This window comes from Eublepharis macularius, chromosome 1 (assembly GCF_028583425.1).
Source record: "Eublepharis macularius isolate TG4126 chromosome 1, MPM_Emac_v1.0, whole genome shotgun sequence".
Classification (NCBI taxonomy): domain Eukaryota; kingdom Metazoa; phylum Chordata; class Lepidosauria; order Squamata; family Eublepharidae; genus Eublepharis; species Eublepharis macularius.
This window is the reverse complement of record NC_072790.1, coordinates 116,878,334-116,950,422: the sequence shown is the minus strand read 5'-3', so window position 1 is coordinate 116,950,422 and position 72,089 is coordinate 116,878,334.

Below are 72,089 nucleotides of genomic sequence, written 5' to 3'. Positions count from 1 at the left end.
AAGCTCCCACCCCGCCCCTATGGCATGGCATCTTGTACTGGTACGTCATAATGATATTTTACAGAAATAAAGCACCATCTCAAAATGAGTGCAGAGTTCTTTATCCCAAATAAGAATCTCTCTCTAGAGAACAGACTCAAAATTTTAAGTATGTCCAAATATAGGTCATGCTAATAAAGGCAGGTTGCTATGGAAACAAAAATTGAATTCATCTATTGAATTGTGATTAAGAAATGTTGAAATTAGTTACAGTTGTAATCATTTTTTACTTTTATCTTTGGAAAGAGTTTTGAAATCCCCTAAAGGGATCTGGGAAAATGAGACATGAGAAAATATGGAACATGTTTGAGATGAAACATAATGAATACTAAGTGTGGTATGCTGTACTGAGTACTGGGTCTTGTGAGAAACTCTGGCTCCAATCCCTTCAGAAGGTAAAACTGAATGGGTGGCCATAGGTATGTACACTGTTTCTCAGCCAATCTACCTTAAATGGCTGTCACAGAGTTAAAATACTAATTCAATGTTCCTTGGAAGAAGTGGGAGTGGGGCTTACAACAATAGAATAAACCCTAATTATGAAGGTTTCAAATCCATCAAGCTCAGTGACCAAGGTGTTCATGTTTATATTCCTTTAATAAAAATGATCTATGAGTTACATGCACAGAGGGCCTTATTAGAGAATCAAGGTAGTAGTTGTAGCCACTTATTCAGAGGACAACCTGAGAAGAAAAAGTGACCTTTAAGTAGGATCTTGAAACAACAATAATGAAATAACTCTTAGGGATGAAGCCCAGAAAAGGAGTTAGTATTGATAGACCTTGAGGAAACTGTGTTGATAAATCTGGATCAGAGCACAGAGAAACACTTTATGTACCTAAATGTATGATTTGAAAATAAAACCTGTATTGAGGGGAGGGGGAAACAGAGAGGCCTTGACCCATGTTTTTGCAAAAAATTGACCCAGAGGGGAAAAAATACACACAACTCACCCTGCTGGGTAGGGTTGCCAGATGGGTTCAACAAAATACTGGGCACACTTTATAAATATTTGTTGACCTTAACAGGGACACACGGTTTGGCAAGGCAGTCTGCTGAGCAGGAGGCACTGCAGAGATAGAAGTAGGCCATGAAGTGTCACGATGACTGCTGTGTGCACTTCATGCCACTCTAACACTGGCAGGCAGATTCCCCACCAGAGAGATGAGTTTTAGTGATTCTGGGGCCGTGGGCAAAAATTAAGGGTGCCTCTACCTCATTTATTCCCACCAAACACATTGATTTTAACCTACTTTACAGGGTTCTCATAATGATAAAATGGATCAGGGAAGAATGTTGTAAGCCACTTTTGGTCCCCATTAGGGAGAAGACTGGGGTATAAATGAAATATATACATCATTATAACACATAAGCCAAAGAGATCCCACCCTCATAGCCTCTGGAGTCAGAACAGTGGGGGCTTTAGGGGAAAATCTGCTGTTGTTGATTTCTGAGAGAGGGAGGCACGGAATGGAATAGGAAAAACAAGACTAGTTCTCAGGGGTGAAAAAGCTCCCTGAAGGGATTTTGGGAACTGCTGCACTGATTCTGGAGCAGGGAAACCTCCCCTCTTCCCCGCCATCTGGCCAGTCAGGAATGTTACTATGTCTGGAGTATCTGTTATAGGGCACACTGGGAACTAAAGTTCTTCATCACACCCACTCCCAGCATTTACTGCTGCCTCCCACTGAGAGAGAATTTTCCACACAGGTTTTTGCCAGTGCTGGCTCCATAATGCTTTGTGTTTTCTTCTGAATTCTTCATGCTTAACTCCTCCTTCAGAATTCGATGTAGTGTTTTCAAGGATCCTCTTCAAATTTGCTTCATTCACTTATTCCCTGCTGCTTTTCTCAATGCAGTTTTGAGTGGGCTTTTTCAATCAAGCAGAATTTTACTTTTAGTTCATTCCCCCCCCCCCCGCCCGCCCTCTGTTCCACCCTCCTCCTCCCTCTGCAGGCCACTTCTTGCTGATTGGTCTCTCCATCTGCAGCTCATCTCCTGCCTCCTCTTTCCTTTTCCTCTTTCCCCTCGTCCCCCTCCTTTCCAAAGATGCTCCTTAAAAAAAAAAAATTAAATGGCGTTACAGTGTCATGATGTTAGTGTTATTCCATTGTATCAGTTTGCCCTTCCGGTCCCAGCCTCTGCCTCCCAGCTCCGGGACAGCCCAAGCAGGGATCTTCAGCTCGGACAGTGGTGGGGAGGAAAGAGGTCATAAGTCATAAACAAAAATGTCTACTTGGGACCATAGCTGTCATGTATTGGGGAACCTTTTTTTGCTGAACATAAAGATGTCATAACAATATAATGACAGTGTTACTTTGTGTTGTGTTTTCATGCTTCTCTTTTAGATCTTCAAAGATTAGCTATCTATGCCTTTTGGGTAAAAGGTTCTGTGTTTGGGGCTACTCTGTGTCAACACAGCAAGCGCATCATGTTGGATTTCCTTTCGCTTTTGTTTCTCTCCCCGCCCCCCTCACTGCTAACACCTTAGTGTTGGTTGCCATCGGTCATCATAATGTCATAATGTGATTGGGCATGCATGACAATAAAAATGAATCTCATCTTGGAGGAGCAAATGCTCCAAAAGGAGTAAATCACTTGTGTGGAAAAGGCCCAAGAAAGAGAGAAACTTTGGTTTTTTTGCCAGAAGAGGCAGCTAGGTTAGCGGACATGGGTGAGGCAAAGCAAGCCAAAGCATCTCCCCAAGTCAGATAAAGCACAACAAATGAACAATAGTTAACTGCCCACTTGCAGCACAGGGGACACACAGATCCTGGACACACAGGCAATAAAACGGTACCTTTGCCTTTTAGGGAGGGAGGGAAACCACTCTGATGCCTGAGGGGGGGGGACTTTATCTTCTCATTCTCCCAGGTGGGGGACCTGTGGAAATGCTAGCACCAGCTACAGTCTGCCTTTCATCAGCCCACCCTCCATGCAAAACCATATGGTTTGATTTCTTTTTTTGCTCCCCCCCACCGCACCATTTCATTTCTGTTTTAACCCTTGAGCCCTCCCCCAATTCTGTCCCTTTGGAACTGCCTGTTTTTTGGAACTCTTAATTGAAAATACTAGACATTTGTATGCCAGTCTCCTCCCATTCCCACCCCAGATTATTTCCAGGACAGATTCTGGACTTTCTGGATCAAAACCAGACATCTAGCAATTCTACATCAGTGTCAGGCTGGTTGGCAGTTATATTCTGACGTCCTTCCTACCTTGGACAAATAATTTCCAACCTGAGTAAGTGGAATAGCCCTTCGTCCTAGAAGATCCATATAGTTAGCCATACTCAGGATAGTTGGGAGTGCAGGACAGAGTGACAAAATTTCTGGAGTGTCATATAATTTGTTTTTAAATTATGCTTGGGTTAAATCTGTTAGAGAGAATCATTGCATAGTAGCCTGAAGTGGCTGTTGGAAGCCATGGCTATACCCAGCTCTTGAAATCCTACCATTTTACTCTGAAATTAATGTTAGTAAGTTCAAGAAGATTTTCTCCCTACCAAGTGTGCTCTGTTAGAACTCCAGCTTTAAAGTAAGAAATTATGATTTATACATGAATAGGATGCTTCAAAATCTTAGTGTTCAAGGAATATTTTGTTTTAAATAATGTTAGAAGGGGGAGGAAATATGTAGTTCAATCTTGTTTAGAGAGTGTAAGCGCTCAAGACTGCATTCTCATGAAATATTCTCTGTGATCATTCATTCTCAGAAATCCAAGGCACACAGGGGTATGGGCAGTGTTAGCAAGTCAAACGATATCAATCTGTGTAGTGATACAATTGGGGCAAGAGTGGGTAACCTATTCAAGACTCATTCCGCAGGGTACACTTTAAGCTGGTGATGCAGAGCATTCACCCCGATCGGTGCTGAAACGGCTTGGGGTCCCATCATTCTGCCCTGCATGACTTTGAGGTGATCTGGTGCCTGCTGACAAGTTGAGATGTATCTGTTTGGAGCCGGATTTTGTGGGGGCTAGAGCTGACATCATTTATTTTTAAAATTTTTCCACACGCATTGTAATGTTGCAATGTTATGACTGCCTGGAAAGTGCGTTTGGGAAATGTCAGGGATATTACTTTTGTTACATTGTATTTTATGGTTTTTGTAACTATCAAGAAGGATACCAGAAACGGGACCCATAATTACGGAGCAGAACAAGTTGAAGCAATATCCCTTTTGAATTTATTGGACATTGACCTTTATGAATTGGATATTGTTGGCATATTTATGAACTTCTGAATATTTATGTTTTTGTATCCAAGGCACTGTCACTTTAAGTGAACAAGCACTGGTCACTTTTACTATTTCTATATGCTAAATGTGAAAACGATCTAATATTGCATTTTGGCTCTTAGCACTTTATTGTAGTCAGTTGGATTACTCTGAGTATGTTGTATAGCATGTGACTTTTTCTTGTTCTTTATTGATTGAATGTACTGTGATTGCCTCAGGAGTAATAATAAGAAAGTATTTGTATTGGTATAATCTGCGTCTTTAAAATTTGTGACACTAATATAATTTCTATAAAAGTTTAACCAATAAGACCATTTTCATTCACATTTTATTGTTTATACAGATGTTTTCTTAGTTCATCACGGCACTGGATGCTTTCTTTTTCTTAGATTTTAAGATCCTGCATTATCCCCTCACTTTCTCAGTAGAAAGTGGGAAAAACTTGGCACACCTGCCATATTCTGCGCCCCCAACATCATCTGCTTCCCTGAAATGATGGCGTGGCTTGCCAGTTAGAAAGTCCATCAGAGAAAGGGTTAAGCCAAAGAGAGCTCTTAGCCATTGCCCCTGTGCTTAGCCAGCCGATAAAGAAGGAAGAAATCGACTCGATCCTGAAACCTCAGTACCACTGCAGAGCCACTCCCTATCATCCCTTGCTAATGTTTCTGACAAGCCTCTTTGTGTCGATACAGGCTGTGTAGGCAAGAATGATCTAATCAAGGAAGAAACCACAGCATCGGAAACTCCTAATCTTTTTGCCTGTTGTGCTGCAAGGCAAGCAGCTCCCAACTGCCCTTCCCCTATGTCCAATGCCTTGGACGGGGAGGCCTCAAGGACGCCACAGAGCCATTCCTCCCCACCTTTCCCTTGCCTAGTCGACGTCCCCGATCACATCAAAACAGGAGGTGTGGGTGTGATTTTATCAAGTCAATGCGAAAACAAGGCCTTGGAAAAAGTTCTTGACTTTCCCCTTGTTGCACCAAGTCACACAGCCCCCATCTGCCCTTCCCCTTTGTCCAATGTCTTGGATGGGTAGGCCTCTGTGCCACCTTGGGGCCATTCCTCCATGCCTTTGCCTTGTCAGTGTCTCGGACCTCATCGATACTGGCAGTGTGGGCATGATTTCATCTAGTCAATGGGAAAAAGAAGCCTTGGAAAAATCTCCTGACCTTTTCCCTGTTGCACTAAGAGGCATGCAGCACCCAACTGCCCTTCCCCTATGTCGAAGGTTTCAGAGGCCTCAGTGCCACCTCAGGCCTTTCCTTCTTGCCCTTCTCTTACCTTCTCGATGTCTCTGATCATGTCGATACTGGCAGCGTAGGCAAAGTTGATCTAGTCACAGAAGAATCCAAGGGAATGAAGGCCCTGGAGACTCCTGACTGTTATGCTAGTTGTGCTGTGTAACACGCGGCTCCAATTTTGTCTTTCCCCATTGCCCAAGGCCTTGAGCGGGGATGGCTCGCCTCGGTGTAGGTGTTGTTGGTGAGGGCGATCTAGTCAAGGAAGAGTCTGAGGGAATGGATGGCCCCAGAGGCTCTTGACTGTTATGCCTGCTGTGCTCTGAGGCACAGAGCTCCAAATTGCCTTTCCCATTGCCGGAGACCTCAGAGGGATATGGCATGTTGATAACAAGATCTTTTTTTCCTCTTAGACCCAGGGTCCTGGATCTTGTTAGAGGGAATATATTCCATCTGTGCCACAGTCTTCCTGACTGGCAGAAAAGGAAATTATGAAGTCGCTCCTTCTTTCATTGTATTTTCAACTGGGTAGGTAAAGCTAGACTCTAACATCCTCCTGGAGTGGCAGGGCTATTCAAACTGGAGGGACTTTCTTGCTCTGTCCCTGAGAGACACACAAATTTGCATAGCTCTACGTGGAGCGAGAGGAGGTGTGATGTAACCAGTTTGGATGCCTTCCCCCACTGAAGGAGAATGAGGTGATGGTTGTTGGGGGTTTTCCGGGCTGTATTGCCGTGGTCTTGGCATTGTAGTTCCTGACGTTTCGCCAGCAGCTGTGGCTGGCATCTTCAGAGGTGTAGCACCAAAAGACAGAGATCTCTCAGTGTCACAGTGTGGAAAAGATGTAGGTCATTTGTATCTACTCAGGAGGGGTGGGGTTGAGCTGAGTCATTCTGTAAGAGTTTCCCAGGGTGTGGAATGCTAATGGCGGGAGGCTTCACTGTAACCTGAGGAGGTTCTTTTGCATATGGATTGGTGCTTGATGTGCTAATCTTCTCTGCAGGGCTATTGTCGGGTGTGGAGTGTTTTGTTGGCCTGGTGTTTTTCAGAACTGGAGCCCATGCTCTGTTCATTCTTAAGGTTTCTTCTTTCCTGTTGAAGTTTTGCTTATGCTTGTGAATTTCAATGGCTTCCCTGTGCAGTCTGACAAAGTAGTTGGAAGTGTTGTCCAGTATTTTGGTGTTCTGGAATAAGATACTGTGCCCTGTTTGAGTTAGGCTATGTTCAGCCACTGCTGATTTTTCAGGCTGTCCAAGTCTGCAGTGTCTTTCATGTTCTTTTATTCTTGTCTGGATGCTACGCTTTGTGGTCCCGATGTAAACTTGTCCACAGCTGCAGGGTATACGGTATACTCCTGCAGAGGTGAGGGGGTCTCTGCTGTCTTTTGCTGATCGTAGCATCTGTTGTATTTTTCGGGTGGGTCTGAATACTGCTTGAAGGTTATGCTTTTCCATAAGCTTTCCCATCTGATCAGTAATTCCTTTGATATATGGCAAAAACACTTTTCCTGTAGGTGACTGTTTTTCCTTGGTTGTTTGATTCATCCTGGGTTTGATTGCTCTTCGGATTTCATTTCTGGAGTAGCCATTTGCCTGAAGTGCGTGGTTTAGATGATTAATTTCCTCATTGAGAAAAACACAGTTCTGAAAAACACAGAAAAACACAGTTCTGAAAAACACCAGGCCAACAAAACACTCCACACCCGACAATAGCCCTGCAGAGAAGATTAGCACATCAAGCACCAATCCATATGCAAAAGAACCTCCTCAGGTTACAGTGAAGCCTCCCGCCATTAGCATTCCACACCCTGGGAAACTCTTACAGAATGACTCAGCTCAACCCCACCCCTCCTGAGTAGATACAAATGACCTACATCTTTTCCACACTGTGACACTGAGAGATCTCTGTCTTTTGGTGCTACACCTCTGAAGATGCCAGCCACAGCTGCTGGCGAAACGTCAGGAACTACAATGCCAAGACCACGGCAATACAGCCCGGAAAACCCCCAACAACCATCGCTCTCCGGCCGTGAAAGCCTTCGACAATACATCGAGAATGAGGTGGTTTTGGTTTTTCTTGATAGGTGGTTGGAATAATGATTCCCCCAAGTCTCCCTCAATTTCATCAAGTAAGGTGACAACTTTTTTGATTGTTTTCAGCTTTTTGTCCCTCAGGAACCATCTTAATTGTGAGGTGAAAGTTAACCTGGCTTCCCATTTTCCTGTTCTCAAAATGAGAACACCTCATATAAAACACCTCCATCACAGCCGCCAACATGTACAAGCACAAGTTAGGATTTCAAAAGAGAAAAGCAAAGGAAGAATGATTGTGCTGTGAGAAAACAGGTCAGCAGGCTTTATTTCAACTGGGTATCGGTGACCATGTGCATACTGAAAGTGTAAATGATAGCATAAGCTCTGCTTCCCAAACTGCCTGTGAATTTGACACAGAGATGGACACTGATTTAACTGACAAATGCTCTTTGCATGAAGACAAAGTTGTTCATGAGCTAGAACAGTGGTCAAGATTGAAAGACTCAATTTGCTTGACACAAGGCCACCTACTCAGGATACATGCCCACCAGTAGATCCTCCTTGTGTCTATACCATGTAATGTGATCTTGGATTGTGGCCAACTGTAACTGAGGAGATGCAGGATTACTGGTCTAGGAAAGGGAGTGAGAGTGCCACATTGAAAATGGTACCATCATAAACTCAAAAGTGGATGGAAAGCAAAAGAGATATTTTTGCAATTTCATGTTTTACTGTCACCTGCCAAATGGAGAGATGAAAAAGAGAAAGTGGCTGTGCTGTGTTCACCAAGCAAAGGTAAGCTTTTTATTTTCAGTGTAAACTGTTTTCATCAGATGACAATGCCCTTGCAGCAAATGTTTTCTCTGACTGGAAAAATACAGCACAACGAAGGTCAGCATATGAAACTAGCAAGGCCCACAGAGAAGCTGCTATCACTTTTTGCCACAGAGCAAAGGAATCTGACTGTGTAAATACCCCTCTGGTATCTGTACCAGGGTCAGGCTGTCAGCTGTAGTCGGGTGAAAGATTGAAGTGCGAGAGGGACCCCAAAATACCTGAAAGCCTAGGGGCCCGGCCATGGGTTAATATGTCCCTGGAAGCAGTATAGATTCCGAAACGCTGTAAAGTGACAGTGCAGAAAACACCCACATTAAAGCCTAAGCCAGAATAGTGCCTAGTCATTTTGTAAGAATTTTCTCCACAACTTTAAATTTTTTAATTAAAATCTCTGTACAATACAGGGGTGTACAGACACTGTTTTTTTTTAAATTAAGTTGACGATTATCAGATTTTTTAAGGAGGTAACAGAAATGCTCAAATGACAAACTCAGACCCATTAAAATAGAACTGTTTATATAATCTCTTTCTTTGTGGATTTTATGGGACTAATTTGGGAACAGAGTTTGCAAGTCAAATAGATTTTAGAAAATACTGCTGCTGTTGCTGCTATGACGATGACGACGACGACGACTACTACTACTGCTACTTCTACTACTACTACTACTACTACTACTACTACTACTAATAATAATAATAATAATAATAATAATAATAATAATCTGCCATTCTCACTGAGATCCAAAGCGGATTACATGGTGAAAGTGAAATACAATATAATCAAACACTAGGACATTCACTGAGCAAAGTACAATAATGAACAGTTAGGACATTCAGTGAAAGACATACAATAGGGTAATGGTAGCAGAAAATTTTAAAACAAGCATAAAGCCAAGCAGAGAAATGAAATCTTTGTGAAACAAAGCATAACTAATTTACATGGCATGGTTAGCAACATAGAAACTCCCTAGTAGGCACATATTTACATCCACAGACAGTGCCCAATAGTGTAGTGTATAGTCCCTGTCACTACTAAGGCATCTCCCTGAGCTATTTCTTATGACATAGCCCTGTAATCTGAGTAGAAAGCCCTCCTGAATAATTCAGTTTTGCATAGTTTGTTGAATGCCGGGAGAGTGGGAGCTTTCCTGACCTCAGACAGGCCATTCCAGAAGGTGGGGGCTACCACAGAGAAAGCGCGTGTGGGCAGCTGTTGATTTAGCCCAACTGCAAAAGCCCAGTTCAGTTGAGCAAAGCTGCTGTGGAAGAGCATAGGAAGAAAGACAGTTGTGCAGATATGAGAGGTAAAGGCCATGAAGGGCTTTGAATGTGATAGTCATGCTATTGAGTGACTGATGGGAAGCCAATGGGAGTGATATGTATGTGATATATATGTTCGCTCCAGAGACTAAATAAGCTGCACCGTTCTGTACCAGCTGGAGTCTCTGAGTTAACTTTGAGGGGAGACCTATGTAGAGAGACAGTATTACAGTAGTCTAGTCTCTGTGTTACTGTGCCATGCATCCAGGTGGCCAGAGTGTCTGTGACAAGGTAGGGGCTATCTTCCAGGCTAGTCTCAGTTGGAAGAAGTCCTTATTTACAGTTGCATTTACTTGCTTCTGTAGCAGCAGCACTGGATCCAGTATAACCCCTAGACTCTTCATTGTGTCAGACAGCATTGTTCCACCATACAGAACAATGCAACAAAACCAATGTAGCTAACATAAACATAGAAGTGAACAGGAAACTGCAATAGTCTAAGTTCAATTAAGCAACTGGTTCTTGCTTGCAAAACTTTGTGAGGAATTGTCCCACTTCTTAAGTCTACCATGTTGCAGGTCCTGCACTACTCTTTCAAAAGGATTCAGTTCTGGACAATGCAATAACTAGCCTGGTGATACAAGGTAAGAAGAGCCAAGAAAATCTTATCAAGTTCCCCTGCAATCAGCCTTTTTTTCTACTGCTGAATTTTATACATTGACTCTGCTCCACTGGTTATACCAACTAGTTCTTGAGAGGTTACATTTACACGCTGTTGCCATGATCAATTTTTGTCCACTGTTACCCATCTTTAAAAAAAAACAAAACGGAATCCTTTGCGGACTCTGGAACCACAAATGGGGACTTAAAAAGTTGTACTGCTGGTCCACCTGAGGAATAGAACTGCTTTAGCTGTCAATTGTGGATTTCATTCCTGGTTGCAGGGCCTCAAGGGCATATGAATTAGGGAAATGGATTCAACATAAGATGGAAATCTTGGGAAGCTGCAGCTCATGGCTGGCCAAGTTGTGTGGGCAGCTAACTTGTGACATGTGGGTCAAAAGTGATACAGGTAGTGGAGGATTTGTGAAATGAATTGGCAAAAGTTCTATATTTCACTGCAGTCTTGGACTGTAGACAACATAAAACCCCACCGAGATATGGAAGAGAAGAAGCTGCAATAGACTAATGCTATTTTATACTTTGGATCTTACTTGTGGCACATTTACCAAAATGTTGGACTTCACTAAAAGAGGAGCTTTGTAGCATAGAGGAGCTTTGAAGCATATACTTCCTGTGGGTATCAGGAGAAGGAACCACTCTTGGCACAGATTGTTACAGGTCAGTCTGATCATGCCATGCCTTTATCTTAATCAAAGATGAGACCAAGTATGCTTGAAGCAACCTGTAATTGAATTTCCCCTTCAGTTCAGATGCCTGGATAATTCGTGGGGAAGAGCTTCTTGAAAAGTTTATGGCTTCATTTAGTTTATCATGTGTTGCCATTTTCATAAATGCCCTGCCATAGGAGGAAACAAACCATTGTGTGCAATGCTGACAGAGAGCTTTTGAGATTTTATATCTAATACAACATGTACCTACTGGTTATATGGTTGTTTTGAGAGTTTTAGTTTTTCCTCTCATATAGAAAGCCTTCCTGTAAGTCAGGATAACAGTAGCTATGATTCAAGGTTGTTACTCAGTGGAACAACATTTGCTGTGTTTTGAAAAAAAACAAGGTGCTCCTGTTTCTCTGGTGTAGCACAAACTTGTAAAAAACAACGGGAGCAGAATGAAGCATACTTAAAATAACATCACTTACAATATGCAGTCAACATGAAATACAGTAATAGACCAAACTAAGTATCATTTTTCCAGGGGAGGGGGTGTATGAACAGAGATGGCCATGAACATAGGTTGAGTTGGTGAATGGTGATCCATAGAATATCATGTAAATGGAAATAAACACTAGATACATGAAAATTTGTTTACCAGTAGCATTAATTAAAATATGTTTGGTAGTCAATAGCATACTGTTTTATCCAATGAACCATGAACAGATCAAACTCACAAAATGGGTCTTTCCTGCCCCTTGATCCTCACAAAATTCTGCTCTGGGATGGGGGATGACAAAGTAAAACTCTGCACTGGAAGCTGGCAAAAATCGTTTCCCTCCCCATGGAAGTGCCAGTCTGGGAGTGGAAAATGGTGGTTGGATATAAACAATAGATGTCAACTGTACAAAGAAATGGCCTATTATGGTTTTCAGTTCTGAGAGTTCAAAATCTAGTCGAAAAATTATCATGTATATTTCAGTATTAATTCTCATTAGCAAGTGTTGGCTATAGAGAATTTATAGGAAACTGCAACATTTTTTTAAGCTTCAAGGATCATGAGTGTGTATGATGACAGCTGGATAAAATCAGATGCTTCAGTATCACATGCACTGTGAGAAACACTGTCAAAGAGGAAGAACTGTGCAGAAATTTTATCATCTGTTGAAGTCTGAGAAGCTTAATACTTCTCAAAGGAGCAGCCAAGTCTCGTTGGAACTGAGCAAATCCCCTGGACTGTTCAATAATTCAGCACTTGCTTTGCATTTCTACTATGCAAGCATTTCAACTTCAGAAAAAAACGGTTTTCAAATCTCATTACACTGGAATACATATTTAGCCCAATATCTGATTTCCCTCTCAGAAATATTCAGTATGGACCCTTCTTAAGTCATCCACAACAGAAGTTCAGCAGGGTGGTGAGGTCTAGACATCAACTAAGCACACCTTAAAGTATAATTAGAGCCAGCTCAGAGGTTCATGGAGAACAGGTAGGAATACAAAAAGAGAATGAGTACAGAAAAGTCAAACAAAGTATGGGAACCTTTATTTTAGGAATCTTATTAAAGAGGACCAGATAAACATTTTCAGTCAGGGATGTGGCATAGGGAAAGGTTTTAACCCTTCCCCTTACTTGGCACCATGACCTTAATCCATATCCTTCTTGGTGCTTATGCATTGAACATCAGGTGAGCCAGTCACAGATCCCCAATGTCACGTGCACTTTAACCCTATGGTTCCTTTTGTAGAGTCCTAGCCCCTGCCCACACAAAGTGCCAATCAAAAGACAGTAGTTGTCGAAGGCTTTCACGGCCGGAGAACGATGGTTGTTGTGGGTTTTCCAGGCTGTATTGCTGTGGTCTTGGCATTGTAGTTCCTGACGTTTCGCCTGCAGCTGTGGCTGGCATCTTCAGAGGTGTAGCACCAAAAGACAGAGATCTCTCAGTGTCACAGTGTGGAAAAGATGTTGGCAGGTCATTTGTATCTACTCAGGAGGGGTGGGGTTGAGCTGAGTCATCCTGTAAGAGTTTCCCAGGGTGTGGAAAGCTAATGGCGGGAGGCTTCACTGTATCCTGAGGAGGTTCTTTTGCATATGGATTGGTGCTTGATGTGCTAATCTTCTCTGCAGGGCTATTGTCGGGTGTGGAGTGTTTTGTTAGCCTGGTGTTTTTCAGAACTGGAAACCATGCTCTGTTCATTCTTAAGGTTTCTTCTTTCCTGTTGAAGTTTTCCTTATGCTTGTGAATTTCAATGGCTTCCCTGCTATAACTCCCCATGGGGAGCCCTCTCAGCCCAGTTATAGCAAACTTCTACATGGAACATTTTGAAAAAACAGCTCTAGAATCAGCACCCTACAAACCTAGTGTATGGTTCCGGTTTGTGGATGATACATTTATCATTTGGAGCCATGGGGAGGAAGAATTGATGGGGTTTTTGAATCATCTCAACAACATCCACCTGAACATACAATTCACAATGGAGAAAGAAATCGAGGGAAAACTCCCATTTCTGGATACCTTGGTCATCCGCAAAGCAAACTTTCAGTTAGGTCACAAGGTCTACAGGAAATCAACTCACACTGATCGGTACTTACACAAAAACTCCAATCACCACCCCCGACAGAAAAGAGGCATAATGAAAACATTAGTGGATCGTGCAAGACGGATATGTGAGCCACACTTTCTCAATGAGGAAATTAATCATCTAAACCACGCACTTCAGGCGAATGCCTACTCCAGAAATGAAATCCGAAGAGCAATCAAACCCAGGATGAATCAAACAACCAAGGAAAAACAGTCTCCTACAGGAAAAGTGTTTTTGCCATATATCAAAGGAATTACTGATCAGATGGGAAAGCTTATGAAAAAGCATAACCTCCAAGCAGTATTCAGACCCACCCGAAAAATACAACAGATGCTACGATCAGCAAAAGACAGTAGAGACCCCCTCACCTCTGCAGGAGTATACCGTATACCCTGCAGCTGTGGACAAGTTTACATCGGGACCACAAAGCGCAGCATCCAGACAAGAATAAAAGAACATGAAAGACACTGCAGACTTGGACAACCGGAAAAATCAGCAGTGGCTGAACATAGCCTAACTCAAACAGGGCACAGTATCTTATTCCAGGACACCAAAATACTGGACAACACTTCCAACTACTTTGTCAGACTGCACAGGGAAGCCATTGAAATTCACAAGCATAAGGAAAACTTCAACAGGAAAGAAGAAACCTTAAGAATGAACAGAGCATGGTTTCCAGTTCTGAAAAACACCAGGCTAACAAAACACTCCACACCCGACAATAGCCCTGCAGAGAAGATTAGCACATCAAGCACCAATCCATATGCAAAAGAACCTCCTCAGGATACAGTGAAGCCTCCCGCCATTAGCTTTCCACACCCTGGGAAACTCTTACAGGATGACTCAGCTCAGTCCCACCCCTCCTGAGTAGATATAAATGACCTGCCACATCTTTTCCACACTGTGACACTGAGAGATCTCTGTCTTTTGGTGCTACACCTCTGAAGATGCCAGCCACAGCTGCTGGTGAAACGTCAGGAACTACAATGCCAAGACCACGGCAATACAGCCCAGAAAACCCACAACAACCAAAAGACAGTAAGTCTGTCAGCATTGAGAACATCACCAGTTCAGATGCCTAGCTGTTATTTTGTTTTTCGCAATCCAGAAGGCACGACCAACATTAAATACAGTATTCAGGCCCTTAGACCCAGTTTCCTTCTATGCTGAAGAAAGTTTAGCTGCTGCCTTACTTCCTGCAACTCCTCTTTCCCTCTCCTACTTTAATTCCTCCCTCTCTCTGATTTACAGAGCTTAATTTGTTTCAAGAGTCACCAGAGTTGAGCCATAGGATCTATGATCAGAATCAGGGTTGTACAGATGTGTGATGAAATAATTAAAGAACAACATCTGTAATCCTGAATAGGGTTACCACATCATGTCACCCACCATATTGAGGATTAAGGAGCAGGATTTCCAAGGCATCTGTGATATTTCAAAATAGGTTTGCTTTCCATTTTTCCATGGAATATGTCATTTCAATCTAAGTTGTCCATGGTAGAATCAACACATTGTTGGGTTATAGAAATCATTCACAAATGGATTTTCCTGCATGTACAAGTTAATCCAATCATGAAAGATTGCTACATACATTGAATTCACATTTGATATATATTGTTCATATGAAATTACTCTAAAATTATGGATTGAAAAATATGTCAAATGTATATAACACAAATAAATACAATACATATTTTATATGTGTTTTTAACATTTTAGTACAGTAATTAGCGATGCTTCATTGGTAGAATGTGGAATGGAACATTTGATGCAGCAATGTGACATTTATCCAACTGCAAAATTGCAGAGGACACTAATCAAATGCTGCTTCCATGTAGGTTAGAACTCCAGCACCTTTCTTTTCAAAACCACTAAAACTACTATGTGTTACACTGGGAATCTGTAAGTGTACTTAAAAGAAGTTGTCAGGGTCCCTAATTTGGACAAGGGTTGTGACTTGGTGATTAGGCTTAATAATTTTTTTCTTGCACTGTTCTCTGATAGAAATGGGTAGGGGAGCAGGCAAGCTATAAGTTCCAGTAAGGGGGTGTGGGATTAGAGAGGTACGACATATACAGCTGTCCTTTCCTGTACCAGAAATAAGAGTTGTTTCTTCCCTCCTCTCAATTTCTACTAGGGGAAATAGATCAAACCTGCTCTGCCACATCCCAGATCCAAATTGTGCCCACTATGATGTTTTTAAAGTTTGAACTACACATTGGACCCCAACATCATGTGCAGCTGGAAATTAAACACAGCCTGTTCAGAAAACTAGAGCAACTTTTCAACGAGGTGCAGTGGGGTATGACAGAAATTCCCTTCTTCAATAGCCTAAGTAGTATTAATAACTAGGGATGTACACTAAAAAAAATCTATTTCAGTTTTGGATCCAGGGTTTTCTAAGGAATTATGTACTACTAGTAAAAAAGCCCGTTGTGGGGAAAAAATACAACGGGCTCTAAAAAGGGGAGGGCGGGCAGGCGAGCATTACCTCCTGCTCTGCGACTGATCCCAGCTGGGTTAAGGGGGGCAGGCATTGCCTCCTGTTCCACACCTCCTGATCCCGTCTCGGTGAAGGCAGGGGGTGGGCATTGCCACCTCCTCCGCTCTTGATCCCTACCAGGTGAGGGGAGGGCAGGCATTGCCTCCTGCTCCATGCCTGATCCTGCCCAGGTGAAGGCGGGTGCGGGCATTGCCACCTCCTCCTCTCTTGATCCCTACCAGGTGAGGGGAGGGCAGGCATTGCCTCCTGCTCCATGCCTGATCCTGCCCAGGTGAAGGCGGGGGCGGGCATTGCCACCTCCTCCGCTCTTGATCCCTACCATTCCGCATGAATCTGCCTGTCGGTTAGGAAAGGTCCTCCTCTATGTACCCCCACTTTCAGAAGTAAGGTAGGTGAGCATCAAGGAGACAGAAATTTGCCTGGCTGCTGTCTTTTAGGCATCATGCAAACACATTATTTTCATAAACCCCCTTTCTCTGGTTTGATCTCTGCTGGCTTCTTTGTTATTCTTATGGCTGGTTTAAATGAGACTATTGCCTTATTCTATTTCTGTTCACTTTTCTCCTATTGTATTGCTACTTTTATATTAAGATAATGATGTTTTTATTCATTTCACTCTCCCTTTGTTTGCCCCCTAGCTTCTTGTCTTCCTTCTTTCCCCTGTGGAAAGGCAGTTCTTTTTTTCAGGTCATCAGAGGCAGGGGCTACTGGGAAATGTACTCCGTAACTCAAGATTCCCACTATACCTGTTAAACTGTTTTAACTCTAATCATTCTTTCTACCTGGAACAGTGAATTAGCTCGATTAGTCTCACAGATTCATCCTGTATCCCCTAACAAAAAAGAAAATCTAGTATTACATTGGCCATCTTCTAATTGTGTGTTATTAGGATTTGATTTTAAGTGACATATTTTAAATTAATTATTCTGCATTTTCAAATCTGAGTTCTCCAAACACACTGCCTACTGAATGTTTATCTGATTCTGGTGAGTTACTTTCAGATATATTTGTGACCTCTGTTTGAAACAATTCCACTTCGTAGGCATCACTTGAGAGTAGGAATGTGAAAATTGCAGCTTTCCTCTGATTTAGAAAAAAACTGAGCTGATTAATCACCTGAGTTTCACTAATCAAATCTACATACATTTGCATTTGAATAAAAGCAGAAGTTCTGATGGGAAACAGTTTTTCTGTTTTTAGGTGGCACTTGTACTCAAGGAGACGAACAGAAGAATGCCTGTTCTTATAGTCAGCCCACAGTTGTGGTTTTGTAAGTGGTTAAATTAAAAATAAGTTGAACACATGAAGCTTTCATATACTATCTCAGATCATTGGTTTATCAAGGTCAATATTGTCTGAGTAGACTAGGAGTGGTTTTCCAGGGTCTCAAGTGCAGCTCTTTCACCTGATCCTTTTAACCGGTTCACTGAATTCTGCAAAAGATCCAGCCCAGGGTTTGAATTGGTCCTCCTTGAGACAAATGGCACTAGACAGGTGTATAGAAATCTGGTTTTTTGATTCTCCATTGATGTCAACGGTGCTCTTTTTGTATATGGCTGCTGTTCCACTTTCAGGGGTCACAATAGCATGGGAATTTGCAATGCCACCATGAAGATTCTGGGTATCAGGTGAGCTGATTCAGTACACCTGTCATTCAGAGAATTACTATTGCTGCTGTAGGAAAGCTTACAGGACTTTTAGGCCAGCTGGTTTGCCTAGTCTGCTCCAGCCACCTTACTGGAGTATCTTATGTATAGTACAGTGTATAGTACAGACTATACACTGTCTTTATGGCCATGATCTTCAACCTATGATTTGAGATCTCTGGAAACATTATGGAGTCCTACCTGCTGGGTCATGCAGCTTCTAGGGAGATGCCATTTTACGCTGATTTTTTGAAGAACCTACTATTAGAGTACATATATAGAGACCAAGGGAACAATACTTCCTCTATCTATTTGCATGCATGCTGATGGTTGCTGGGTCTGGATGATGAATATTTCCTGTTTCTACCTATCAGGGCTGGATCGAGGGGGGCAGGGGATAGTCTGCCCCCAGCACCACCAAAGAGGGGGTGCCAGGCACAGCTACCAGCCTCCAGGAGCGCACTGGCAGCAGTGCAGGTGGTTGAGTGGCCACCTGCGCCATTCGCCTGCCCATCAGGACAGGGAGTGTGCGGCAAGCTGGCCGCCCCCTCAGCAGGGCAGGCAAATGTCACAGAGAGCTGGGAGGCCGCCCGCACCACTCACCTGCCCTGCTGAGGGGGCGGCCAGCTTGCCACGCGCTCCCTGTCATGCAGAGCAGGTGAATGGCACAGGCAGCCTCCCAGCCCTCCGTTCCATTTGCCTGCCCAGCTGAGGGGGCAAGCAGCTTGCTGCGTGCTCCCTGTCCTGCTGGGCGAGTGGCATGGAGGGCTGGGAGGCCGCCCGTGCCATTCGCCTGCCCTGCAGGACAAGGAGCGCGTGGCAAACTGGCTGCCCCCTCAGAGGGGCAGACGAGTGGCGTGGGCGGCCTCCCAGCCACCGGCGCTGCCGCCGCTCCGCTGGCAGCACGCCTGCCCTGTGTGATGACGTCATGAAGTGATGTCATCACGCAGCGCTGGGAGCGTGTGCGTACTGTGCGCATGTGTGAGGGTGGCCGGACTTAAGAACATAAGAACATAAGAACATAAGCAAAGCCATGTTGGATCAGGCCAGTGGCCCATCCAGTCCAACATTCTGTCACACACAGTGGCTAGAAATCCAGTGCCATCTAAAGGACTGTCAGTGAGGCCAGGACACCAGAAGCCCTCCCACTGCCTTCCTTCCAGCACCAAGACAACAGAGCACCACCTCCCCACAAAGAGAATACCATCTATCTCCTGTGGCTAATAGCCACTGATGGACCTCTGCTCCATATATTTGTCCAGTCCCCTCTTGAAGCTGGCAATGCTTGTAGCTGCCACCACCTCCTGTGGCAACGAATTCCATGTGTTTATCACCCTTTGTGTAAAGTAGTATTTTCTTCTATCTGTTCTAACCCGACTGCTCAATAATTTCATAGAGTGCCCACGAGTTCTTGTATTGTGAGAAAGGGAGAAAAACACATCTTTCTCGACCTTCTCTAACCCGTGCATTATCTTGTAAACCTCTATCATGTCTCCCCTCAGTCGTCTTTTCTCCAGGCTAAAGAGCCCCAAGCGCCTCAATCTTTCCTCATAGGGAAAGTGTTCCAACCCTTTAATCATTTTAGTTGCCCTTCTCTGTACTTTTTCCAGTGCTATGATATCTTTTTTAAGGTGTGGCGACCAGAACTGTACACAGTACTCCAAATGAGGCCTCACCATCGATTTATACAGAGGCATTATGATACCGGCTGATTTGTTTTCAATCCCTTTCCTAATAACCCCTAGCATAGCATTAGCTTTTTTTATGGCAGTCGCACACTGTGCTGACGTTTTTAGTGAGTTATCTATCATGACTCCAAGATCTCTCTCTTGGTCAGTCTCCGCCAGTTCAGACCCCATCAACTTGTATTTATATTTTGGATTTTTGGTTCCAATGTGCATTACTTTGCACTTGGCTACATTGAACCTCATTTGCCACATGGATGCCCACTCTTCTAGCCTCGACAGATCCCTTTGGAGTGCCTCACAATCCTCTCTGGCTTTCACCACCCTGAACAATTTCGTGTCATCTGCAAATTTAGCCACTTCACTGCTTAATCCCAATTCCAAATCATTAATAAACAAGTTAAAAAGCATTGGACCCAATACCGACCCCTGTGGCACCCCACTGCTCACCACCCTCCACTGTGAGAAGTGCCCGTTTATGCTCACTCTCTGTTTCCTATTAATTAGCCAGTTTTCGATCCACAAGAGGACTTGGCCCTTTATCCCATAGCTACTGAGCTTACTTAGGAGCCTTTGATGAGGAACTTTGTCAAAAGCTTTCTGGAAGTCCAGATAAACAATATCTATCGGGTCTCCCTTGTCCACTTGTTTGTTCACTCCCTCAAAGAACTCTAACAGATTGGTGAGACAAGGGCCAAATCCACATTACTTCTTTTTTTCCGCGTTTTCCCCGCATTCTCCCCGCAATCCCGAGTGCTGGTCACATTACCTCATTAAACAGACGCATTTCATTCGCATTTCTCCCGAATATGTGGTCACAGGTTTTCAACGGGAGTTTCACGGTGGCCGTGAACGGGCCAATGCGCAATTTACGCGGTTTTTTTAAAAACCACCCCCCCTTCCTGTCTCTCCGGCCGTTCTGAGAGTTCCTATTGGCTGATTCAACTTGCAAGTGCTCCGTAGTCTGCAAAAGACTGTTTTTGACTTCATAGCATTGGATTTATTGATTATGCTGTTTCTGAATCAAATCTGGTAGTTTGAAAAATCATTTTGGGGTGAATCCATCCTCAGAACGGACTCGCAAAACTTCCTTTTTAACTGTTTTTTATTTTTTTATTTTATATTACTGTAATATCGAAATTACAGTGAATCAATCATTCAAAATAAAGAAAACAGTCGCTGCCGAGGGCCGCCCCAGCGGCGGGGCTGGAGGCGCTGGGAAGCCGGCGGGCTCATCACTCGCCTCCTCTCCCGCCGGGGTCAAGAAGGTGCCCAGCAGACCGAGTCGAAGCCCAGGCACAGCTGGAGGCTCCTGGCTCAGAGCGGAGAAGGGACTGGCCAAGGCATCTCCGGCTGAGCCGAACGGCGGGGCTTGCGGGGGCTGCCGGGACAGCAAAGGTGGCTTGGCCCGTGGGCTGGCACATCCGCGGAGGGGGGCTGAAGACGAACAGGGATTTTAAAAACTGCTGCCCTGGCGGCGGGCCGGGGATGCCGGCCGAGGAGACAGCCGCATCCCTCCAAGCCTCTCTCTGCAGTGAGCCAGTGCTGCGCTGCCGGGGGGCGAGGATGCGCTGCGCTGCGAGGCGCCCTCTCCACTGTGGGCGCTCCGGCTCAGGCGCTCGCCACGCAAAGGCCCAGCTCGCGGGGCGCCTGCCCCTGCGAGGTCGCCCATCAGCGCGGCGGTCCGCGGGAGGGGAGGGGGCGCAGCCTTCCCCCCTTGGGGTAAACGGCCCTCTGGCCACCAAGCCGGCTTGACCCCGCAGGCGCTGCCGCTCCAGTCTTGGAGAGGGGGGAAGGGGGAGCGGACGGCTGGGTGGCATCTCGGCACGCTCCACTCGCACAGACATGCAACCCGCACCTTTCAAACCAGCCTTTCAAACTGCACCTTTCAAACCACCTTTCAAACCAGCCTCTTCATCCAAAGTGACTGACCGGACTGAACCCGCCCAAAGCTTGGCTTTGTGAAACTTCAGTAAAATTCGAGCACTGAACTGTCCTGCATAGGAAATGCCCACGAAAGCTTCCCGCATGCTTCAAAATTTCCAAAAAAGAAACGGAAGAGCCATCAGTGCTGTCAGTGGGGGAAAGAGAGGCATCATTATCTTCAATGATGTTTCTTTATAACACAAGATCGAAATAACGGAAAAGTGAGCTCAAAAAATTTTTTAAAAAATGGGCGGGGAAAAAAGGTCCCGCCCAAAAAAGCAGTTTTCGAGCAGCCGTGTGACCGGAGGGGCGCGCGAGAAAGGCGGATTGGAAGCAGGGATGTGAACGAAGAGGAAAAAATCACGGATTGGAGGCAAACGGAAGATATCCGATAAACATGCGGGTAATGGGTGAATGTAGATTCGACCAAGATCTTCCCTTACAGAACCCATGCTGAGTTTTCCTCATCAGCTTTTGGTCATCAATGTGCCCACTAATTTTATTTTTGATAATAGTTTCCACCAACTTACCCGGTATTGACGTCAGGCTGACTGGCCTGTAATTTCCCGGATCTCCCCTGGAACCTTTTTTAAAGATGGGGACAACATTAGCTACCTTCCAGTCCTCAGGAACAGATGCAGAGTTTAATGACAGATTACATATTTTTGTGAGGAGATCTACAAGTTCACACTTGAGTTCTTTCAGAACTCTTGGATGTATGCCATCTGGGCCCGGTGATTTATCAGTTTTTAAATTATCTAGCAGTCGCATAACCTCCTCTCTCTTCACCTCAATGTGACTCAGGTCTTTCAAAACCCCTCCCAAAGTCAGTGCTTCCGGAGTGGGCATGCACTTCTTATCTTCCACAGTGAAGACAGAAGCAAAGAACGCATTCAGCTTCTCGGCCATTTCCCTATCACCCTTTAGTAATCCTTTTACGCCTTGGTCATCCAAGGGCCCCACGGCCTCCCTAGCTGGTTTCCTACTTCTAATATATTTAAAGAATTGTTTATTGTTTTTCTTTATGTTCTTTGCAATATGCTCCTCATATTCCCTTTTTGCATGTCTGATCACAGACTTGCACTTTTTTTGCCACAGCTTATGCTCCTTTTTATCAACCTCACTCCGACTAGTTTTCCACTGCCTAAAAGAATCCTTTTTACCTTTTACAGCTTCTATTACATTGCTTGTTAACCATGCTGGCCTTTTCCTAAACCTATTTGTGCCTTTCCTAACCAGCGGTATATATTTAATTTGAGCTTCCAGGATTGTAGTTTTAAATAGTCTCCAAGATTCCCCAAGTGTTTTGACCTTTTTTACTTTCCCTTTCAGTTTCTTCTTCACGTACCCCCTCATCTCAGAAAAGTTACCCCTTTTGAAGTTAAACATGGCTGTGTTGGTCTTATTTGGCAATTTCCTATTTATACATATGTTGTACTCAATAACATTATGGTCACTGTTCCCAAGTGGTGCAATCACATTTACATCTCTCACCAGGTCTTCAGCATTACTGAGGACCAAATCCAGGATCACCTCTCCCCTAGTAGGTTCTGTAACCATCTGTTCCATAGCACAGTCATTGAGACAGTCTAGAAACTCACTTTCTCTCCCCCAATTCGAACACCCATTGGCCCAGTCAATGTGTGGGTAGTTAAAATCACCCATTACAACACAGTTTTTTTGTTTAGCAGCCATCTTTAATCCTGTCATCATTTTATAATCCTCCTCTATTTTCTGATCTGGAGGGCGATAACAAACTCCCACAGTTAAGTTTCCATTTGGGCCCGTAATTTCAACCCATAGCATTTCCAGAAGCGAATCTAATTCAGTTACCTTCTCAATCTTACTGGAATGTATACCTTCTCTGACATATAGAGCCACCCCACCACCAACCCTTCCCTCCCTATCCTTCCGATATAATTTATATCCAGGAATCACCGTGTCCCACTGATTTTCCTCATCCCACCAAGTTTCTGATATGCCCACAATGTCTATGGATTCGCCCAACACTAAACATTCCAGCTCCCCAATTTTACCTCGGACACTTCTAGCATTTGTATATAAACACCTGTAACTTCCCCGGCACACTTTGCCTCGAGACGTAGTTAGGTCATCTGCACTGTTTGTCTCCATCTCAGTTGACAACTCTAATCTATCTCCCTGTAGAAGTGTTATACCTAGCCCTTCATCTCTCTGAGATGAACCATCCTGAACCAGAGACACTTTATCTCTTGTCGGCTTTCCCCTAGCATTTAGTTTAAAAACTGCTCTGCCACCTTTTTGATTTTAAGTGCCAGCAGCCGGGTTCCTTCTCGGGACAAGTGGAGACCGTCTCTCTTGTACAGCTCCCGCTTGTCCCAAAAAGAATCCCAGTGCCTAACAAACTTGAACCCTTCCTCCCTACACCATCGTCTCATCCACGCATTGAGACTCCTGATCTGCGTTTGTCTCTCTGGCCCTGCGCGTGGAACAGGTAGCTCTTCTGAGAAGGCTACCTTGGAGGTCCTGGCCTTGAGTCTCCTGCCTAACAGCCTAAATTTTTGTTCCAAGACCTCACGACTGCATTTCCCAACATCGTTGGTTCCAACATGGACCACGACCGCTGACTCTTCCCCAGCACTATCTACCAGCCTATCTATAACACGCGTAATGTCCGCTACCTTCGCACCAGGCAGGCAAGTCACCATACGGTCAGAACGCGGTTGTGCCACCCAGCTATCTACTTGTCTAAGGATCGAATCACCAACTACCAAGAGCCTCCCTCCCGCCCCACCCAGGGATGGTTCCTTGATGCGAAAGGAAACCTGCTCACCAACTGAAGAAGAGGTCCCTTCTGAGGGCATGTTCCCCTTATCTTCAATACGGTGCCCTGATTCCACAAGATCCTCATTCTCCTTGACAACAAGAACGCTACCATTTTTAGAGTGGGACACATCTGTCCTGTCCCTGAGAATCTTGTCCTCGTGCCTATCTAACTGTCTCCGCTTCTCCAGGTCAGCCACCTTGGCCTCAAGGGTACGTACTCGTTCCCTGAGAACCAGGAGCTCCTTGCAGCGAGCACACATCCAGGACTTCTGACCAGAAGGCAGATAGTCATACATGTGACACTCAGTGCAATACACTGGAAAGCCCCCAACCCCCTGCTGGCATTCTGACTTCATTATTCTGTTTTAGGAATAACACACTAAGAGGAAAGAAAACGGCTATGATCCCCCAGCTAAGAGCCACAGGCCAAGAGCCCTTTAGCTCTCGCCCTTCGGCTCGCGCCAAAGGCTCGCGCCCCTGCCCAGCAGTTGCCTTTTCAATGCAAAAGGTCACTTCCTGCTAAGCACAGGAGGTGAGCACAAAGGGGGTGTGTGGCTTGTACTCCAGCAACCCCCAGCAGCCTTACGAACACACTCACCCTCAAACACAATCAAGCCCAAACACACTCAGCCTCAAAACTACACTCAAATCAACACAAAACTACACACAAAAAGCCCCAAAGCTAGAGAGGACCACCCTTAGCTTCTCAGCTTAACCCACCACAGCCAAGAAAGGCAAAAGCCCTTACCTCCTCTAGCAGCTGCAGACCATGTGCTCCTGAGCCCAGGTGACTCTGCTCTGCCCTGCCCCTGCCCAGCAGTTGCCTTTTCAATGCAAAAGGTCACTTCCTGCTAAGCACAGGAGGTGAGCACCTCCTGGCTTGTCCCGGGCACCGGGAACCCTAGATCCGGCCCTGCTACCTATTCAGTTTTTACCCTTCAGCCTATTACCAATCCACAAGAAGTCCCTCCATTTTTCATATGGCTGCTTCTGAAGGTTAAAGAGTTCCTTGGCAGTTTTTTGTAAATCCACAGGATGACTCTTATTGGTTCTACTGATAACCTAAACTGATCTTGTGAAGCATTATTTTCCTTTACAGCTGCAACACTGACTCTTCCATAGCCTGGCATTTCATGAAAACCTAATTGCAGGAGAGTTCTAATGCAATTAGTAAGTTTCCAGTGTTAGCAACCTCTCAATTAACTCTGGCAGATACTGGCAATCATGTAGGTGGTAAAATAGGGAAGTGAGCAGCTATCTATAACCTTGCACACTGCTGAATGTAAAGTGTCACAATTCAAGTCTTCAACCAGACTTCTGTAATTACCAATAAATGTAATTACCTGTAAATGTCCATAGTCTCAATGGCATATCCAGGCCTTCAGGTTCAGTTGCACAACTAATGTGCCAACTTTCAGGGCCCTACTTCATAGGCAGTCACAGATGGATTTCTAGGTGACAGTCTTCTCTGTTTTTTCATCCATCACAAGCAAGTCTCGTATAATCTGCAGAAAAAATAGTGTATTGCATGAAAATTTGCTACCGATTGTAGGTTAACACTGAGATCGGGGCCTATTTGAAGTACTGAAATTGATACAGCCATAAAGAATATAACAGACCATATGAAAAATAAGTGGGAATGCTCAACACTTTGAAGGAAAACATTCAAACTCCTGGTATTTATGTGTGTGTGGGGGGGAAGAACTTACTTTGCATGGTCAAAGATTATTGCCTTTGATTTGGCTTTCCTAGTCTAAAGGAAAGATGTTCGCATCCTACTTATGGTCTTTAATCAGTACCTGGAAATTCCATTATTCAAAGAAAAGGTTGCGCAACAACATTTGAGTCTATAAAGTATGCTGCATACTAAATTTCATGTGTGCTGTAATGGCTGAATATATAATGACATGGGAAGAATTTCATCAGTTAGAATTGCTCCATGAATCAATCTCGTTAACAGACTTCCTCAAGCATTTCCCTACATCTACAAGAAAGATGTAGTCACACAACAGTAGCAAGCAGCTTGGCCTTCGTATGACATGGGAGTTGTAGAGGTAGCCTTGTGGCTGCTGTTTGGCCTGGCCCCAATGGTTCAAAAGCCAAAAAAGCTGTGGAAAGGGTCCTTCTCCTGCCTTTTACTGACAGAAACCAAGGCTTGAATGCTGTTTTGGTTGCCTAGCAACATCCACTGAGGACAACTGTTTGTTAAAGCTACAAGTGTTACTTTTATCATTTGGTTTTTTAAAGAAAATCCTGTGGGATTTCTTTTTAGATTTCAGATTTTTCTGCAAATCTGAGGCTTTTCTAAGCTTTGTAGAAACACATGTCTTGTCTGTCCATGGCCCCAATCCCTGGATTTAAGTATCCACAAATGGGGCCACATTGAGAATTAGATATATTGAATTAGGGTCAATAAGAAGTATCTAGAAAGCCACAAAAATGAGGATGTAGTCAACAATTCCTTATATTGAGTTCCGGGTGACCTCATTGTTCCTTTGGTTTTGTCCATGTGAGTGCATCGTAACTCTCTCTCTTCCCTCTGTCTCTCTCATCCATTATCCAGTTCCATGACACTATCACTCCAATATCTGTTCTCAGTACTTCTACTCTCATTTCTGATAATACTGTGGGACTGCAGCATGTCTCCCATCTTTTGTTCCTGTTACAGGTTGACAGCTTTTTATGCTGTTATTCACAGTGCCTGTCTTGAACCACATGCTTCTCCATACCAAGCTTCTACTTTAACAAAAGTATAGTATATATTTTTAAAGAATCAGTAAATTGCTATTATTTTGTAGCCCATAATTTTTGCTCTCTTTATCTCATATCTGAAGGATGTTGTTTTCTTTGCTAAAAAAAATCAATGCTTAGCTTTAACATCTGAAATTCCTCTATTGTTTCCTTCCTTTAGAATTATAGAACCATGAGAAGTACTAGAAATTATGATCACCACAGGTTTTAACATACATTGATTAGCCATGAGTACTATTTCACATACAGTTTATTAATCTTAAAAATACCTTTCCATGTCTTGCTTTTAGATTGTAAGCTGCCAAAATTAATTTCTCCCACGTTACTAAGATATTTGAATGTAACTTATTAGTGTACTTATTACTAATAAGTATTTCAATCCACCTTCTGCCTAATCAATCAAATTCAATATAACCGAAAATTATTTGTCTTTTATGTACTTTTCATTTGCATGCTTAACATAAAGGAAGTCACACTGTGCTGTGGATTTCATTATATTACTCTACCCATTCCTGACACAGATAAAGAATCATGAAGTAACTACAGAGTAAACTCCATTGCCTTATTTGATACAAATCACTTTCTTAGATAACTCTGTAGTTACTTCATGTTTCTTTACATGACCCTCTGCATGTTGTTCTTCTAAACATTCGTCAGCTTTATAAGAGAACTAAGAAATCACTTTGTTCTCTCTCATAAGTATTTTGATATGAGAAGTCAAGTAAGTAATAAATGATTCAGAAACTCTGTCCCAGAGCTATTTTTCAGACTGTTATAACATTTACAAAACCACAGGGTAAGAGGTAGCCAGAGAACACTCTACATGTATTGTATGTGCATCTGCTGCAATGTAAATCAGTTGGTTTGAGGTACATCTCTGTTATTGTAACATAGAAAGTAGAAGATAAACATTTAAAATCCAAAATAGGTTCTAGCTAGTGTAGTGATTTTGTTCATATTGTACATATAAAAAACAAAATACTATATTTCAACATCTCTTGGGGAAACAACCTAAGATTTCTTATAAAGCTGTCTCCTTTCTCTGAAAGTGGCTTGGTTGCAATTGCTTCATATGAAATGTGCAACTCATGCACAGGACAGAACTGTAGACCTCAGCTTCCTGTGATTCTCTTCCAATTTATTACAGTCTAAAAGCTTAAAGAACTCCTGAAGCAAAGGATGAAGATTCTGTTTAGTTAATTGCTTTTCAAATGCCTACCTTCCATAAATCTGTCTAATGTTTGCCATCAGTTTACCACAAACTCTCTGGGACTCTAACAGTGTAATCCTGTGCAAAGTTACTCCAGTCTGGAGTATCTCTGCATAGGATTGCACTGTAAGGGCATATTTGGCCAGTAAATAATCTAACCTCCAAATGCATTCAGCCTAGTTATTGAAGATGTGAGATGAAAACAAGGCTTAAGTTTCTTACATACTATATTTCATGGACAAAGAGAGGGACCCTGCCCATATTGTAAGAAAGAGTTTGGAAGATAGCCCTGTGTTCAGGAAACAATGCATCATCCTATTTTTTTACAATGCTGATTAACTTGTTTTTTATTTGTTCATGTGAGAAAAATCCCACCAAGTTCTGTTATTCTCTATTTCGATATGGCAACAGTAGTTTAATGTCTTTCCTAGAACCCATTCAAATAAGTCTTGTCTAGAGATGGGCACGAACCAGGAAAATTCTGAACCATGCAGTTCACGGTTCGTCGCATTTCACGAATCACAATCCATGAACTTTCATGAATTTGCCCTAATTCATGAATTGGTTTGTTCATGAAAATGTCACTTCTGGGTCAGCAGAAGGTCTGCAGAGAGCCCATTCCCCACCCCCCATTGCCTAGGAAACTGACTGATCGGCGCCAGGCTGTCTGCAGTGATGAACCAAAATATGAACCAAATGAAATGGGCTACAATTCGTCACAGATCGTGAGTAATGAGTTCCCACGAACTGCTGGTTCGCGAACCATGCACCGGCCCGATTCATGACGAACTTCGGTTCATATTTCAGTTCATGCCTGCCTCTAGTCTTGTCTAGAGATGGGCATGAACCAGAAAAAACCAAACCAAATTTCACGAACCACGAACCATGAACTTTCACAAACCTGCCCTTTGGTTCGTGAACTGGTTCATTTGGTTCGTGAAAACGGCACATCCAGGTCAGAAAACCATCACTTCTGGGTCAGCAGAAGTTCACTTCTGGGTCAGCAGAAGGACTGCAGGAAGTCCATCCCTGTTTCCTAGGAAACTGATTGATTGACACCAGGCTGTTTGCAGTGATGAGCCAAAAAATGAACCAAATGAACCAGTCTAAAGTTCGTGGTGGTTCATCAGAAATACGATCTGATGAACCACTGGTTCACAAACCACGAACCAGCCTGTTTCGTGCTTAATTTTGGTTCATATTTTGGTTCGTGCCCAGCTCTAGTCTTGTCTCATAAGACCCTTTCATAAACTAGATGCTAATAAAAAGGGAAACTGAGGGGGTGTTGGGAAAAGTGTCCTATGGAAGCCCATTCTGTAATATCTGAGTGTCCTTAAATTGCTGATTCAGAAATCTATTTTGAAGATGAATGAAATTAGCAAGGGATCTTAACATCCTGGGACAAAGAAGTATGACTACTCTTCTTTTAAGAATATAAAAACAAGCAAATATTTAGCATTGTCTCTCGCATTAACTGGAACACACACAAATGAGTAGTCCATATATCAGGAATGGTAATATAAAGGAGATTAAGTTTAGCTGATGCATTAGTGGGAAGTATTACTCAGTGGCCAGAAAGCTTATTCCCTTAGACAGAAAGCCATCATTAGGCAGAAGGTCACCTGCCTCCTCTTCAAGATCCCCTTAGATTATTTCAGTAATCCCTAAAGCAAATATAAACTGTAAATAGCTGTATTCATACACTTTAAAAAGTATAATATGTTTATTAGGACCAATTAAAAACAGTCAGGTGCTTTGGACTTTCACAGCATTTTTTTCTTAGCTTAGAATTCAATCAAAAGAAGAACAAAGAAGAAGAAAATGAGATGTTGCTATTGAAGAACATGATCTAAGACCAAACTGCGACTGAGGACTTTCAGGAGGGAGAGACACAAGTGCTGAGCCCAGACAGGCATGGACAGCAAAGCAAGCTCCCCAGTCTCCATAGGGACTCTGGCAGCATCCACCAATCACAAGACAGCTGCCATTGACAACTCTGTGAGTGGCAGCTGAAGGTGGAACCAATGTCTGGTGGTGAACATGCTGCTGCCTACCAATGCCCCCCCCCCAAGAGTCAACAGGCAGGGTGAAAAGACCCTGCGACTTCAGCTCCCTGACCAAAAGGAACCAAAAAGACCAGACCAGACTCAAACCCACAACCGCTGATGCTCAGGACCGGCCAACAGGTTTCAAAGCCAGGAGAGGCAGTTCCCAAGAGACATGTCCACACAGACTAGACATTCTACTGCAACTCTGATGGCACCACCAGCCACATGGAGCCAGGCAGAGAATATCACACAGATTGGCATGGCTCTGTGGAAAGGCACTGAGATAGCATGCTTGGGGCTTCTGATTCAAACCCCACTTGGACTGGGGGGAGAGGAAGGCCCCAGGTCTGATTTTTTTGTCCACCCCCACAAATTGCAAAAGGAGGAGCCTGATGAGGGTGCCTCAGTAATCAATCATTTTGGCTGGTACATGGCTCTACAAGTCCCCCTCTTCCACATCCATGGCAGCAGTACCTTCGCACTGACCTCGGATCCCCCCATGTGCTGACCATCTGCATGGCTTATCAGATGCCAGCAGTGCTGTGGGAGAGTGTGGGACTCCTTAGATCCCCCTCCCCAGGGCAGCCACTGTCTCAGACAACCCTCCAAGTCTCACCCCACACCCTGCAGTGTGTCTGAGGGGGAAGAAGGGGGGAGCTAAGTGTGACCTCATCCTCCAAGGCGCCAGTGGATCATTGCTCTGTTGTGCAGCAGGACAAAACAGATTCAGTCGCACCTGGAAAATCTTTGGAAGCCACCCCATCATTACCAGACCTGAGCCAGAGGCCATCCTCTGGGATGTGTGAAGGGGCAACCCTATAGGGAAGTGACAGATAGGGGAGGAGTTGGGGAAGGAAGGGGTGCTGAGCTACTGCCACCCACATGCAAGCAAACAGACTGGAAGATAGTTATGGTACAACACAAACTTTATCGAACTGTCAAATGTGCGGGGGATGTCTGGACACAGGTTGCCAGCTCCCTTCTTCAGATGTGGCAACTGTGCCTGTGACTGCTGCTCCCAGGAGTCTTTGGGAGGCAGGTTGAGCCATCTCTCGTGCAGCTTGCAAGCGAGCAAGACAGACTTTCAGGTCAAACAGCTGTCTGAGGGAGAATGCAAAAAACATATATTTCCCTTGCTACAGAAACAGAAGGTTCTGAAAAAACAAACCCTCTGAGGAGCAATCTCTGCTGGCTCTAGAGAGGTGAAACTTTTTAAACTACACTTCCCGGCTACCATTGCATCTCCCTTCACTTGAGCATTCTCATGTAAGAGGTCTCCTGTACAGGGACTCTGAGTTCACGCCAGTAGTGGGATTTGAAACCCAGCCACTTCACCTCTATGTTATAGCAGAGACTAAATAGAATACAATGTATTCTGTCTTGAACTCTTTGAAGAAAGGTCAGAATTGACTGAACAGAGTGGTGTGTAGATCTACAATATCTATTTTATCTATATATCTATATATCTATTTTACAGTTCATCTAGGTGAAATCAAAACAGCCTTGGCTTTCTGATGCCCACAAGTGAGGGTCCTTTTTTTTGCAGCCCAAACTGAAAAACCACCACCAGTCTTATCATGCTCAGGCTTCCAGTGTCTGAGTTCTTCCCATGTCATTGTAATCTGGGAATTTTCCATGCATATGGAATCTGGGTCCTGATATAATTCTTTTCAGTGTGATGTGTTTATGGTTCTCCTTTAATTTTGTTACATTCTTTCCATGCACTGTCTCCAAGTTCTACTTTGGTAACCCCAATTAGAACTGGAAATAAAATCCAGATTTTATTGAGGAAGGCACAGACTCCTCTCTTCTGTTTTTACCACTTCCCAGACAGCAAAACCATCACAACTATCCTAGATACCAATCTGACCACATTCAGATGAGTACAGAAAGAGAAAAAACATGTTGGCTCATGCAAGTTGTTTTATGGAGTGGATAAACCAAGTCACCAGCTATTTTCCTTTGGCATGATCTCAAACTAGCTCTACTAAAAATCCTTTGGAATAAAAAAGCTGTTTATTGGGTAATGGCAAACGCCTTTTTCTTGTTAGCTCTTCTCTCTTTAATATGGTATTGATCAAAGCAGCCTCAGCGAAAGAGAAAGTAGAAGTATGGAGAATAGCATTCCATATATTCCTCAGGCTTATTAGATCTTTTGATCAGTAAAGGCTAATAAGGGCGGAACTACACGTTATGTTCTCCCCAGGGGTGTTCCTCGGTTGGGTAGATAACTGTGTTCTGAAATTCCATGCTTCCCAGGCATGAGCACTCCAGAGAATGGGGACAGCAGCATGCAGAGAGTGGGGGCTTCAACCTTCCTACTGTTTCATTTTCTTGATCTGAAACAACCTGGGGAGCACTATTTTTCCCACCAGGGCCTGTTGTATATTGGTGAGTAACATGTTAGTTTTACAGAGTAAGTTTGGGAAAACAGGGTAGGGGGAAGTGTAAGCTTTGTGTACTGTGGCCCCATTTGAATTGCCCCCACATGCCTGGAAAGCACAGAACTCCAAAACATAACTCTCAATCCAACTGGATAACACGTACTTAGGCCCTAAATTGTGCAAATGATTCAAGATATGCCCACAAGATGCCCTGAAAACCCTTTGAAAAATAAGTTTTATTTCAACCCTGCGCTGCTTAACCTCCTCAAGAGCTTCCACATCAATCAATTACCTGAAAGCCACTGAAAAATTTCTGTCAACAGCAGTGAGTACACATATATTACTTGAGTTGTAGAAACAGGAACTTTATTTGGGATACAACACACTTCAATTTTTAAAATTATTATTATTTTACTTATTTTTTTATGTCCCACCTTTATCCTCAGTGGGGACCCAAAGTGGTTTACATCATTCTCCTCTGCACCATTTTTTCCCTCACAACAACCCTGTGAGATTGGTTAGGCTAAGAGCATGTGACTAGGCCAAAGTGACTCAGCAAGCTTCCATGATAGAGTGGGATATCGGACCTGGGTTGCCTAGATTCTAGTCCATCACTATAGCCACTACACCACAGTGGCTCTCATATTTGCACAAATAGTACAACTTAAATGTTCAGATTACAATACATAATTCTAAATAATACCAAGACAGCTGAATGTTAAAAATTCTAAAAGTGCAAAATGTCAAAAATCTTCTTTTAGAAGATTTAAGAATGTTGCTGAAGTTGGTTGCAGAAGTACAAGGGTCAGTTGGAGTGCAAAGTTTTCTGCTGAATTCGCTGCATAAGTTCGACCTATCACTTGAACATTTGAATTCTTCTCCAATAGGGTAAAAAGGATTTCCCTTGTCTCCATCCTTCTTCTCTGATATCTGGGACACTGACACAGGGTCAAGGGGGAGGGTATACAATGTGAACAGAAGTGCTCTCCAAGTTCTGCTAATTTTCAGCAACCTTTTACAATATTCAGATTCTAGAATCCAAAAGCTGTGAGGGGAAGCATCTAATTCAAACAGAGTAGGAATGATCAAAGCATTCCAGTCCAAAACCCGTTGTTGTCAAGGATAGTCAAGGATAGTGTGCTATAAACAACATTTTTGAATTTTGAGACGGTATTTGTTTTCCTTTCCAAAGGGTTGTATTGGCCATCAGTCCCTGATGCAAAATAAACTGGGGGCAAGATGTTTATTGTTGATGGTTGTCTCTCTTTACAACACAAGCTCCACATAGATGTGACCTCAAGGGATTGCATTGTATTTGGGCCATGTTGTAACAGCGTTGGTGTGATGATCCAATGAGATGCAAGTTGGACAGCTGACAAGTTCAAAATAATCATTAAGAAAAGCTACTATCCCTATAAATGTAACTGTTTTGATTCACCTTTTCCCCCTCAGTTGCAGCCCCTGATAAGCCTTCTTTCTTAAAGAGTGATGGGGAAACCACAATCACTTTATGCAGCATGCTCTCCTAGCACAGGCACCATCCAGTCAGGTCTTCTTCCCTGCCATTGTCTGTCCAAGCCATTCTGTTTATATCCCACTTTACAGTCAAAAGCAAGCTCCCCAAACAGCTCATGGCAATTATCCAATACATAACAATTAAATGTAATTTATAATGCTGCTGGGGGAGGATCTCAGCTGATATTAGGCAAGATGTGGTAATATACCTGACTGGTCTCCTCTTCTGCTCAGTGCCTCAGCAACAGTTTCTGGGCACTCCATTCTGCCATCATTATGACCCTACTGTGCATATAGATAAATAGAGATAGAGACACAGACAGAGACAGACAGAGACAGACAGACACAGAGACAGAGACAGATATATTTTAAAACACCTCACTCAATTCTACACACAAAAAGCTCAGAGACTGCTGCCTGGTGTCACTTGCCACATTATATTATGTCAATATTGCTCAGCAGACAGAAGAAAAAGAAAAAAAAGCTCATTAGCTACCCCCTCCCTGTCCACATCTCTAAGCTTCAGTCCAACTCAATTTCCTTGCCACAGTATGTCCTCTGAAGATTTCTTTCAACTCCCACCATGAAACTCTACAATAATTCCTCTAATCCTCTCCCATTAAGCTGTTTGGGTGTCATTTAGAACTCTTGTTCCACTAAGCTAGATACTTTCCCAGAAGATTCTGTTTTTCTGTTTCTTCCATGTATGCTTTGGGCAATTAGACTTAATTTTAACTCAATGCTAGGTATATAAGAAAAATATACCTACACATTTTTGAGTGTAGCAGCTTTCAAGTTTAACCTAAGTTCTACGCAAGCAGAACTGGCATTGCCAACATGGCATTCACCAAGGACATAGATGATTAGTGTGCTAATGTGGCACATGTAGGTGAGGCAATCCAATTTAAGTGAAATTCCAACCACATGAAAGAACCCAGGGGTAAATTTTTCTTGAACATCCATTGTTATGCCTAAGACTGAAATTCTAGGCATGTTTACTAGGAAATGTCCTACTGAACTTGGGAAGATTTGCTTCTGAGCAAACATGCTTAGGACTGAGCTGTTGGGATCATACTAGAAGCTCTGTGAAACATTCAGATTTGTAGATCCTACTTCACAGACTTGGCAGGAAACTAGCATGCACTTGAAATTTTACAGTTGAGTAGATTTCAAAGATCAAATGTGCTGAATATGCCCAGCTAATCCTCAGAGAAATGGCAGTGATTCCATAATGATGTTGTGCTCTAGTTCATCTACAAGGAGAGAGGCCTCCTGTAAGTCCTGTGTGTGTTGTTGTGATTGCACCGCCACAGAAACTGGTACTGGGCACAGAATTCTGCATCCTGACATTCTATATTTTCATTGTAAAAAAGGTAACGGTAGTCCCCTGTGCAACCACCGAGTCATTACTGACCCATGGGGGGAAGTCACATCATGATGTTTTCTTGGCAGACTTTTTGTAACAGGGTGGTTTGCCATTGCCTTCCCCAGTCATCTACATTTTACCCCCAGAGTGCTGAATCATAGCCTAGCCAATTACCCACTATGCTACAGCAGCTCTTTACTAATTTATGGTTTATTTATTTCCTAGAGTTATTGTCTAACTTGCCAGGAGGGTAAAGGGACCTAGCAACCCTACCTCAGAATCAAACTTTTTCTTGGTGCAGGATTGTAAAGATTTTCCCCACTCCTTCCCCCTAATTTACATAGTCCTGGCATTTTGACTCTCCCAGTATCTTTGCTAGGTTGTTAAGCTAAATGCCTATGGAACACTTGGATAGCCAATGAGGGAAGAGCTACCTATTTTCACATATATACAATTTCACTTTTGCCTTCTCAGGATGGCTGCCAGTTTCTTAGTACTACTACTACTTAAGGCATAGTCTGTCTACACAAGATGCCTCGGCACATGTTCATCAAATGTAGGGTGACTCAATTTTATCCAGGAAGCATAGTTTTAAAAGACAGAGCCAGCAGAGATCGCTCCTCGGAGATCTTTTTTTATTTCATCTTCGCCTCCTCGAAGGCTCTGTCAATTTCATCTCTCCAGTTTAAAACTGGAGGGCAACCAAAGGGCAGTGAGGAATGGAAATGGGCTGGAGCTGCCTTCCAGAGCTGGGCTAGGACCTGGAGGGGTTATAATGGGGTTGAAAATTCCATTCTGGCATTCCACAGCTGCTTTACACAGCTCCAGTGTATAGCAAAGCCTTTGCCCTGCTGCCGGCTCTGTCTTTTTAAACTACCCTTCCTGGCTAACATTGCATCTCCTGACAAGTGTTCTTCATGTATGAGATGTCTCATGTAGAGAGACTCTTAATAAGAAACAGCAAGGAACAAAGTACAGCTTCGGCTATCCCTCCATCTATCTTCAAAGGTCTCTGTTTTAGAGAAAGTGAACGTTTTTTAGAAAGCATGTTCTATAGGCAGCTGCTAGGGGACACTCCTTTTATGAATCATTTTGCTGATCAGCCTCTACAGGGTTGGATTTTGATTACAACAAGCAGAGCAAGAGTGGTGTGTGTGTATGCATATGTGATTTTTGCCAATTTCCTCTTCATATCATTGCCCCGTATACTGCATCCCATTTAATTTTCAAGGGTCCTTTGACCCTCAGAAGTTACTTTTTATGGGTTATAGAAAGAAAAGAAAAAGCAGAAAGATACCTTCCAAATACATAAGTGGCTGGGCTATGAATCATTGCTCTGTTAGTTCAACCCCCACGATGGCCTTGAACTCTGCAGGTGGCCTTGGGTAAGCCACTCCTCTCAGCCCCAGCTCCCCAGCTGTATCGTAGAGATAATAACACTGAGTTGGTTCACTGCTCCGAGTGCGGTGCTAATTTGTCCAGAAGCATGGCATATAACACACTGTTATTAGAGAGTTACACTGGATCCAACCCACCAACATTAGAACAGTAAGGAATTTTCATTAGTATCAAAATTCTGTGCAATTACTGTAGCATTTGAACCATGCAAAGTGCATCAACTTATTTCTCTTGGTGAAGTAGTACCCTGCTACCCCTATTGGAGTGATAGTCAGCTATAATTTCTGTCCTACTATACTTTTGTCTACTGGACTAAATAGCCTTTGTGCCCTCCAGAGTGCATCTCTGTGAAAATATTTACAAAGCATGATTGAATATCATGAAAGGTTTGTCGCCACTCCCCTAATTTCTTAAACGAGAGATATCTGATATAAAACTTTGGCTAAGAACAATGTCCTCTCACTTGGAATCAGAGTCCCTCATTACAGGTGCAGGTGAAGGCTAGCCATAGTTTCTCAATACAGAGGAAAGTGCAAAGTTTTTATAGCAGCCCCAAAGCAGTCGTCATTTGCAATGAATCACACGTAACATCCAATAGACCCTGTATAGGGGCATCCATCTGAATCAAAAGACTCATCCAGCTTATGCCAGTGAAGTGCAGCTGGATGACCATCACTGATGTAGATAAACATGCATGTTCAGATATTCTCGCGCATCTGCACTGGCCACATAAATATCCCTTACTGGATTGGGAAATATCTTTTGAATTGCTTCCTTTGTTTCAGAGGTAACTCTTGGCATGAAAATAGGTTTTGGATTGAGGTCCAAGTAAGCCCGGGCTCAGATTTAGGTCTCTTCTCCAGTTGATCCTGATGAAATGGTACTTGAGGGGAGAGCTTTCTGTTGGCTCCTTCCACAGGGATCCTTTGATTTTCCTTACATAACAAGAAGATTGCTTCTTTGACACATGATGGCAAAACACAAATCTATCTATCTTTATTTATTTTAGGCATTTACACCTTGCACACTGTAGCCAGGAATTTCAAATCTCAAGGCAGAGCATATAACAATCCATAACATAACAATAAAGAGGATGAAACATTAAGAATATAAAATACAAAGAAAAAGTATTTCTAGAAGCACCTCAACAAATCAGCTAGATAATAAAATACCATCCCTTAATGTCAGCACTTCCAAAAACATGAAAATATTTTAAAAGCAAGTAAATCTGTACTAGTAAGACTAGCAAGAATTCAATTTATACACCGCCCTTCAGGACAACTTTTCCAAATGTGTTGTTGTTATTATCCTCATGACAATCATCCCTGTTATCTAACTACACCATTCCACAGGCAGGATCAATAATTAGTTTGTTGTGTGTTTGCAATTTACTTACTTCATTTATATCTCACCTTTCTCCCTAATGGGACCCAATGCTGCTACATTGTTTTCCTTTCCTCTTTTTTAACAACAACTCAGGCTGAGAGTGTGTGACTGGCTTCAAGTCCCCCAGTATGCTTCCATGACAAACTAGAGATTTGAACTTGGGTCTTTCAGATCCTAGTCCAACACTCTAACCACTGCACCACACCAGCTCTCGAAGGGGAGGAGGCATCTTTAGAATTGCCAGTTGGCCTAGAGTAGGCTTAACATGAAGTTATTTACCTCCACATCATGAAAAGTAATGGGCCCTCTCACCTCAGAGAGGAAGAGAGGGAAGGGAATGGGTTGTTTTGCCTCTGTCTCCTTAAATGCTGCTGTTATGAAGGGTTTATTCAGCTTCCATGGATTGAGGTCACAGACCTTGTGGCCCCACCTAAGGTCCAGGCATTATTTTGGAAGGATTCTATAAAGTATGTTTTGCTATGATAAGAAAACTATTATACAGAGAAAAGGATTCAATTTTTTAAAGGTCTCAGACTTGGTGAATGGATACACAGAATATTCCATCGGCCTTGATGAGTAACATTCGAAAGTTCTTACTTTTGTTTCATCTCAGATCAAACATATCTATAATCAATTTCCTACAAACAGAGGAGGGGGAAGCATAACAATGACCAAAAAGGTTTCAGCAGCTTCCATTACACTGTTATAAATTCCATCACATTATTATCTAGAAATTGTTCTCTATCTTCTTGTGCAACTTCATATAAGTACACCATTTTCAATTACCCAGTTTCCTTTTATTACCTGTGAAGTTTTGGGGGGGGGGGTTATTCAAATATTTGATGTTTCTCAAGCCATTCATATAAAGACAATTTAAAAAAGAGATTATCTAGAGTCCCTGATTTAGAATGGACTGTGTTTAGGAGATGTGGCATCAATCTCTTTGGAGATGGCAATGATGGCTTAATCTACCCTGGGAGATTGCAGCAGCCAGAATACAGGGAATAACACTGCCCTACTTCAGAGGGGTGATCTGAGGATCATTGTGAAGGTTATGACTCACTCAGGTGCTATGGTGACAAGGGCAATTGAAGAGAATGATTTCCTCGATATTGTCATAATCTTTGTAAACAGGCATACAGCTGTCATGTTGCAAAGAGGCTGGGATGTGCTTCTGGGAAAAAGGACTTCAGTCTCAAGGATATGGATTTGACACCTTTGACTAGTTCTGTCCATTCAGCTGCCAGGTGGCTGATAGACCATTCTGCTCAGACAGCCATGTAATCTGTTAATTGAGAGGCATGGCTTTGAGGAAGCTACTGCCTGCCCAGTTTCTCTGCATGACACAGTATCATTACATTTTAGAAGAACTATTTAATTTTTCACTGAGCCTTTGCTGTCTAAACCAGGACTCTTGGCCTGCAAAATATGAATTAGTTAAACAACTAACAGTATATTTAACAAGTCTGGCAAGGTGAGGGCTGTCTAAATATATTTTGTGCTCTGGGATGAACCTTTTATCTGACCTATGAAAGAGGGCACAGTGCATGAGAACTGCCCTTTGCAACAGCTGTTGAAGGAGGAGGGCCACCTGATAAGCATGTGCTGTGCATGTTGAATGGCCATAGCAATGTGGTTGTGGAGGGGCGGTGAGGGGACATATAGCAGTGTGTGTGGGGGGGGGGGGAGAAAAGAAGCAAACAGGGCCTGATCCTTCTAAACAAGATATAATATGGTGCTGCCTAAACATACAAATGCAGTTCACTGTGCAGTTAGCTACCAACAGGGTTGTCAGCCTCCAGGTGGGGCTTGGAGATCTGGAAATACAACTGATCTCCAGACTACAGAGATCAGTTCCCCTGGAGGAAATGGCTGCTTTGCAGGATGGACTTATGCATTAAACTCCACCCACAAAAGTGAACCACAAATGAAGGTTAAGACAATTAACCAATCAACAATAATATATTAGGGTAAGATAACTGCCAAAAATGTCACAGTCAAAAAACAATAAGCATCCGTTAAGGTCCATTCTGTGTCTTATATGGCCAATACCAATACAAAGTGAAAAGAACAAGCTATTATAAATTCAAAAGGTGCAAAAAATCTGTAAACGCAAAAGGTGCCAGAAAGTCCAAATGAGCAGGTAAGTAACACAATTTTCTGGACAATATTTCATTAATCCTTTCTATCTTCCTTTTCCTGTTTGTTTCCTTTTAGGTGATCGATTGCAGGCCAGGACACCCAAAGGACGTAGCCCGCCTGCCCAACACTCAAGGCTGACAAGGTTCCTGATGTTTAATTGAAACCTCTTCTGGAGCGGTTAACGACTCCACCACAAACACATGAAACCTTATAGCACCTAACAATCAAAGGGTCCATAGTGGTGACCAAGCTCTCCAGAGAATTGCGTTACTTACCTGCTCGCTTGGACTTTCTGGCACCTTTTGAATTAGCAGATTTTTCGCACTTTTTGAATTTACAATTGCTTGTTCTTTTCACTTTGTATTGGTATTGGCCATATAAGACACAGAACATTAACGATTGCTTACTGTTTTTTGACTATGACATTTTTGGCAGTTATCTTACTCTAATATATTGTTGTCGATTGGTTAATTGTCTTAGCCTTCATTTGTGGTTCATTTTTGTGGGTGTTGCATTGCATTATGGAAGGCTCCTTCATTTTGTGATTTGGTAATTATTATTCTAGCAGGCTGGTAATAAAACTTTTCTTCTTCTACAGCTTCTCCCCTTATTCAGGAAAACCCTGCTGAAAATGCGCAGCTCTCCCCCACCCAAGGAATAAATAGGTTTCAAGAGTGTTGAACTTGAATGGGGTTTGTACCCACTGATAAAAGAGACGTCTGTATCTTTTAATGAGTATAAATGAAATGAGTAATAAGTGTAAATAAAATGAGCAAACCATTTGCTGGGCTTCCTGGTCTTTACATAATAAACCAGGATGAAACATGAGATGTTGTTGTCAGAAATATGATGGTGTTTAGGTGAGGATATTTGACTGCATTCTAAGTGTCCTCTTCTCTGTTGTGCCAGTAAAAACAAAATTATATAATAAGGAAAAAATGTATTTGGATATGTCAATCAAGCATTCAGCCACAGAGAGCTTATTTGCAGTCAAGCACTTGCTCTCCTTCCATGTTCCTCTGCAAAAGCAGTACAAGGTTTATGTACACTCTGAATTACAAGGTATTTTGCATGATGGAAATAACTTTTTCAGTACTGCCTCAAGCAATTTCTTCTGCACTAGATCAGAAGTTTTGCAGGTGCACAAAATTAAAGTTTGCTTCTTGGGGTTTTTCAAGGCTTTAAGGATTGCATCTGTGGGGGGAGGGGAGGATTTTCTTCTGCAGAGACCTTATTCATTAATTGGTTGCTCCTGAGAACATGAAGCCACTTATGAAAAGACAAATTATTTTAGCAAAAACATTTTATTTTATTTTATTTTAGCCAGCAGGTTGTAAATATTGCCTCATGTGGAGAGGTGCACAGTTTTTGAAACTCTGTACACACTGGGCAAATAAATGTTATTGAAACTTATCACCAACTGAAAAATAACAGTTCATAGAAAAAATGCTTCCTATTCCATTTAAGAGAACAACAGGACTATGGAGATGTTGGAAATGCGTACATTGTAGCATTTAGGCGGATGGGATTGCACTTGCTGGTTCTGCCCTGATGCCATAGAATCCACCCTCCAATGGAGCCATTTTCTCCAAGAGAACTGACCTGTATTGTTTGCAATTCCAGGAGATCTCGAGGCTCTATCTGGAGATTGGCAATCATAATACCCACTGATGATATTATCATTGGATGCAGCAAAGCATATCATCAGTCCTGCTGCCTGCCTGGGAAGAAGCCAGCAGAAAAAGCTACAAAGCAGCTGTTATATTACGTTGCATACACTGGTCAGTGGTTGTGACAGAGTATATCAGCTGCCCTGTTGCCTTCTCTGCAGTTCAACCTGCCATCATCTCTACTGCCCCCCTTTGTGAAGACGCCAGCCAGAAAGAGGTGCTGGAATGCCATACCGACATGTACTGGTTGAAAAAAAGCCTGCGTAAAACCCAAGGTTATGCTAAATGTTTGCTATGTGCTGCCTATACATAAAAGAAGCAAAGGTGGAATGGGTCTTTTCCTGCTGACTTCATAAGATGTGATAACAACATCAAGTTGTTTGCTCCTGTTTTGATAAAGCAAGGCTGTACCATTGTTGGGAGACATTGTTTCCACCTCCGTTGAACTAATCTATAATAACAATCATTTATTTAAAAATGAAAGAAAAAAGCATACTCTATATCAAGTATTTGTATTCAGCAGTGTTCAGTCATCAATACAGCACATTATCTGGAAGTAAGTTCCATAAATTTCAATGAAATACAAGTTTAATTATACTCAGGTATGTGAAATGCTTCTAAGAAAGGTCACATGAAAACATGGGCTGTTTCCACACATCTTACCTGCCTGTGGAACATCATGCGAAAGACCCAGAAGACAGCATCTTCTCACGCGAAATCACGCCAGGATTCATACATGAAATTTCATGCCAGGATTCTCGTGCGAAATCACAATTTCATGCAAAACTCCCAATAACAGCATCTTCCTGGTGCAATTTCGCATGAGAAGACACTGTCTTCTGGGTCTTTTGCATGATGTTCCGCAGGCAGGTAAGATGTGTGGAAATGGCCATGTTTTCCTGAGATGAATGTGTTTAGTCCCAAGAGTGCATTGGGTTCCAGTTGTAGCTGCCATGTCATGAAATGATAGCTGCCTTATTTATAATATTGCCAACCTCCAGGTGGGCCCTGAAGATCTCCCAGAATTACATATGATCTCCATACTACAGAGATCAATTCCCCTGGAGGCAATGGCTGCTTTGGAGGGTGGGTAGTATGACCTAATACATTACTGAGGTTCCTCCCATCTTCGTTCCCTCCTCTCCCGAGGCACCTCCTTCAAATCTCCAGGAATTTCCCAACCTTAATTTGGAAATCCTACTTATTTATATAGTGCTGTGCTTTACTGCATTTTCCAGCAGCATTCTTTATGGCATCTGCGATATTCTGTGAGGCATGGTGGGTAGAGAGTGAGCTTATTGGCCTTTCTTCCACAGAATCTCTCAGTTCTGCTGTACAGCCAACAATAGGAGTTGTGTTGGTAGTTTCAACAACAGTGCTCATTTCTGCTTCCAGCTGGGAAAAGACACATGCTAACAAGGAACTCTCTGAGGCACTAAGACCAACGTCCAGCCACCAGACAAAAGTGAGGCCCCTCCCATAAAACCCCCGAAGGGAAGACAGAAACTAGACCTTGAAGATTCACTTAAAGTTGACAACTCTGCATATATTACTGCAGTTTTATACATGCCTGATTCAGGAGACAAACAGTTTTTCAGAAGGACCTACAATTATCGCAGAGATGCAGAAGTGAGTTAAGTCCAAAGTCAAATCTGGAAGTAATGTTATAATCTTTGTATATAATGATATTTCCCCTGGATCTTTCAGATAATAGTTCCTAGTTAAACATAGTAGGGTCTGTATCTGCAATCTTTGCCGGGGTTGTAGGAAAAAGTTCAAAAGTTGTTAAACTAAGGGCTTACCAAGTACAGGTCCTGAGACTCCTGAACAAGTCATTATACTTCTGAATTATGCCATAAATATCAACAATAGGCATGGTTGTTCTGGATTTTCCGGGTTGTATAGCTGTGGTCTTGGCATTGTAGTTCCTGATGTTTCGCCAGCAGCTATGACTGGCATCTTCAGAGGTGTAGCACCAAAAGACAGAGATCTCTCAGTGTCACAGTGTGGAGAAGATGTTGGCAGGTAATTTATATCTAGTCAGGAAGGTGGGTTTGGGCTGAGTCATCCTGTAAGAGTTTCCCAGGGTGTGGAATGCTAAAGGCGGGAGGCTTCACTGTATCCTGAGGAGGTTCTTTTGCATATGGATTGGTACTTGATGTGCTAATCTTCTCTGCAGGGCTATTGTTGGGGATAGAATGTTTTGTTAGCCTGGTGTTTTTCAGAACTGGAAACCATGCTCTGTTCATTCTTAAGGTTTCTTCTTTCCTGTTGAAGTTTTGCTTATGCTTGTGAATTTCAATGGCTTCCCTGTGCAGTCTGACAAAGTAGTTGGAAGTGTTGTCCAGTATTTTGGAGTCCTGGAATAAGATACTGTGCCCTGTTTGAGTTAGGCTATGTTCAGCCACTGCTGATTTTTCAGGTTGTCCAAGTCTGCGGTGTCTTTCATGTTCTTTTATTCTTGTCTGGATGCTACGCTGTGTGGTCCCAATGTAAACGTCCACAGCTGCAGGGTATGCGGTATACTCCTGCAGAGGTGAGGGGGTCTCTGCTGTCTTTAGGCATTTTTATCACAGACTGGTGGCCTGAATCTTGAGGAAGAAGATTCACCCCCATAAACTGCGAGATCCGCAATCTGTATGAAGAAAACCAAAGACAATGTTTGTGGCAGCAATGAAGGAGAGAAGAGAGATGAGGAGAGCCCCTGACATGAATTAACACATTGAACTGAGCCTTAGTTAACCAAACACAAAAGCTGAGGGAGAATTGATTTCTTTTTCTCCAGATAGGGTTCCTCAGCATTTAAGATCCAAGGTAACCTTTTAACCAGAGTTGCCAGGTCCTGCTACCTTAATTCCAGAGGAGTGCGGGATGCCAGGTGGGAGGGTCAGTGCCAGTTCTCCCTCTGTGCACTTGTACAAAGCATGTGCATGCTCTGCAGAGCTTGAAATGACATCACATCAAGTTCAAACCAGAAGTGTCAGTGGCCATTTTCACATGCATCCGTAAGATCGCCCAAAACTCACAGAACAAAGCGTCTTCCTAGAGCGATTTTTCGGCATGATCCCCTTTAATGGAGCGATGATGTCAGAAATCACACCATTAAACGGGATTGTGCTGGGAAATAGAACTAGGAAGGCACTTCATTCCGTGAGTTTCATACGATCTTCCAGCTTTGGCCGTGTGGAAATGGCCAAAGTCTCAGAGGGACCAATTCTTAGGAGTCAGCTCCTCTGAGAGACCATTTCCAGTTTGAACAGGAAATGACATCATTTCAAGCCCCATGAAGTGCAAGCAAGCCATTTTACAGTGTGCTCTGCCTGCCTATGCAATCCTTTCCCTCCACCAGCCTGGTAAGTGGTGGCATGGGGACAGTAACCCTACTTTTAACTAAAGCTTACAGGCTTATACTGTGGTTCCAGGCCACATTTTTACTTCACAGATATTCTAGTCATAGAACCTGTACATAAAAAGCTAGAATTGACAGGACTTTCAAAGGGTGCTTGTTTATATCACTAAAAACAAGTTTCCTTCTCTAACCTGACTCTAAATCCTAACTAAAAACTGAAACAAAAAGCCTAACTAAGCTTACACTGTTATCCACAGCCACCAAAATCCTTATCTGAAGGGGAAAAGTATCCCTTCTCCCTTCTTAAGCTGAGAGCCAAGCTACAAGTGACGAATGACACTTGGATAGCAAGTGAACAGACACACGTGTATTCCTCCCTGTTCACTTGCGCTCCACTTGTGCTTCACTTGATCATGTAGTGATCAAGTGGAGCGCAAGTGAACAGGGAGGAATACACATGAAGGCCAAGCTACAAGTGCCGAATGGCACTTGAACGGCAAGTGTATTTCTCCCTGTTCACTTGCGCTCCACTCAATCCACTTGCCGTTCAAGTGTCATTTGTCACTTGTAGCTTGGCCCTGAGACTGGCTCAGCAGCTCCCCACCAGTGGAGTTTCAGGGACAATATCTGGGATTTGCATAAGGCTTAAATCACCAGGATTGGTACAGAACCCTGGATAGTAAGTGGGATTTGGGGGTTGATTGCCACTGCATTACATTAATCTTATTTCCAGACAACTATATCAAATTATTTCCTCTTCATAATTACTCTCATTGAACTTTCTGTTTTCAGAAACTAGCTAATGTGAGAGAAACTTCAGCCCATCCTAAATTTGCAACTCAGATATGGCAGGACTTGCAGCTGCATCCTTCCTGGTGTTCTTATGGAGCAATCCTAGGGCCAAGCTACACATGACGAAAGACACTTGCCTAGCAAGTGGATTGAGTGAAGGGCAAGTGAACAGGGAGAAATACACTTGCCATTCAAGTGTCATTCGTCATGTGTAGCTTGGCCCCCTGTCACACTTCTTTCCTCAGATGCTGTGCTAGAAAGCATACTCCATTCTGTAAGATAGCACTGCTTTGCCTTCTACACTCTGGCTCATTTTCTTCTTTATTGGGGTAATCCCCAGGATTCTGTACTGGAAGGCAAACTGAAGAATGGGCCAAAGAGCAGGAATCTAAGTCAGGATTCCTCAGGGTCAGCTGGGTGTCCTTGAATCTAGCAAATATTGGTGGTGTCCTTGAATCTAGCAAATATTGAAATTTGCAGTGAAATCTGCCTACTCCTGGGATTCATACAGGAATGAACCCATCTTTAAGGCTTGTATTTAATGGCATTTCAGCAAAGTATATAACCAAAACATACAATACGTATTAGACTGGACAATAACTTGTTCTTGAATTTCAATAGAATTTGTTACATTGAAATTAATGGGATAAAGAAACCAAAGCATTTTGATATAAGTATGTAATGGATTGGATGTTACCAGTTACATAATGTTACATTGCCAGTCTTTGCAGAATTCAAAACATCATAGCCCCATTTCCCGACTTTCATACTGGCAATATTTGTTGCAAGTCAGGTATTGTGAGTATGGCAGTTGGATATCTTGCCAGCGGTTGTAATAAAAATTCATTTCAGGTTTTGAAATATATTGAACTTATAGGATCAACACAATGCTGACAGAGAGTGTATTCTGAGGTTATTTTTAGACTGAATCAGTTTGGACTTTTGACACCTATTCAGCAACGTGTCTAAGCATGCAACAAACATTATTATCCAGAAGGCTGAAATCACTGGAAGAGAAACTGGCTCAGCCTTTTAGGAAAAAATATTTTCATCCAGAACTTGTCTTGCTTCATATTATTTTTAAAAATTAATTTCTGTTAAACCATGGTCATATGACAGGCAGGAGGTAATGCTTTTGAAAGAAAAAAGAAAATTCATGTATAAGGCTAAAACATTTGTTGGAGTAATTTTTTAAAGTTTATATTTATTTTATTAAAAGAGAAAAAATAGCAATATACAGTAAACAATACGTAAAGTAACCAAAACAGACTATCCCATAATAAACTAGGGCTGATTCCACACACGTTGGATAATGCACTTTCAATGCACTTTATCAATCGTTTGAGGTGGATTTTTTGTTCCGCACACAAAAAAACCCGTTCCAAATGATCTGTAAAGAGGATTGGAAGTGCATTATCCAACATGTGCAGAATCACTCGAGGTAAACTATATAATACTTCTCCTCTCCTTTCCTCATTAATTTACATCAAACATTTTATGTTAAGCGTTTTATAATCAACATTATGTGATAATTAATCTTAGTTTTTCTTAGCTAATCAAAAAAAGCTTTCATTTTTTTTCTGAAATTCTTGGATTGGTCTATTATGCATATAAGAAATTAATTTGAACATTGACACATATTCATACAATTTGTCCATCTGTTCAATCTAATCTGGACAAAATTCTACCTTCCATTTTGATGTATATACTACTCTTGCCACCATCACCATATATTTAAAAAGTTCACTGTGCTCTTTTGTTATATTATGTGGAAAAATATTTAATAACATGTTTTTGGGATTCAGCACAAAATGAAACTTTAATATCTTTTGCATTTCATCATATATTTGTATCCAATATCTTCTCACCTTCTTACATGTCTACCACATGATATGACAGAATGTTGCATTTGGGGTTTCCAACTTCTAGATGGGGCTTGGTGATCTCTTGGAATTACAACTGATTTCCAGATAACAGAGATCAGTTCCAATGGAGAAAATGTTTGCTTTGGAGGGTGGACTCAATGGCACTTTACCCTGCAGAGGTCCCTTCCCTCTCCAAACCCCTCTTTCCCCCTTCACCACTCCAATTTGCCAGGAATTCCCTAGCCTGGAGCTGACAAGTTCAGGTCCTATATCTGGAGTTAAATATCTGATGATCAACTTGTTCTCAATGGTTGTTGTGGATTTTCCGGGCTGTATAACCATGGTCTTGGCATTGTAGTTCCTGATGTTTCGCCAGCAGCTGTGGCTGGCATCTTCAGAGGTGTAGCACCAAAAGACAGAGATCTCTCAGTGTCACAGTGTGGAGAAGATGTTGGCAGGTAATTTATATCTACTCAGGAAGGTAGGGTTGAGCTGAGTCATCCTGTAAGAGTTTCCCAGGGTGTGGAATGCTAAAGGCGGGAGGCTTCACTGTATCCTGAGGAGGTTCTTTTGCATATGGATTGGTACTTGATGTGCTAATCTTCTCTGCAGGGCTGTTGTCGGGGATAGAATGTTTTGTTAGCCTGGTGTTTTTCAGAACTGGAAACCATGCTCTGTTCATTCTTAAGGTTTCTTCTTTCCTGTTGAAGTTTTGCTTATGCTTGTGAATTTCAATGGCTTCCCTGTGCAGTCTGACAAAGTAGTTGGAAGTGTTGTCCAGTATTTTGGTGTCCTGGAATAAGATACTGTGCCCTGTTTGAGTTAGGCTATGTTCAGCCACTGCTGATTTTTCCGGTTGTCCAAGTCTGCAGTGTCTTTCATGTTCTTTTATTCTTGTCTGGATGCTACGCTTTGTGGTCCCGATGTAAACTTGTCCACAGCTGCAGGGTATACAGTATACTCCTGCAGAGGTGAGGGGGTCTCTACTGTCTTTTGCTGAACGTAGCATCTGTTGTATTTTTCTGGTGGGTCTGAATACTGTTTGTAGGCTGTATTTTTTCATAAGCTTTCCCATCTGATCAGTGATTCCTTTGATATATGGCAAAAACACTTTTCCTTAGTTGTTTGATTTGTCCTTGGTTTACTCGCTCTTCTGATTTCATTTCTGGAGTAGCCATTTGCTTGAAGTGCGTGGTTTAGATGATTAATTTCCTCGTTGAGAAAGTGCGGTTCACATATCAATAGGAAAGAAGAGACTTTAAGAATGACTAGAGCATGGCTTCCAGCCCTGCAAAACACCAGGCTAACGAAATACTCCACAATAGTCCTGCAGAGAAGATTAGCATATCAAGCACCAATCCATATGCAAAAGAACCTCCTCAGGATACAGTGAAGCCTCCCTCCATTAGCATTCCACACCCTGGGAAACACTTACAGGATGACTCAGCCCAAACCCACTTTCCTGAGTAGATATAAATTACCTGCCAACATCTTCTCCACACTGTGACACTGAGAGATCTCTGTCTTTTGGTGCTACACCTCTGAAGATGCCAGCCACAGCTGCTGGCGAAACGTGAGGAACTACAATGCCAAGACCACAGCTATACAACCCGGAAAATCCACAACAACCATCATTCTCTGGCCATGAAAGCCTTTGACAATATAACTTATTCTCACCCCAAAATTTTGGAATGACCTATTTCTGCTCTTCTGGAATACTAGTTAGCTCATAAAGCAGTTCTGACAGATTGCTATCCAACTTGTGCTTAAGGACCTTCAGCAAGTGAGAGCTTGCCCACCTCCTAATAGTTAATTGGTTCTCTTGTTGAACTGCTCTTACCATGAGGAAGCTTCTCCTAATCTTTAACTGAAACCTAGCCTTCTGTAACTAGGCCTATTTAATTTTGCTTTGGGAGCAGCAGAGAACAAGTCTTTGCCATCTTCCATTTAACAGCTCTTCAATTATGTTTCCCTTCAGGCTAAATATATCCAAGGCCTTTCAAGTAGGTTTATGTGTGTGCCCAGTCTGGAGGTCAGCTCTGCCCTCCCTTGTGAGCTATTTTCTGTCATGGAACAACAACAACAAACCTAACTTAAAACAACATGGAGTTGGTCTGTAAATGAGTCATAGAAAGGAATCCTAAAAGCCCTTCTTTCAATGAAGCCCAAACTCATGCAGAATTCTGATAATCAGATAGTTAAGATACCAAAAATGGAAAACTGAACGTTCTTAGAAGAAATATGCATAATTTGAAAATTCCATATCTTTCCTTTCCTGGATAGTTTCTATCATAATAAATAATCTGTTCCAGCTGAGGTTCCTGACATCAAACTTACATCAATATCCTGTCCTCCATTTTTATCCACACAACCCGCTGAAGTTAGCTGAGAGACTGACTGGCCCAACGTCACTCAGCAAGCTTCAATGGCAGACTATACTTTTTTTTAAAAAAAGCTTTTTGAAATTTCAGAGGTGCTATCACTTATTTTTTTAATATTCTACCTCTATTTTGTAGTCATATATGGATTAAGTAAATGTAAACAGCTCTGCATATCAAAATTTTGAAATAACTACCTACAATATCAAACCCTAATGCATTATAAGAACATAAATTTGCATCTTAACCACGAATTTTATATACCTCTCTATGAAATGTGAAGGTTATTATTCTTATCAGGGTTTGCTTTATTTATTCATTTATTTTTAAAAAGTAGCTCAGTTCCCCAAAAGCTCAGGGTAACTTACAAAAGCTAATAAAACCACGTTTGCATAGGAAACTAACAAACCAACTATAACTAGACAACAGCACAAAGAAATCTGCCTGTAAAAATATAATAAAGTTCTCAGCAAAGGAAAAGCCCTCTGTCAAATACAGGCTTGCATGGTGTACTGCAGGATGGAGCCATTCTTACCTCCATCATCAGCGCTTATCAAGTAGGCTGTCTCTCTTTCTTTTGGATGTGGATTCTTTCATGGTTATCATTTTTCCTCCCTCATTTTGAAGCTAGCCTACTTGAAAATACACTTTTGAACTATTTACAAAAAACAGTTTTAACAAACTACGGGCAATCTGGGCACATTGTTCCTATGTTTTATGATTTGAATTTCCTGCTAGCTTTCTCTCCCTCCATGACAGTTGAAGGAAGATTCTGAAACTGCCATTTTCTTCCTTTTTAAACAAAAAACTCATTCATTATGAAGACTTATTTAAAAGTGGTCCTCAGCAGACAATATAAATCTTCACCGTGATGCAATTTTGGTTACAATCAATGCATCTTGCATTTATTGCAACCAAGGAGGAACCCTTTCAAAGGCTATGTGAAGGGAGATATCAGTTGTGTTTTTCTTGGGAATAATCTTTGGCTGTATGCAATCTTTTTTTCAGAATATTAAAGATGGTGTGACAGAGTAATTGCTGCTACTATTGCACATTTTTTTGTATAATATGGATGCCATTTAAAAGAGTGATGCTCTTTTATCTATCTAAAATTCTTGCCTGTCTCCAATCTTTGGGCCTGATCTTATCCCAGTGTAATTTTCTAATACATATCAGTCAAAAAGGCATGTGATCACCAGAGAGAGTTCAGTCAGCAACCAACTTCAAACACTTTCTTGTAAAAAAGTATGAAGAAAACCTGCAAATGGCATAAAGAGATGTTTTACAAACTTTACTGCTATATTTTACAAACTTTGCTACCATATTAAAGTATGGTTTCTATCTTTTAGATGATGTTTATTTATTTATTAAAATGTTTAGACCCTCTCCCTTCTTCACCAGGGACCTCAGGGTAGATATCAAAGATACCAAGCAAAAGTTATAGCTAACATTAAAATCAATACACAATACAAAAATTCTCAATACAAGAAAATGTATCTAATTAGAACTCCAGAATCACACTTACAGTACAATCGTCAGTGACTTCAATGGACTTAGAAGGGTTCTTCTTTCTGGTTTATACCTGCCCCACCTTAAAATCTTTGAAGGTAAAAATAATTTAGAATACAAACAAGTGTACAAGTTTAAAAGCTACTAAAATTCTCATTTGAGTCAGCTTGGCCCCAAACACTATCAACAAAAGAAAATTAAAAGCATTTTGCCAGGTTTCTCTGATTCTAATTCTTGTCTACATGACCAGTTCTTCTGACTCCCACAGTGTCAGTGGGAAGTTATGGGAATAAAAAAGCACTAGTGTAATTACATTCATACATCCTGTCTTCCACTCTAAAGCCCTGTTGTAGTAGTATCTTCCAATGAAGTAAATCCTTTCTATACTTCATTTAAGCACTGAAATACTATTTCATTGGAAAGCCTTTATGGCTTCAGCAGTTGATTGCTTTGACCCTGAAGTCCTTTATGTGGAATTGCTGAGTTGCTGAATAACAGAAGTTCATTCCTTGCCTCTGGAGTTATACCCTGGATGCCACATTGCTAGATCAGCAATATTTCTAAAATAAAATAATCTGACAAGTTTAAGTAAACACAGGCAGCTGAATAGTATAAGTATTATCTAGACTACTTATACCTTTAAGCTATAAGTACTCTCTTTTTTTGCCATTCTAGATATCTTAGGGCCAAGCTACAAGTGACAAATGACACTTGAACGGCAAGTGGATTGAGTGGAGGGCAAGTGAACAGGGAGAAATACACTTGCCATTCAAGTGTCATTCGTCACTTGTAGTTTGGCCCTTGGTGATTTCACCAAGGATATGGCAGAAATTTAGAACATTCAGCAACACTTTTAACTTCATATTTAACTCAATGAAAATGGTGACCCAGTGTGCTGCAGTGGCGAAAACGGCACTGCTGGAGATTATTAGGAAAGGGGTTTAAAATATTATAATGATCATATATAGCTCTACGGTATGGCCTCATTTGGACAGTGCAGAGATGGAAGAAGTAAAGGAGAGGACAATGAAGGCTATTAGGGGTTTGGAGCACTTTATGAGGAAAGGCTGAAGAGTCTGGGACATTTCAGTTTATAAAAGAGACACTAAGGGGGACATGATGGAAGTTTATAAAATTATGCCCAGGCTAGAGAGGGTAGACAGAGAGAATTTTTTCTCCCTCTCCCACAATACTAGAACTGAAGGGCATCCATTGAAGCTCGTGGGCAGTAGATTCAGGACAGACAAAAGGAAATATGTCTTTACACAGTAAGTGATTAAGATGTGGAATTCACTGCCAGAGGATGTAGTGATGGCCACAGGCATAGACAGCTTTATGTGATTAGACAGAGACAGTCATGAAGGATAGCTCTATCTCTAGCTACTAGCCATGGTGACTAGGCAACCTCCACATTCAGAGGCAGACTTGTTTCTCTGCTCTTAGATAGACACACAAGAGCTTGCAAGTGTGTCTGGTGATCCTTGGTGGAACAAACGGAGGACCCCTGATGAAATTATTATTTATGAAACAAGTCTAAATCAGCCAGCCTTTTGTCAGGTTCTCAACAGGACTCGTTCCTGATATTCTTGGATCCACCTACAAAAAGGAAAAACAAAAGAATATGCATTAGTTTTGGCCAACGGTTTCAAGTAGTCTCACACGTACCTGTTGGATTCATATACTTATTTGGGAGCACCTTGTGTCCATGCACCTGCAAGAGAACAGAAATAAGTATTGTTGTAAAGGGTGTGGTTGGACTATTGTTTGGACTTCCTTGCTGTTGTCTGTATCAAAGAAGATTCTTGGATAGAGATATATTTTTGTATTGGGATATTATCTATTTATTGTTGGAACTTACCATTTACTATTTAATATTTGTTGTATCATATTTTGTACTTGAACACTGCACTTTAGATGATAAATATTAGTAAAAATTATATATTATATAACAAATGCTTTCATATATTTTCCCCGGACTTTGGGTTTCCATTCTAGTTACAGGTTAATTGTTCGGGGTGGGTTATTTTGTGTTAGGCAGCACTTTGTTGGCTGTTTGCATTTGCTAACAGCCAGCAAGGTTCTGCAAATTCAGGCTTCCTGCTTTTTCTTAGCAGAGGAGAGGGGAAGAAGGAGTGAGTGACTCACTACAACCTCCTCCTCCCCCCCCCCCATCTGGTAAAAAAAGCAGGAAGCTGGAATTTGCTGAAGTTTTCTTGCTGCTTGCAGAGATTCCCACCTATTTGGATGGGAGGGGCAAGGAGGGGTGACCAGGAGTGCAAGGAGGAGGGGGGGAATCAAAGAAGGGAGGGGGACTTAGGAGTGTCCAATCCTGCAGCAGCAGCATCCTCCCTGCCAATGGGGATTCTCTGGGAAGAGAGTGCCTTTTTTGAAGTGCTGCCTTTCAACCAGCTTCAATTTTTCCCTGCCCTAGAGAGAGACATTGAGACTTCTTTCTGGATTCTGTATCTCTGTGGTGGTCTGGGACTCTGGGCTGGCCTGCCTGCCTGCTCCTGTCATGTGGAATGACTTGCCTGAGGAAGTCAGAAGAGCCCCCACTCTCCTGGCTTTTCATAAATGATGCAAAACCGAACTATTCAAAAAGGCTTTTTACTCAAATGGGAGGGCTGTATTGTAGGGATTGGGTCTTAGATGCTTCGCTAATGAGTTAGGGACTCTGCTGCTTTAAATATGTACTCCTATGTACCACCAGTGCTCCATGTTGTCTAATGTTAGTCCTAGAATTGATTATGTTTTGCATCAGTATTTTTTCTACTATGTATTGGATTCTTGCTAATACTGTCTTTTAAACTTGTATCTATCTACCCTATGGCATTGTTTATGGAAATGTCCTTGATACTGTATTGAAATGTACTTGATATTGATTGTACTAATCTCATACTGTGTAATCCACCTTGAGTCTCAGTGAGAAAGGTGGACTATATTTTTTTTTATTATTTTTTTATTTTTTACAAAACTACTACATACATACATAACCTACAAAACAGTAACTACAAAAGACTACAATAGCACAAGGGATGCGAAGGAAGGGAGAAAAAAGAGAAAGGGAAGGGGGGGTGGAAAAAAAGGGGAAGGTAACCTACAAACACTAAACACTACGTTTCAATGCTTTCCCTTCATACTGCCACAGTAAAAAAATAGCTTAATAAAATAGTGACGGAGTGGTTGATCATACAAATTACAGTTCAAATTAAATCTTTTTCCCTCCCCTGGGCCTCGGGCACAATTCCCTCTGCGCAGCTACCGCCGGAGCGCTCATTGCCTCCCCCCTCCCTTCAGGCTTCAGATCCTCTTCTTTTTGCTTGGTGTCTGGTCCAAATTCTGGATTTTTATCCACAAAATCCCTTAGCTGATCTTCAGAATTAATCTTGTAAGCTTTATCTTTATAACTAAACCCGATTCCTTCCGGGAGTAGCCATTTGTACTTTATGTCCCGTTCCCTCAAAAGAGCTGCCAACATCTTGTACTTAAATCTTTTCTTCCGCACTAAAAATGGAACGTCCTTCAATATCTTGACTTTATTTCCCAGAAAGTCCAATTCCGCATTGTATGAATTATATAGGATACTGTCCCGGACCCTCCTAGATGAAAACTCGATAACAATCTCGCGAGGCAGCTGCCGCTTCGTTGCATATTTTGAAGATGCCCGACGGACTCCCAAAATGGCGCTTTTCACTTCTTCTTTAGTTGCCCTCGCGGGTGTCGCTAAAAGTTCCGAGGCGAGATCCCATAAATCCTCTTTTTCCTCCTCTTTAACATTCTGGAGACGCAAAATGGTTTGTGTTCGCTCCACTTGCAGTCCGATCAGCTGGTTTTCCACCAACTTTAATTCCCTGTTCGTTGCTCTCGTAAGTGACGCACTTTCCCGGGCAGACTTCTCTGCCCCCCCCCCCGCTGCTTCTTTAATGGCTTTCACATCGCTTTCAATTAAGCCCACCCTTTGATCTGTTTCATTCAGCTTGTCAACAAAGGGTTTTATGGCTTCCATAACCGCTCTTTTAACCAGTTCTTCAAGCGTCTCGCCCCTCTGCAAGGCCGCCATAACTGACTTGCCAAGAGAAGGACTCTGCTTTTTCGCTGCCATTTTAGGGGGGGGGGGAACCGCCAATCTTCCGAGACTCTATGAGGGGGGAAAAATCTGAGTCTTCTAACCTTCAGACCCCACCACTCCTCACAACGCTTGTAGTAACAGAAGGGATTCGCTTACTTGCAGGCTTTCGCCTAATCCTGCTCCTTGCCGTTTTCCATAGCCCGGCAGCACACTAGGTGCCGCGCTCGTCTGCCGGCCTCCATAGGGACAAACGGGCGATTTACCCCCTGCCTCGATCTGTCAGAGGGCTCTTCCCGCCGCGTCCCGGACTCAGACTCCCTGCCTGAGAGTCTGGGGGCTAACCTTTGCAGATCAGCCGCCCGGCCAGGCGGCTCGGCTGCTTCCTCTCGGACCTGCCGAGAGGAGTGTTCGACATGGCTGCGAAAACGAAAACGAATCAGAAAGGTGGACTATAAATGACATAAATAAAATAAAATAAATAAAAATAAAATCTGGGGTGACTGCATGGATTCTGTGACTCACAGCTGGACTTCTGCTTCTGGACTGAGCCTGACTGGACCAGCTGCTGGAGATTGGTAGGAGAGTCACTGACTCACTGGGTTTTGTCTTTGGGGGTAGGGGGTTGGTTGGTTGTCTTGGTCGGGGGGAAGTGAAGGGAAATTCTTTTAAAGTTTGTATGCGGGACTGGGGCTGTGGCTTTTGGCAGCCACAATCCATGTGTTTCTGCTGTGTGAGAGCCAAAACACACGTTAAGAAAAACCTAGGTTCAGCACGTGTTCTCTTACCTCAAGGTTTGCCGGGATCTGTAGGAGTCCTGGAAGCTTAAAGTAGGCGTCCTGGAAGCTTAAAGATCTGTAGGGGTCCTGGAAGCTTAAAGTCCTGGAAGCTTAAAGGATCTGTAAGCGTCCTGGAAGCTTAAAGGCGTCCTGGAAGCTTAAAGCTTAAAATACAGGCGCCTGTATTTCCCTTTCCCTTTTTGCTGCTCTGTAAATGCTAAACTTTAAGCTTCCAGGACGCCTACAGATCCCAGCAAACCTTGAGGTAAGAGAACACGTGCTGAACCTAGGTTTTTCTTAACGTGTGTTTTGGCTCTGAGAGTCTTCCCTGCAGTAGAAATAAATGGTGTGGTGGGAGCACCTTCTTTGGGGGGCCATAAAATGGTCCAGTTTCCCTGAAACATGGGGAGAGCATGGGATGATAGGTAGGAGAAGGCCCCCTAACATTGGGTGCATTTTGCTTGCAAAATGCCACCCCAAGCCACCTAGAAAGACCCCTTGTTTTTCCCCATAGGTAACAATGGAGAGTGAAGGCAGGTAGGGGCACCTTGTTTGGGGGGCCATAACATGGCCTCCCAAAGTCCAATCATTCAGAAACTTGGGGGGGTTGTTAGAGGAGAGTTAGAAAAAGGCCCTCAACTTTGGTGTGATCTGGAAAGAAGATGGCCATCCCAGGCCCCCAGAAAGCTGGGAGTAGCATCTCCATTGAAAACAATGGTCAAATCTTTCTGAATCATACCGAAGCAGCCCGAATAGCGATTTCTGAAGTGGCTTGCTGCTTCAGAAATCACCTGTTTCCGAATCTTTTTTGGAATACCCAAATCACCCTGGCACTGCACACCCCTAGTAAGCAGTACTGAGAGCCTGGACAGATTTACACCATCCTTTCTTTCATGTGTTTAACCTTATCTGCTGGTTTAACTCATGTCTTTGTTTTGCCTGCAAACTATTCAGAATGCCTGATACCCTTTAAGCCTCCCCAAAACATCTGAATTTTAATACCATACAAAAGAATGGAAGGTAAAAGAAACGCCAGATAAAATTAAACTGGATTCCAGAAGCACCTTAAAGCCTACCAGCATTTATTCCAGTATGAGTTTTTGTGAGTCATAGTTCACTTCAACAGATTGGTATCCTTTCCCACCAGTTCTAAATAGGGAGGTTCAGGGACCATTCCGAAGCAGATCTACTCAGCAGTAAGCCCCATGTTATTTAGTGGAGTTTACTGTCAGGATTGTTACCACAGAGGTAAAAGCTACGCTGAGTGTTTGCACTTGTCTTTGAATGTCAAAAATTAACCTCTCAGTAGTATGGGAGTAACAAATTTGGAGGAAAGGGTCACTCAGATCAGTTTTTGGTCTCATGATCTTCAGCCTGGTATAATTAGCAGAGATGAGATAGCTTTTTCTAAATGCTTTATTTCAACTGGTCTCACAAACAAAGCTGCCTTCTGGATAGATTAACCCTTTCTCTGAAAGCGTGTTAGCTGTTTCTAATTTGAAGAAAGCCCTTAAGATGTTTTCTCACAATACCATTGATTTTCACTCAGTTGTATAAGCTGGAGAGAAATAGCTGGCCTGTTTTTGTAGACTAATGCTGGCATGCCACCATTTACTGTAAGCAAGATAGGAGCAAATTTTGTGTTGGTTTGCAGACTGCTCTGCACGGTGAGGCACTTTCTGCCTGGCAGAAAATGAAATTTGATGGCTCACCCTTCTTAGCAGCTCAGGCTTCTCCTGAGCCTTTTTTTTTCTTTTTGCTGTTTGCTGGCAACAGTCCCTTGTGTGAAGTAATAGCTGGGATTCCTGGTACCCCCTCCCCACCCAGGCATCTTGCCAGCCATGCCATAGTTCTACTTCCTCACAGCAGGCAGACCAGCTGCTAGTAAGGAGGATACTGACATGGATCACATAGCAGGGAGTGTGTTGTGTAGTGTTTAGCTTTGGGCAGCAAAATATTCCAGCAAGCCCACAGCAGGCTCTTGGTGCAAGACCCCCACTGGGTAACTTAGCAATCTAATGAGCCAACCAATTAGTGTTTCTCCTCTGGGGGAACAAAGTGAGAAACTTGACAACCTGAACTCTCCAGCTCCCTTTCCCCTTCTGATGGCAGGCTGCTGTTTTCACCTCATAACTTATTTACTATGAAAAGAAATGCAAAATTACAAGGCCCTCACCTTATATGCACCTGAAGAAATAAACCAGGGAAAGGCCATCTGTGCAGCTCCTTGCAAATAAGAGTGTTAATGGAGTGTCCCGCTCAGGAGGACAGTGTTCAAGCCATGGCAGCTTGTTCACAGAGCACCAATTATAAATAGCATTATGAAATCTTTGCAGAAGTATGCAACATCAATTATATTCAAAGCCAGATTGAGATGCTGTTGTGCACCATTGGCCCCCAATCCTATTCACAGTCTTGATTTGCAAGAGCATGTTTATGGAAATCCCCTTTAACTTCTGTTCATTTCAAAATTTTAATTTTGTAATTTAATTCTAATTTTGTAATTTAAAATGCCACAGTGGAACAAGGTTTTAGTGGATTTCAGTTATTGCTTTGCATTTGCTTGTGCATGTGTGTGAGAGAGAGACTGAGTGAGAGAGCGCACATACTCCAACACTGGCTATCTTTCCCTGTTTTTCCGCTCCTAAAGGTATCACATTGGGTACTATCAGACAGGGAAAAAATATACCAGATGGCAATACTAATCCAGCATTCTATCTTTCAAATATAGACAATTCCTATGTGAATAAGGCTTTAGGATGTGCCCGTTTTCTTATTTCTGACAATGCTATATTAACGTTGTACATTTCATGTCACAGTGCTGTTTGGTTAAGAGAATTTGTGACAATGTCTTGTTAGTTTTGATAGAGAAAGACAAAAGAACTGTGTCAGAAAATAAGCTCTGTTAATTCCTTCAAAAGTAGTAATTGGCAGACTCTTCCCAAAAGGATAGTTGAAGTTCCTATCCCATATCAGCCTCTACAGGCAAACAAAGTATCTTAACTGGAATGGAAATCTCAGAGATATAAATGGCATACTAGGCCTTTTAATGCTTCCGCTCCTAATGAGACTCACAGCCGGCAATGATATGATCCTTTGCAATCCAGAGAGGATGAGTCTGTTTTCTTGGTGCTGTAAAGTATGTATGTATGTTTGTTTGTTTGTCTTACTCATTTTTTTTATTAAAAAAACCTTTTGATGAAGTGATAGAATGAGTACCCAATTTAATCTGCCCTGCTTAACTAGACTCTGGCTTAGAACAAGTGAAGCTGATTAAATACTTCTGGAAGCATGATTCAATACAATTAACCAAATTAACTTTATTGATCAGAGGGTAATAATGGAAGTGGACTTTGGACAGCTGGCAATTAAGGAAATCCTTTTCTAATTTTACACAGTGAGTAGGCCCGGCTTAAAGATATACAAAAATCTAGGAAGTACCAAACAAACAATTGCTATTTACTTACCAGCACTGCTAAAAGTGCTGTATGCATATGCAGGAGTGGAGGCTAGAATTCAGCTGAGTTCTGTGTTCACCATCAGCTGTCACCAGTATTAGTTACACAGTATTGATATTGAAGTACTGAACAATATAATATTGAAGTACTGAACAATTCTGGATGAACAAGAAATATTAGGATGTGCTTTGTCCCAAATCAATCAGAGTTGGCATGTAAAATGACAGTTAAATCATCCGCTTGCCTAATTTATGGACTATATGCATACTACATATCATGAGGACTAGTACAATGTGGTGGAAAGTGCTGGCAAGTCGGAACCGACTTACAGCAACTCCTGCTAGGGTTTTCAAGGCAAGAGATGAACAGAGGTGGTTTGCTATTGTCTGCCTCTTCAGAGCAATGCTGGTCATTACTTTACATGAGGGACTGCTGGCAGCAAGCAGCCATTCAATTACTATCCAAGGCCAACCCTGCTTAGCTTCTAAGATCTGATTATATTGGGCTTTTCTGTGTTATCCTGGTCAGGTCACTGTAACTGATAGTGATATGCATTGATACAGAAGACCTTGATTCAAATCCTTGAGCAATCATGAAGCTCATTGGCCAAGTGGTCTTGGTCAAGCCACTCTGTTTCATTCCTGCTTCACCTACTTCACAGGACTGATGCTGCGAAATAGTAAAAAGTCCAGTAGCACCTTTAAGACTAACCAACTTTATTGAGGCATAAGCTTTCGAGAACCACAGCTCTCTTCATCAGATGCATCTGATGAAGAGAGCTTTGGTTCTCGAAAGCTTATGCCTCAATAAAGTTGGTTAGTCTTAAAGGTGCTACTGGACTTTTAATATTTTGCAACTACAGACTAACATGGCTTGAAAGTAAAAGAATTCCATGTAGGCTGCCAGGAGCTCCTTGGAAGAAAAATGAAAAACAAATGTGACCAATCAGTTTTGAGGTGATATCATCAAAGCCCATCGTGGGACTGTATCAGTTTTCCTGTTGCTTCCCAAGTTTGTTCAACAAATCCTGTCTCAGACTCCCATATATTGTATACACAGTAATTTTACCAGATTCAGAGTCCTGGATTCCTTTATGTAACTGTAAGCTTTAATGTCTGCTTAAATTGTAGTGGTTGCTGTCCTTATTTTCTTTCTAAAGTATAAAAAGTAGATCCCAGTGTTTGCTTATTATGATGGGAACATTTATTGGACATTTGGAAGCTTCAATGAGATGTATACCGAAGAGTCCCAAAGCAACTTACAAGATCTGCTCTATTAAAGCCATTTCTCTGCCAGTGATAGGCAGCCAGCTCTGAGACAGAAAGATATAGTTGTTTAATGACATTGTTACCCTTTGGCCAAATGGTCAGGCAAGTTCAAGATGTTTTTGCAGTGCTTTCTGTTTTGGTGTTTAGAAAATCTAGGGAAGGTTAGTTGCCTTGGACATACTTTTCATAGATCCAATATACAAAAGCATTTTCTCCAAGGAGGACCTCCTGTAATACAGTGAAGGTATATTTTGCATACATATAGATCCCCATATGCATACACATAGTTGTTCAGCTTGGAATTCCATTGGTTATTAGGGTTATTTGGATGGTTAATGATTGCCTGCAAATTAGGGTTAATACGCATGGTTTGGAATGGATTTGCAAGCCATTTTTTCATTAATCATGGCTGTGTCACATCTGTACCATGGGTAATTGAACTTTATTACCTTACCAGGTTTTCTCCATGCTGGTGTTTCCTTACACATAGTTTCTGAAGAAGGACTTAATACAGCAAGTTAATCATAGTTTTGCTGTACATTTAGGATCCAAACTGGAGTTAAGATAACAATACTCAGGCAGTGCTACCATGGTTAAGCATAAGGTTGGCACAAAACATTTTACAATTAACAGAGCTTGCACAGTCTCTTCCAATGGATGGGAACATTTATTTCATCCATCCATCTCCTGCTTTTATTCTCAATGTGGACCCAAACCAGCTTACAATTTAAAAAAAATACAGAAAAGGAACAACAGGTCTTCCTGTTACTCTTTAAAAGATCTTACATCCCACTGTATGTCAAAAGAAAAAAAAGAACCATTTGACTGTTTCTTTCATCTTTCAGCCCTGGGTATGCTCAGGGCCAGGTCTTCAGTACCTGTAAGCAGGAAAAAAACCCAACTCAGTCAGATCTTATTCAGCTGCTACTAGAGAGCTTAGGCAAACCAAGGGAATCCACCCGAATAGTAATGAACTGTAACAGACAATTCCAGGAATATTAAATTATCAATTCTTTATATTCAGTGCAAAGGTGCAAAGTGCAATTATATAAATATACAAAATGATAAATATACAATAAATACAATCTGATTTCTCTGTCCCAACGTGCAATAAATATGATAAAAATTACTTATTTTTTGTCCAAATCATTATGGAGAGCTAGAGAGCTAGCAAGCTCTTCCCTGCTTCCTGCTGTGTGCTGTATCTCTCTTACGGTTAAGCTAAACAAGACTCAAATCAAATCCATGGCCAAGGATGCATTTTTACCTGGTAACTGTAGTTTTCAAAGCAAAGCCACATGCTGGGAGATGGGGGGAGGGATTCCCTCACAGCTCTCCACCTGGCTGCTGCCTCTACTGGCTGCTCGCTTACCTCCCTCTCTCTACCCTGCAGTCTGGGTGGCAGCACAGACTCCACCTCTACTTTCATCCAGAAGTATGGGTGTACTCCCCTCTACATGGGGTATATTTCATGCTTTCCTGTCTTGATCCAATATGCTAAACTTTCCACTTTCCTCTGTGTTTACTCCCTCTAGAAGTGTGGGTGTGCAGTCACCCAGAACACAGGGAAGAGAGAGAAGGCAAGAGGAAAGCAGCAATTGAGCTTAGGGTTACCAGCCTCCAGGTAGTAGCTGGAGATCTCCCGGAATTACGACTGATCTCCAGGCCAAAGAGATCAGTTCCCCTGGTGAAAATGGCTGCATTGAAGGATGAACTCTATGCATTATATCCCACTGAGGCCCCTCCCCTTCTCAAACCCCACCCTCTCTAGGCTCCCCCCCCCAAATCTCCAGGAATTTCCCAACCTGGAGCTGGCAACCCAAGTTGAGCTCAGTGGCCCGAGTCACCACCCTGAGCATGGTGGGAAAGGTAGGTAGGTGAGCAGCTGGAGTAGGGGGCAAGGGAACTGGCTAAGCAGCCAGCAGAGGTGGCAGCCAGGCAGAGGGATGTGAGGGAATCCTCCTCCTCCTCTGTTCCTCAGTGTGTGGCTCTGTCTTTGAAAACTACAGTTCCCAGATAAAATTGCATCCCCAGCCACTGGTTTGAACTCATGCCCACCATCTTGTTTAGCTTGACCCTTAGAGATACTGCCCAGTAAAAAGGATCTTCCCTTCTCATCACCTAAGATACACAGAGCTCAAGTATTTCTATGTGTTAATATCCATATAATCAAAATAGCGACTGTCTCTTCTCCTACTCATTGCAATCTTGCAGAAACCTCTTTATGAGCTCTTCCAACCATTTACTTTTCCATTGCTTCCTTTTTTATCTGTCAGTCAGATAAAAGCAGCAAGGCTGTGCTTTCAGTTGAGTCCACATAAAGGCTTGAAATAGCTGTCTGGTAATGCGATATCTTGGGGTCCCGCTCTTGAATCAATAGATTGATCCAATTCATTTGTTAAATTAGCCTGGTCAGTGAACCGTAATGCCTTGGGACCAACTCTTTCTTTGATTAATTGCACTGGTGGCCCATTTCACGTGCTTCCATCTGAAAAATAAAATGGGGATGTTTTAATGGTGTAGCCTGTATAATAGTATTGTATTTAGAGGGTTATGACCTTTAAAATAAACTGGCTGTTAGTGCTACATCAAGGCTGTACTTTGTAACTGGGATGGTCTGGAAAGCAAAAGAAAAGCATCGCTTATGCAATTCTTACCTTGGAGTAATTAACTTGTAACATAAGGATGAACATCTTATTTCTATTCTCGAATACTGACATACCAGTTTAGTCTTTTAGCTGGAGAGACCTTGCAGATCCCTTTTTGGGAAGGAAAGAGAGCTGTTAAGCTGTTGGTTTAGTAGCCTAGTTAGATTACTGCAAAGGGAACTGCTAATCTTAGTTTATCAGTCCCCAGAAATAACCAAGATCTGATGTCACACGGTACTTAAAATGAAGACCAACATAGAAACTGAAGTTCTCCTCCATGAGAGGCCAGGGAACACCTTTTGACGTATCTTGTTTTGTCTCTAAATAGTGCTGTAAGGAGATCCCTTTGATGGTAAGGTAAGTAGAAAAATCCCCATCATGGCTGCTGTGTCAGTATCACAGAAACAAATAGACTGAATATTTTCAAGCACTTCTGGCATTCCCTAAAACACCAAATTGGAACTATGCAGTTATAGAGAGTTCTGAAGGAATGCCCTCAAGTTTTATGCAGATGACTAGTTTCCCCTCCCCCTACTATCATATTTATTAAAACACAGAAAAGTATGACTGTTACAGAAAAATGAAATAACAGGCTGAAAAATCATTTGTTGCCAGTTGAGTATGAATTAATTATATTAATCTGTTGTGCAAACATAATCCTGAACAATTTCCTGATAAAAATTATTATATCTTGTTTGGGGATAAAAATATTTAAGTATAAAACAATAAAAGTACAATCAGAAGAGCAAGATTTGGGTCTAGTAGCAACTTAAAGACCAACTAGATTTCTAGGGTATGAGCTTTCGAGAGCCACAGGCCGGCTCCCTTCATCAGATACTGCTCATAACCTGGAAATCTAGTTGGTCTTTAGGGTGCTACTGGACCCAAATCTTGCTCTTCTACTACAGACCAACACAGTTGCGCACCTGAATTCTATGAAGATTTACTCCATGTTAAGCCCAATGAAATCAAGGGGTTAGACTGGAATAACTCTGCATAAGATTGCTCTGTAAATTATAATTCTGGTGAACAATCCCACCCCACCCCCCACCCCCATCCTCCAAACTACATCTCACATGTAGTTTGCTGGAATGAAACGGAAAAGAAAAAAAATGTCAAAATTGGATACATTTCTGGAAACCCAAAAAATCCATATAGCACCTCTCTTAATATCTGTTACAGGGTGGTCTTAATACTCTGAAGGAAAGGAGTTGATATAATCTTTTCTGTATCTGTGTGATTTTTCATCCAGTCCTCATCACTGGTTTTTGTTAGCCTTATTTTACTTGCTGTAGTTGATTATTTTATTTATTTGATGCCATTTGTGTTCCATTTATTTATTATCAATGTAAAAATAATGTTGCAATTGAGCACCTCAATTTTAGGTAAAATTTGGTGTAACTAAAGGAGACTGGTGAGGAAATAAAAGCAAGTTTGTTCTTACAAAAGGAAAATGAAGTCAAAATGGAAATACTAGATCTGAACCAATCACCTTTCAAAACTTGGACTTATCTCTACCTGATTCACGGGGGAAAGTTTAAACAACCTTCTGGGAAGAGCCTAGTGATGTTCATTAAGCACTGGAACGATTGAGAAGAGGAAAAGGATAACAGTAGTAAAATCATGATATTAAACCAAACCAGGAGGAATGGAGCAATGCTGCCTGACTGGCAGCCAAGCCAGGAGCATAAATGAGAAAGCAAAGAGGGCTGGCTCATTAACAGATGGCACCTTTAATTGTAAAGGAAGTCATGGTGTTCCAGACTGCCCAACAGATATATCTTGGACTCCATATCCTATGGAGAAAGTAGAAATTGGAAACCCAATGAAGCTGATGGGCAGTAGATTCAGGACAGACAACAGGAAATACTTTTTTACACATCAAGTGAGTAAGATGTCGATTTCACTGCCAGAAGAAGTAATGGTGGTCACAGACATAGACTGCTTTAAAAGAGATTTAGACAGAGTCATGGATGATAGATCTATCAATGGTTACTAGCCATGATGACTAAAAGGAACCTCTGTGTTCAGAGGCAGTGAACCTCTGAGTAGACATGGGCATGAACAGCATTACGAACAGAAAAAAACCACGAACAGCCTAAACTGCTGTTCTCGAACAAGCTGTTTGTGAGGCCCCATCCTAACCGAACAGGTGGTCATTAAAAGCCTTGTTTGTTGCCTTCGGCAGCCCTTCGGCAAGCCAGACAGTCTGGCACCTGCTGCAATCAATCCCCTTGGCAACTGGAGGCAAGGAGGGATTGAACTCTGTCTGAACCCCTTCTGGCTTTCCTTCTGGCTTTAACCCTTCAAAGTACTTCCAGCAGAGAGTCCTGTTTTTGCCACTGTGAAGAGAAAATGACAGCCAACGGGAGACCCGTGGATCATGCCTTTCCCGGGGTGCAATCTCTCTGAAACTTGGGGGGTCTTCAGAGGAGAGTGAGGACTATGTCCCCTGAAAATCTGGTGGGTATTGGACATTGGGAAGGTCAGTTTGTGGGGTGTTTAAAGGGCCCTTCCTTTGCACATGGCAGAAAAGGGCCCTTTAAACTATCAGCTGGCAGGCAGCAGGGGCAGGCGGCAGGGGGGAATCCCCCCCTGCCACCTGATAGTTTAAAGGGATATTTAAAGGGCCAGGTAAGTGGGTTTGAGGGGAGGGGGGCTAAGGGGGGTTGGGGGGTTCTGGCTCCCACCAACAATGAACAACGAACATGTCCGGGAACAGTTCATGTTCGTCCATGTTCATTGTTCGTTGTTCGTGGATGGCACCGAACGACGAACCGGGTTTTCGGATCCCCCCCCCGGTTCATGCCCATATCTACCCCTGAATGCCAGTGTGAGGCGCTAACAGCAGGGGAAGGCCTCTGTGCCCTGTTGTTGGCCCTCCAGCGTAACTGGTTGGCCACTGTGTGAAACAGAATGCTGGATTAGGTGGACCACTGCTCTAATCTAGCATCACTCTTCTTACGTTCTTTTGGTTACTATTTCACTCTTCATTAACTTCCAGAGTTATGCAAAACGTCCAGAGGTCATGCAAAAGGTAGTGAGGCAGAGATTAGAATACAAGCCACCTCATCTACCCACCTCTTCCTTTGTTCCCAGACTCTGCTCCATGCCAATAGGGAATAGAACTGCCAGCACAGACTGCTGTAGTCACCTGTGAGAGTAAACATAATTATGCCTCCTGATCCCTAAATAACAGTGCTACTCCTGCAGAGGCATACTGCACAGTGCCAATGCCAACTTCAGAATTTCTTCTGTTTCAGCATTGGAATGCTGCAGTGGTCCCCAACCCTTTTGACCTTGAATGCACATTTTTAATTTTGAGAGAGAGGAATGAGCAGCACCTCAAAATGATTGCACAGAGGCAATGGAACACCTGTCTTCTCACACCTTCTGGGAAGAGGCAAGGCTTGAAGAGAAAGTCAAACCACACACCGACTAAAGAAAGCCCAGGTACTTACCACTCCTCTTGAGCCTCCTCTTTCATTTGAATAAGGACAGCCAATAACATGCTCCCACCCACTCTCAGAAAAGCTCAGAGGCACCAAGGAAAGTTCTGGTGGTGCCATGGAGTATACCAGAAGCATGTACGATGCTGCAATATCTGCAATGGGCCTACGTCATGCTGCTTGATCAGACATTTGTCCTCATAGTAACCTTGGGAAATGGTGGTGGTGGATATAATAATAAATTCAGTCCCATGTAAAAGTGCAGAACAATAATGTTCACAGACCGTGGCTGTCTACAGTCACCTGGTGAGTTGAGAACAGGGGTCTCCAACAGTGTCCATGGTTGCCATGGCAACCACCTTTCCTGGTACCCACCAAGTGTTCCTAGAAAGTGGGTAGGGCCAAGTGGTGCTGCTGTCTCGCAGGGCTTCTGGTTGGACATTGGAGAGCTGATTGGCTGCGCAGATTTTAAAAACTTCCATGGCAGAAGCTGCCACCACGGTGCAAGGATCTTCACTACATCAAAATAAGCTGTACACAAGCAGGAAAATACTTTAAACAGCATGTTCATTTTTAAAAGCCTCCTGTTAAGTACAGCCTGAAATGTTGAAGAGTTACTATTGAAGTTATGCATAATCGCACTCCCTGACATTGTATCGCTGGCTTAGCCTCCCGTGGCAGCCATTTTGTGGTTTCACCCACCACACCATGTAAGAATTCCAAAGGTGCCTGCTGTCTCAAAACGTGTGAGGGCCACTGGTTTAGATTACTAGAGATTGCAACCTACTTTTTTCAATGCAAAATTGAAGTTAGCGCTACACTTCACAAGCTTCAAAGTATTCCAAAAACTGAGACTTTAGCCCAGCGAGTGTCTTTTATTGTTCCACTTAAATAAGAAGCCTCTTTAGTTTGTCCTCTGAATAATTTAAAGAATGGTATGTTATACTCACTGCAGCTGTATGTAAAAATATGCTATGCCATGCTCTTGGGATGGATAGCTGAGGGTAAAAGAATGAAAATCAACACATCCCATATTGAAGTAACCACTGGCAAGACAAATATCTCACTGTGTGAGAGGCAGGTGGCTATGAGACTTCAGAACAGATTTTCTTTCGTTCATTTTTGCCAAAACAGCAGACAGGCAAAAAAAGCTAACCTGTGTGCCACAGAAAATAAATATTAATTCATTTTTCCCAGTCTCCGCACCTGTACAAACATTGCTATCTGGATTATAGATAGAACATAGAATACCATAGCTGCTGAGAACATGCTCTGGTTGATGCCTGACCAATTCTGAGAATACAATGACAGATGGAGCAAAAAAAGGCTTCCATGGAGAGATGAAGTAGGTTTGACATTTGCCATCCACCTGGCATTTCAGAGATCAAGCTGACACAGAACTGAGCGGAGGAATCCTTCAGTGCAGGGGGTGGGAGTAACCGGGTTGTATGCTGCACAAACACCACATGGAAAGCCTACTGCAGAAGTGGAATGTTTGAAAAATTCGTGGGTGTAAGGGCTTTAAAAAAAAAATAAATCATTATTCTAACAGTAATAGATACATTTGAAAGATGTTTTGTTTAAAATTCATGTATATACACTTTTAATGCATGTATCTTCTTTTGAAAGGGAAACTGAAACCAAGAGAAAGTTTGTGTTTGTGTTTATGATTTGCCGAAGGCGAGCCAGTAATTCTATGACAGAAATGGGGTTTTGATATTTGATTTCCTAAATCTAGGTCTTATGTCTCTAGCCAATGTTTTGGCTGTGTCAGCAAGTAGAGAGGTTAAATCCACAGCTATGTTCAGTTGGCTGGTTGCAAGAATGCCAGCTTTTAATAAGAAGCAGATGTGAATATTGTGTCCTCTTCAGCACATCAATTGAATGAAGCAAAGAGGATTAAAACCCTAGCATACAACTTCTTTGTGTAGGTGAAACTGGAAGTATATGCTGGCTTAATTTTTATGCTATCAAAAAAATGAGTGGGAGGCTGAATGCTAGCACTGTTCTTTAACCCAACTCAGATTCAAAAACCATAGAGAGTGCTAGGAACAAACTTGAAGCAAAGAAATCATTTTGCTATTCATTATTAAACTTACCTGTTTTCATTTTCATCCCCCTCCCCCTTTCCTCTCTGCTTCCTTATTGTGCAGACTGGGACCATAATACCAGATTCTGGGGTCACTGCTGTCAGGATCAGAATGCTCTTTTGTATACCTATGCTTAACCGACTCCATATTTAATCCTTTCAGTGTTCAGTGCTTTCTTCCCCAGGTGCATTGGTTCCCAGGCAGCTATCTCACAGACCAGCATTGTTTTGGCTACCGACGTTCCACCAAGAACCGGCCTTGGGGAAGCTTTCGCTTTTGCAGCTTCAAAGGGAATATTTTGAGAACTGTGGGGGGAGGATGGGTCAGCTATGATATTTAATATGTATCTCTTGCTTTGCCTGGCATTGGTAACAATGCATATGTACCAACAAGGTACATATAAACAAGGATTGAATCCAAAATTACTAGACCGAGCGCTCATGCAAGACAATCCGCCTACACTGTTAGGATGGATACAGTTGACTTGCGAAGTTGAAAATCGACTCCTGGAAGTTCGCCTAGCGGAACAACATCAGCAACCCCCGAGCCAAAGACGCTCCTCCACACCTTTGTCTCTAAGAGGGAGCAGGGGAACTGGGTATGCCACCCGGGGAGCGCGAGATGCTAGATGGCAACAGGGATTGTGCTTACAATGCGGCCAGGGTGGCCATTTCGCAGCGCAATGCCCATATCGGCCTGTTCAAAGACCTCCGCTCCAATTACGACGCCCAGCTTCCCTAACCAGCCCGGCGCTGCCGCGCCCTTCTCCGGTACCCAGAGCTGCCCCGAGGAGTAGGGGAGCGCCAAGAAAAAGTTTCCCAGATAGAGGACTGGAGTTGGAGGAGATCACCGAAGACGATCAAACAGCCCTGATCGGGGAAGGAAATCCCGAGAGCCCGGAGTCGGGAAACGAAATGGATCTGTCGTAAAAGGACCCAAACGGCAGATCACACGTAAGTCTGGTCCGGTGTTAAACCGACCCCCGGGGTCCATACTGTTCATTCCTGTAACGTTAGTAAATGCTGACAAGAAGATGCACATCCGTGTGCAAGCTCTTATTGATTCGGGCTGCTCTAGAGACATTATTGCACCTGCCTTAGTTAATGGACTAGTACTCCCAGTGAAAGATTTGGATATACCTGTCATTTTTGAACAAATGGATGGCACTAACATGGATCCGGTTACCACAGAGACTGCTCCGATCATAACCGGCATGGGATCACATTGGGAAGTCAGATCCTTTGTCATTAGTGCCACAGCTAAATATCCCCTGATACTGGGAAGCCGATGGTTGTGTGATCACAACCCCCACATTGATTGGGCAGAAGGGAGTATTACTTTCACCCATGAATCTTGCAAAAATCATCGTTGGGATCAAAACTGGGGAAGAAATCCCACTATGTCTGATTCAGCTCTACTCACCCAAGAAGAAATTAACCAAATACCTAAACAATATAGGGCATTCACTAAAGCCTTCACAGAAGAAGAGGCCAATACGCTCCCTCCACATAGGAGGACAGACTGTGCTGTGGAAATTTTACCAGGGGCCTCACTGCCGAAGGGTCGGTTATACCCTATGAGCCCCAATGAAAGAGACGAACTTCGGAAGTTCATTGATCTCAATTTGCAAAGGGGGTTCATCCACCCAGCTAATAGTCCCCATGCAGCCCCAGTTTTGTTCGTGAAAAAGAAGGATGGGGGCTTGAGACTGTATACTGATTTTCGGGGACAAATGCTGTGTCTGCTAGCAACGCCTACCCCATTCCACTCATCAAAGATCTACTCAACGTCGTGGCCCAAGGTAAGATCTTTACTAAATTGGATTTAAAAGATGCTTACTTTCATGTCCGTATCCGAGAAGGGGATGAATGGAAAACCGCGTTTAATACCCCACTCGGACAATATGAATACTTAGTAATGCCTTTCGGCTTGACTGGCGCCCCGTCGGTTTTCATGTCCATGATCAATGAAGTCCTACATGAATTTCTGTACCAGGGGGTAGTGGTGTATCTTGATGATGTGTTGATTTACTCACAAACGGAGGAGGAACATGTGGAACTTGTACAAAAGGTGCTAACTACACTCATGAATAACAAACTGCCTATTAAACTTTCAAAATGTGAGTTCCACAAAACAAAACTCACTTATCTGGGCTATTGTATATCGTCAGAGGGCTTGAAAATGGACCCAGAGAAAATACAAGCTGTATTAAATTGGCAAGTCCCCTCCACCAGAAAAGAATTGCAATCGTTTCTAGGGTTTGCCAATTTCTATAGAGAATTCATTGCTAATTTCGCCCAGACCATGCTCCCCTTAACTGAACTGTTAAAAACGAAAGACAAGGGGGAGCAAGCAAAAAAACCTGGTGCGAAGCTCTTATGGACACCCGAATGCGAGGCAGCATTCAATCAGTTAAAAGAGCAATTTGTCTCAGAACCCGT